The 72089-nt window shown below is 38.0% G+C and overlaps 1 long non-coding RNA gene across 1 annotated transcript; it reads left to right on the forward strand.

Annotated features, from left to right (window-relative positions):
* Positions 1-15180: 15180 nt before the first annotated feature.
* LOC148107561 (uncharacterized) lies at positions 15181-25340 on the forward strand. The gene is made up of 3 exons (XR_015722044.1): positions 15181-15288; positions 15683-15812; positions 23918-25340. It is a non-coding gene; the product is annotated as an uncharacterized LOC148107561 (long non-coding RNA).
* The last annotated feature ends 46749 nt before the right edge of the window (positions 25341-72089 follow it).

Genomic DNA, 72089 nt, shown 5'->3' on the forward strand with positions numbered 1-72089 from the left:
CATAGTCCTTTAACTGTTAAGGAAATTGAAGATTTAATTGAAAACATTTCCTGGTCTTATGCATTATTGAAATACTCCAAGCATCTAACATAGAACTCTAATTATTCTAAGTGCCCAATAAATATATTATAAAGGATCAATTGGCTTTTTAGAATACTCTTATAAACAGTTATTGGGAGTGTAAACAGTATTTCTGGAGGGAAATGTGACAATAAGTAAGGAAAACTGAAAAATGTGTATTTTTTAGTAAAACATTTATCCAGAAGAGGTAACCAAAGATGCACAAAACACTCGTCCCATTTAAAAAATAATATTATAAATGTAAGCAAAAGCAAGATTTAGTAACAGAGGGTGAATTAAGTCAATTATCTGGATGTAGATATGAGACAGATGCCCTGACTGTTCTGTAGGCATCAATAGCCATCACGTAGAATGTACTGACATTAGAAAATACAAAATATTATTGAATGAATTAAAAACATTACAAAAGAGCAAGGACAGCATGGTCTCAACTTTGTATTTTTGATTAGTAGAGTGTGTATATTCTCAGGTAGACTATATGGTGGTGCGTATTGTGTGTTGTCAGCTATAAATGTCTACTCTTGCCCAAAGTTTCCACTATTTAAATCAATATATCTTTTACAGAACATAGTAGCACTGAATAGGGTTTTTTTTTCCCCCTTTTCTATAGAAATCAGGAATTTTGAAATAAGCTTGGTGCACTTTTCAGGAATGGGAAGACAATGAGGACAAATGTTTAAATAAGTCCCATCCCTTTGAACATGATCTGCCTCACATTCTTTGGTGCTGTAAGTAGAAAGCAGGTACTGAGTAATGAAAAGATCTGTAGCAAGAGCAAGGAAAAGAAAGCTATTTTCTTTCTTTCTTTCTTTCTTTCTTTCTTTCTTTCTTTCTTTCTTTCTTTTTCTTTCTTTCTTTCTTTTTTTTAAAAGATTTTATTTATTTATTTGTCAGAAAGAGAGCACAGAAGCAGGGAGAGCAGCAGGCAGAGGGAGAAGCAGGCTCCCTGCTGAGCAGAATGTGGGACTCGAACCCAGGACTGTGGGATCATGACCTGAGTTGAAGACAGACACTTAACAGACTGAGCCACCCAGGCAACCCAAGAAAGCTATTTTCTAATCTAGGCCAAGGCATGTCCAGGATGAGACACTGAGGGTAAAATTGACTCATTACAATTTTGCTTAGTATTAAAATCAGAGCCAGCCACCCTATGCTACCTATGTACCTCTCCTTCACAGGTAATTCATGCTTTAAATATATCAATTAATCCGGATCCTGGAAGAGACACACCTCCAGTTTGTTTAGGGTTGCTCTAATGCCTTCTTACCACCATTATCACTACATCAAAAAAGTACATATTGTATGTGGATGATAATTAAAGATTTTATTTTTTATTTTTTATTTTATTTTTTTAAAGATTGTATTTATTTATTTGACAGAGATAGAGACAGCCAGCGAGAGAGGGAACACAAGCAGGGGGAGTGGGAGAGGAAGAAGCAGGCTCACAGCAGAGGAGCCTGATGTGGGGCTCGATCCCACAACGCCGGGATCACGCCCTGAGCCGAAGGCAGACGCCCAACCGCTGTGCCACCCAGGCTCCCCTAAACTCTGAACTTTTAAAACATATTTTATTTTAAAGTTATATTCTTTTTCATTTATTCTTTAAACATATTGGTGATCCTTCTCTGTGTTTCACTCTGTCCTACAAGTTTTGAACACAAAAATTAATGACAATCTCCTATCCAGCATATGTTTGGCAATTTTTTCCTTCCATGTACAGCTGTGAGGTCATTACCTACCCTCAGAATCCTTCTCATCTCAAGGCTTCAGGCAGCTACTGTCACTTGAGAGAAGTGCATTTAAGATGCGTCCAGTTTGCCATTTCTGATAAGTGACATCAAAGCACTTGTATCTAGTCTGAGACAGTATATATTCCATGAATGGTGATATGTTTTAAGGCAATATTTTGATTACTAAGACACGGGCTGTATGAGTTCAGTAGAGGGAGAAATCACTGCAGGTGGGAGCAGGAACAGAGGTCAATTCAGGTAACTTGTCTGCCATTGGGACTGTAAATAATGTTTGGAGTTTAAAGGGAGAGAACATTCCAACCGAACAAAACATTAAGAACAAAAAATGTAGGTAGAGGATGAATGTGCTCTGCATTTATAATGATGCAAAGTAGTATTAAAAAAAATGTGAGCTAATGTAATTTCGTAAATCCCAAAGGAAATGCCTGATTCTAGCTTATTTTACTTTGACTGTTAAATACACCTTCCCCCATCCATGCTTTCAATGAATTTTGAACTTCAGACATGTTCCCCTTTAGCTTGTGTCTTTCCAGCTAGAATCTAAATTTTCCAGTCTATCACCTCTTATCCCCTTGAGCATTTTATTTGTCGTGCTCTGTACAAGTTGCAAGCACATGAACACTCTCTTGAAAGGAGTTAAGGACTGTGGTGACAATAACTTCTCATGTACAGACTTGCATGAGTTTATGGAGAAATGCTGCTGTAAACAATCACTGTCCCAGGAAATCATCTTTGGACAGACTATTCTTTGACTTTCCCTTCACATATCATCCATTGTTAATCTTTTCTTTTACCCAACAAAAATTTATAGGGTGCCAACCACCCACAAGATTTTGTCCAAAACGTTAAGGTTAAAAAGATTAATAAGATTAATAAGCAATGACTTTTGTCCTAAAAGACCAAATGTTTAATGAAGACAACAGATGCGTAAAAAAGATAATTTTTAAAAATGAGCAAAGTTCAATGAAGGATATATTCACAGAATGTCTTGAGAGCAGGAAGAAGTGATCTATAACCTAGCTTGGGGAAGGGATGGATCAAGGAAGCCTTCAGTGAAGTGATGTTAGCCAGGCAAACAAAGGGGCTTCCGATATATCTTCTTAACAAAGATGGGAATACATTGCTTTTCTCACTGGACATTGGCTTATGTCATTCGCCATCACTGTGGTTCTGACTATAATACACAACAGATCAAGCTTTGGCTTCTAACAACAGTCTACCCACATTTCAACACTGCATTGTCATGCCCTGACTTTATGGTTGTGGGTTTCTGATTGAGCACAAAGAGTATGACAATGACCTAGGGTGTGACCGTTCAGAGATGATGCAGGTTGAGAAAAGTAAGTGATTTGCCCTAGATCAGTGCTTCTCCACATGGTGTCCCCAGGTTGGCAGCATCAAGGATACCTGAGGACTTGTTGGAAAGGCAAACTCTCAAGCCCCAGCTCCAACCTACTGAATCAGAAACTCCGGGGCTAGGGCTTATAACAAATGTGCTTTAACAAATACCCCAGGTGTTTCTGGTACACTTAAAGTTTGAGAACAGCTTTGCTGGAGAGGCAACAGATCACATCATACCAGTGAACACTGGTTTTTCAAAAGTAATCTGGGAAGTTCTCACAAGAAAGGGAGAGAAATGGACGATGGCCAGCCGACAATATATGTCAAGAATACATAAGAGAGCAACAAAGTAAGATATAATGATACCAAACTGGTATTCTTTGTGTTCAAGCCCAGCAGCCAGCTCTTCAATTTATTTTCTTCATGAATACAGTCTTTGGGGAGAAAGGAGATAGTAACAGTGTGTAGAGACTTTATTCTATTTATTTAATCACTTTAGTGAAATAGTTAAGGGAATTTAAAATAGATCTTTTAAAAATCACATGGCTCTCCTTTTAAATCAAAGGCTTCAATTCAGATCTTTCTACTCTATGACATTTCTACTCAGCATTAGAATTTCTCTATGCCAAAGAAATATGAAAATCCATATCTTGCCATTGTGCCATTTTAATATTCATTTTAATGACATAATATAAAAATTCCACTTTACTAAGAACATCCACAGCATAAATACCCTATAATAAGACATTTTAACTTTAATAGCAAAAATTTGTGCTCTTGTATCACTCCAGCATGATGGATAAGAGCATCCAAATTAGGTTTTTAGCACAACCTTTGGACTACATTAGCAAAAATAAATATTAACATAAGGAATATATGATGGAAAATCTTTAGCACTATACAAAAAATTAATTCAAAAGGTATATTGATCTTTAAGCCACCTAAAATAAAATGTATTAAGCAATTCTAAATATTTCTGTAGCAAAAGTGCTCCATATTTCACACTCTTTTTAGACAACCTAAGTAGAAAGAACTCACTAAACACTGAGACAAATCCTGATAGCTCGGTTCAGAATTAGTGGATTTGCCTGGAGAGAAATCTGTGATTAGAGAACACATTCCTATAAGTGGTTATGAATTCAACTTCTCTTAAGAAAGGTAAAGGAGATGACTCTGGTCTTTTGATTCCCTGCAAAAAAGAGAGTAAATATTCATATAAATTGCTCTCAACACTTCATGTTCATTTGGACGAAATAGCTGATTGCTAGGGAATCTAAATCACTGGGGGGAAAAATTTTTTTAATTTGGATAGAGAAACCGGGAAAAGGTGGTCCGTGTTGTAAGAAGAACATGAGGAGGGGCGCCTGGGTGGCTCAGTCGTTAACCGGTCCTGGGATCGAGCCCCGCATCGGGCTCTCTGCTCAGCGGGAAGCCTGCTTCTCCCTCTCCCACTCCCCCTGCTGGTGTTCCCTCTCTCACTATCTCTCTCTCTGTCAAATAAATAGATAAAAATCTTAAAAAAAAAACAAAACAAAAAGAAGAACATGAGGAAATACCCTTTAATTTTCTCATCTTATTGTTGCTTCTCACCATGAGTGTCAGTGCAGGAACTAAAATTCTGAGAGAAACACTGGCTTTCTAACCAGACAACTGAGCAAACAAGACCTTTGGCGCTGGTGAGTGTGGGGGAAATAATTGAGGAGAGAGGAAATACTCAAAGTATGCGTATGAACTGGCAGAAATTTCCAGCTTACACTCCAAGTTGCACAAGCACAGAACACACCCAAGAAGCATAGCAACCATTTTGAGAGCTGACTAGGGTATAAGCTACTGCCTAAGTCCTACCCAAAACTTCGGTTCTCTATCTAAGGGGATAGACACACCAGAACAACTGTCCACAGACCGTAAAAGAATCTGTGATCTGAAGCTGACTGGGTTAATTGAATGTTAAAGGAAAAGTTAAAATTTTCCAGAGAATTTTAATGGGTTCAAAAGCCTTGCAACATAATACTCAGAATTCCTAGGATAAAATCAAAGTTCTTAAGCCTACAAAGAATCAGGAAAATTTGACCAACCCTCACAAGAAAAGATAATCAGAGGATGCCAATCTCCAAATGACACAGATGTTGGAATTATTGAACAAAAATTCTTAAACAGCAATATAACTATTCTCCATAAGATAAAAGTAAACACTTTACAGTAAATGGAAAGGTAAAAAATCTCAGCAGAGAAGTAAAACCTACAAAAAAAAAAAATAACCAAATGGAAACAGTAGAATTGTAAAATACAGTATCTGAATTTTTTTTAATTACCATGTGGGTTTAACAGAAGAATAGAGATGACAGACAAAAGAGTCAGTGAACTTGAAGGTGAATCAATACAAATGATCCAATCTGAAGACCTGAGAACAAAACACTTTAAAAAAAAAAAAAAAACTGAAGCTCAGAGTCCTGTTGGATAATATCCAAAGGTATAACATTTATAACGTTGGAGCCCCAGAGAAGAGGAGAAAGGGATTGACAAAGATAAAATATTTGACAAAATAATGGAAGTGAGCTAAATAACCAACTAAAAGACAGAAGTGGTCGTGTTGGATTTAAAACGCAAACAAAACTGTTCTTTATTTTTTTTTTTTTTTTTTTAAAGATTTTATTTATTTATGTGACAGAGAGACAGCCAGCGAGAGAGGGAACACAGCAGGGGGAGTGGGAGAGGAAGAAGCAGGCTCACAGCGGAAGAGCCTGATGTGGGACTCGATCCCGGATGGCCAGGATCACGCCCTGAGCCGAAGGCAGACGCTTTAACGACTGCGCCACCCAGGCGCCCCACAAAACTGTTCTTTAAAAGAAATTCACTTTAAATACAATGAGATAGGTTAAAAGTAAACAGACAAAAAATATATGCAACATGCAAACACTAGAGAAAACTCTACTAGATATATGAATATCTGATAAAGATTTCAAAGCATTTTTTAACTGTTTCCTATAAAGTTAAGCAAATTTGCTGCATTGCACTACAAGGTATTCACCCAAGTGAAGAGAAAAACTATTTGTATTTAAAAGCATTTATGTGAATGTTTTGTAGATTTGTTCGTAATTGCCTTAAACTGGAAGCAACTGACATGCTCCTCAAATGGGTAATAGATAAACAAACTGTAGTATATACACGAAATAGATTACTACTCAGCAATAAAAATGAATGAACTATTGAAACTTGCAACAACATGGATTAAACTCAAATACGTAATGCTTAAAAAGCCTACCTCAAAGGGCACTGGATGTATGAATGCATTTATATGACCTTCTCAAAAAGGAAAAAGAAAAAAAAAACTTCTAAAAATGGAGGACAAATTTTTAAGGGTTATTTGTGGGGAGAAATGGGGGTAAATTGACTGCAGAGGAACAAAGAGCAACTTGGAGAGATCATTCTGAACAGTTCTGCACCTTGACTGTGGTGGTAGTTGGAGGTAATTACGCATTAGTCAAATCACAAAATGCAAAAACCAAACTCAATTCTGTTTTTTGTGTAATTGTGATTTTAAAATACTATAAATGTCATTCTGGAGATAAACACAAAAAAAAATTGCATACAGACCATGTATTAAATGACATTGTTAATACTGTTGTTACAATATTGTTTTTTTTTTTTAAATCTTTTTTTTTTAAGATTTTATTTATTTATGTGACAGAGAGACAGCCAGCAAGAGAGGGAACACAAGTAGGGGGAGTGGGAGAGGAAGAAGCAGGCTCCCAGCAGAGGAGCCTGATGTGGGGCTCAATCCCATAACGCCAGGATCACGCCCTGAGCCGAAGGCAGACGCTTAACGACTGTGCTACCCAGGCGCCCCACAATATTGTTATTACTGCTACGTTACTTAGTAGTCACAGGCAATTGGGCTTATTTAAGGAGAATTTACTTATTTTGGGGAGATGTATCCTGAAGTTTTTATGAATGAATGTGTTATGATACCTGTGACTTATTTTCAAACACTTTAGCCCAACCCAAGTGTACATGAAGAAAGCAAACGTGAAAAAATTAGAACAGTTCATGAATCTCTGTGAAGGGTATTGAGGGGTTTATTATGCAAATCTTTACAGTTTATGTAGGCTTAAACTTATTTGAAAAAAAAGTTTGGTGAAGATTTTTTTCTAATGTTTTATTTGTAGACCCGTTGCTAGAATCTGTTGTCATTAATATAATTTCTAAAGAATATGATAAAGTCATTTATTATGCTTTCTAAAATTAAGAGAGCTTAAAGGAAACATATCAGAAGCTCTATGATTTGGTCCAAAGAAAATGACCTGTTAAAGTATAACAGGAGAAACATGATTTAAAGAGATTTTTTGTGGAAGTACTGGGTTTCAGTAACGTCCATAAAGCTTTCCATGACTCTCCCCTAACTAGAATGATCATTTATCCCTCAGAATAGTCTACTTATTTCTCTCAACATTTCAGTAACTGCCCTGAAATTATTTGGATACATCTCTGCCCATCAGGGATGATGCCTTATTTGTTTTTGTATCATTAGTATCTAATATAGTGAGGTATGGACTCTGAAATCAACATGTGCCTACTTGATAATGCACTTTGTGCTCTCCAGATATAATAATAGATGATGACATGGGAGTTAAAGCAAAGTGAAGCAACAAAGCCAAGAGTGATTTTTGCCAATATGGAAAAAAATTGTCATTCTCTTGACAAATACAGCACTTAGCTTTTGGGTCTCCAAATCTGATTCATTACAAAGGAACTCAATCTAATTTACTGCAAACCAAAACAAAATAAAAATCCCCTGAGTCATCAAAGCAAACAGAACCATTTCTGTCTTATCTACATAGTATCAAAAGCTACGGAAATATAAAAGAGAACACCATTGTGAACTTTATTGTATCTCTAAATAGCCAAGAAGATGTTATTTAATATAAAGGAAAAATGTATAACAATATGCATGTTGCTAAAACTTCTCTTAAGTGCATAGAGCTGTCCTCTAAAACCTTACAACTTAAAGTGTGGTCCTAGGACGTGCGGTTATCAGCCTTACCTAAGAGCTTGTTAGAAATGCAAATTCTTAGTCCTTACCCCACACCCACTGATTCAGAACATGCATTTAACAAGATCACGGGTGACCATATACATATTAAAGTTTGAAAAACACTGTCCTAAAAGATATCTAGGATATCCAAAGAAAACTAAAGTTTGGCTCAAAATGTCTGCAGAACAGAAAAATTTTGTGTTTACCCTGGTGGTGTCAACTCAGTGGCAGGAGCACACATTCCTAATGCACAAGATTGCTGATAGCATTTGTATCCATCTTGTACCCGCGTTATCAGGCACCCACACTTGTCTGCCTCTGCTGTTCACAGATAAAGTGAGCATTTTTGAAATGAGTAGTTATATCAATCCATTTGTGCGTAAATAATCGCCTAGTGTTTGTTTTCTGTCTGTGGAAGAATGTGCATGCATCCACGCACTCCAACTTGACTCCAGAATTTATCCATTCCTGTGTTAATTCAAAGAAGGAGAACAGAAATGTACATTTTTGGGGGACTACGTTGAGTGTAAGAGATTAAACATTAATAGTAAAGAAACGGCTCAGGTAAAACTGGTCTTCTTGTTAATTCTTTTTCATAGCTGTGCTTTCAGGAGACTGACTTCAGTTTCTATCTTCAGCTGTAATTTGAAATGCAAATAATAAAGTTATTTAAATTCCTACTGATTATGCTGGGATTAAAAAAAAAGAGAAGAAAGCATCTTTTGCTAAAAGAAATGCTTGAAATGTAATGACCTATTTAGAAGGGAAAAAGTGTATTGAATGGTGTTATAAAAACAGTACTTTCTTTGCATTTGAAAAACCTATGATTTGACACTTTTTGTTTATCTTTCAAAATAAATAACACATTAACCAAGGAGGATTTTGGTAGCTTAACTATAGCTAAATTCTCCCACAGATTAACAGACACAACCTATAGCAGAAGCACATCGGTAGGAATCTTCATCTTCCATCTTTGCTTTCCTAAAAACTTCCAGTTGGTCTAAACATGGAGCCTTATATGTCTTTTGAGGGCTACAGATCCAGAACGCTCGGGACTCTGTCTGGCAGGAAGATTTCAGGGATTACCACAGCTCACTTAGTTTCTCTGAAACAACCAAGACAAATGTCAAAATAATTATACCTGAAATCTACCTAGATGTGATAAGAGAAGCCATTGATTACATCAATTAAAAATATAAAAAATTAGTCTGGGTATGAATGTATTTTTAGATATTTAGTTATCATTATAGTAAATGTATTTCAGATAGCCCACGTCTATAAATAAATTTTAAAATCTTTAATAAAGAGAATGTAAGAGGTTTGGTTTTAATTTTTCTACTGACCTAGTTCTTCATCTTAAAGAGAAATCATGACTCATAAATGTGTACAAATGTAATATATCTACTCACTTAAACCAATTCAATTAAATATGTATGTTTCAACTGATTTGTGAGTAGAGTTTAGGGAGAGTACTATTCGTATGTGCTGTTTTTTTTTTTTAATCATCAAAGCATATTATATTTAAAATAGGAGCAGAGTAAGTCTAAAAGATGAAAATGAAGGCTTACTCATTTGGGTTCTACTCACAATGTGAAGATTCTCCTCAAATTGAAACCAGTCTCTACTGAAGACTCCAGTCTCTTACAGTATGTGTAGGGTCTGCTCACATGTAGTTACTCTCCTAAGATACCCCTTGAATTGCTGGGCTTATTTGTCTTTTAAAACTAATGTAGATTGTCTTTTGTATATTGAGTTAATTTCTTTTGAATTATTAAATTGCAAAACTATTCATTTCAACTAATTACTTGTAGTAATGGAGTTGAATTGTTGGTTTTAACCAACAATTGTCCCTTTACCCACCCATTGTCTCTTTACCAGGAGCTGATGTAAATCTTCTCAGCATCTTTATCCTCTCTCCCTTACACCTGTTAACTTTCATGCCTTACATGTTTCTTCTACATTTAGTAAGTTCTCCCGTCACCGTGGTACAGTGGCTACGCTACTGCCAAAGTCTTCCACCTGGAATGCTGCTTTTCTGGTTGTTGCTACTGCTCTTTGGACAGTATTCATTTGTTCCCAATTTTTTAAAATTTTCCCTCTGAATATTGATGCATTTCATTTTACTATGTTGTGTTCAAATTTTGGATCTCCTTTCGAAGCTTTACTCTCTCTTTGGTGAGCTAGGCCTGAGGACATGTTCTAGGTCACCCAGAAATCTGAGTTATCTCATCCAGTGTCTACTCATAGGATCAATAATTTGGTCGGTCTCATTAGTTTATTCTTAAGGAGACAGGTTGTCACGATAGCCTGATTCTTTCAAACTTATTATTTCAAAACATATTTCTTGAGAAATTATTGTGTTTAGAGTATTAGACACTGGAATGTGGGAGTGGATGAACAAATAAAATAGAAATAGAATATGCCTTTAAGGAGCTTACAGACTAGAGCAAGACTAAAATATATCTCCATACATACTCCAGTGTCCTTAGGTATTTGGTAAATAAATAAAAGAAGGGAGGAAGGATGGGGTAGATAGAATATGTGTGGGAATAGCAAGTGGTATGGTTTGATTAGTTTAGCTATAAGTGAAAGGGGAAAGATCAAACTTGGAAAAAATCTAAGTATCATTTCTATTCTTTTAAATTTGTTGTTGAAGTGTGTTTTGTGGGCCTGAACAAGTTCTAACTTCCGGAATGTTCCATGTGCTTGAAAAGAATATTTTCTGTTGTTGTTGGATAGAGTGTTCTATAAATATCAATTAGATCAAGTTGATTGATGGAGCTGTTCAGGTCATCTATATCTGTACTGATTATCTGCCTGCTTGATCTATCAATTACCGACAGAGGACAATTCAAGATTCCAATTATATTAGGGCATTTGTCTATTCCTCTTTTAGTCCTATTCGTTTCTGTCTCATGTATTTTAACACCCTGTTGTTAGGTGCATACATGTTCAGAGTTGTTATGTCTTTTTGCAGTATCATGTCCCTTTATCATGTAATGACCCTCTTTATCCTTGGTAATTGTCCTTATCATAAAGTCTGAAATTAATATAACTACTCTGGCTTTCTTTCTTTTTTTTTAATGGTTAGTATGAATATCTTTCCCTTTAATTTTAACATTTCTGAGTATTCCTGAGATATATAAAGATGCAGTCTAGAAATTTAAATATTAATGTTTAAAGTTAGCTTCTTATAGACAACATATAATTTGATTTTGTTAATGCATCTGACAATTAAATAGGGTGTTTAGTCCATTCATATTTAAAGTGAGTATCGATATGGCTGGAATAGTATCTCCAACTTTCCATTACTTCTGACTTGTTGAATTTGTTTCTTGTTTCTCCTTTCTACTCTTTCCTGCCTTCTGTTTTGTGTGATTCCACTTTATCTTCTCTCTTATCATATCATTTATACTTTCTTTTAAACTAGAGATTAGCCTAGAGTTTGTAATATACATTTTCAAATAATCTGCATCCACTTTCAAATGACACAATACCATTTCATGTGTGGTACAGGTATCTTATAACAAAGTATTCCTAATTCCTCTTTCCTAACCCTTGGGCTACTGGTATCCCTCCTTTGACTTATATGTATATCACTCAATACTCGCCTTAGCATTAATTTAAACTTTATTTGATATTTTTGATCAATTAAAATACTAATACTTTATTCATTCTCCCTACCTCTCAGTTTCTTTAGGTAGATCCAAATTTTTGACCATGTATAGTTTTTCTTCTGCCTCAAAATTTCTTTTCACTGTCCCTACAGAGGATGTGTGCTCTCAATGAACTCCTTCTGTCTTTATTTGGCTGAGAAAGTCTTTATTTCATCTTCATTTTTTTATTATTATCAAAGTGTAGTTGACATATATTAGTTTCAGGTTTACATCATAGTGATATTCTTTACATTACTCAATGCTCACCATGATACATGTGGTCATCATCTGTCACCATCCATTATTACAATATTATTGGCTGTATTCCCTATGATGTACTTTTCATCTCCAGGACCTATTTTATAGCTGGAGGTTTATACCTCTCAATCCCCTTCACCTACATCATCCTTCTCCCCTGCCCTTGCCCATCTAAAAATCACCAGTTTATTCTCTGTATTTATGAGTCTGTTTCTGGGTTTGTTTTTTTTTTGTTTTTGGTCTTGTTTTGTTCTTGAGATTCCATATGTAAGTAGAATCATATGGTATCAAATCTTTCTCTGACTTATTTCATTTAGTTACTACCTTGTAGGTCCATTCATTTTGTGGCAAATGGCAAGATTTCATCCTTTTTATAGCTGAGTAATAGTCCATTGTGTATATATGCACCACATCTTATCCACTCATCTATGGATGAATACTTGGGTTGCTTCCATAGCTTGACTATTGTAAATCGTGCTGCAGCAAACTTAAAGGTGCATATATCTTTTTGAATTAGTGTTTTTGCTTTCCTTGGGTAAATATCCAGTAGTGGAATTACTGGATCACGCGGTAGTTCTATTTGTAATTTTCTGAGGAAACTTCATACTGTTTTCCACAGTGGTTGCCCCAGTTTGCATTCCCATTAACACTGCGCCAGGGTTCCCTTTTCTTCCCATCCTCACAATACTTGTTATTTCTTGTCTTTCCGATACTAGCCATTTTGATTGGTGTGAAATGAAATCTCACTGTGGTTTTGATTTGCATTTCCCTGAGAAGAACAACTATTCCCCGATAGTTGTTCAGCATCTTTTCACGTGTCCGTGGACCATCTGTTGGAGTAGAGGATTCTTTTCTCCCAGATGGATTAAGATTCCAGAAGTGTACTCTGGCAAAGTCTTTACCCCTGGAGGTAGGCCTTTGTAATGGAAAAGGCTCTGGACTTGTCTATGAGGGGAATCTTTCTTGGGTCCTCAGAAGATTCCTAGGAAGAAAGCTCAAAAAAGTATGGGGACCTACGTAAAGCCTCGAAGAGCCTCTTCCCCTCTCGCATCAATCCATGCTCTGCCCCCAACAATTTATCAACATTACCATTTATGTGTTTCTAGAAGTTTGGGCCCCAGGAGCTTCTGCTTCTAGTAAAAAGATCTCCATTGCTGTATCTGTCTTCAGATTTCAGGGTGAGGGTTTGCTTTGCCACATCAGTTCTCTGATGGGTGTTAGAAAAATTACTGATTTTTAGCTTGCCCAGCTTTTTCTTTTCTTTTTTTTTTTTTAAAGATTTTATTTGTTTATTCGACAGAGATAGAGACAGCCAGCGAGGGAGGGAACACAAGCAGGGGGAGTAGGAGAGAAGGAAGCAGGCTCATAGCGGAAGAGCCTGATGTGGGGCTCGATGCCGTAACGCCGGGATCACGCCCTGAGCCGAAGGCAGACGCTTAACCGCTGTGCCACCCAGGTGCCCCTGCCCAGCTTTTTCTTATAGGATGAATGGGAATGACCATTTCTGAGACATAGCAGAGATAAAAGCAAGCATCCTTAGAAAATAAGTTTGGAGCCAAAATATGGAAGGGTTTATCCTAGAAATCTGGCTTTGAGAATAACTGGAAGTTTGAAACAGTTCTTACATTTAAAGTAGATGCTAAAGAAAATACTAATTGGAAGCTGCACTGAAATTGGGTAAAGTCAGTGGAGACAGCAGGATAGAAGACCAACTGGAAGGTTATTGATGTCTCTACAATCAATACTGACTGTAGCTGAAACACAGAGAGCACGAGCGGTAATAGAGAAAAAGATGGGCATAAGAAGAACTGCAAAGACAGAACAGGCTCAGTTTACAACTCACCTACTTACACCTACTTACAACAGTAAGTAGGGGAAGAGGAGGGAAAGGGGGCAACCAATGATGAGTCAAAGATTTGAAGGTAGGGGTGAAGGCAGTAGGGATGACTTTCACAGAAACAAGGCACAGAAGAGAAAGCAGACACTTAAAAGGGACATGATGATATTATGAGGATATGGAAATCGCCATTTAGAAAAGACCATCACGCAGTTGAAGTCAAACAATTTACCAAAAATATGGCAACTGGAGATTTATATTTGGGAGTGAGCTACATAGAGACTCTAGTTGAAGTCATGTGGCTGATTGCCTTCGTGGATATTGACATTTAGAAATATTTTGTTGAACAAGATTTATTAATCACCAAATTTATTAATTACCTAATCTAATCAAAATTAAAGTTTATGCAAGTCCTGTTGGCTCTCTTTTTTTGCTCAATCATAGGCGAAAGAGATTTAAAACAAGATACAATTAGCTGTCAATGAATAAAGTATTATCTAATGGATGCAACTAATGTGGGCCACATTTTTAATGGACCTCCAATGGTGTCACATTTATCAGGCTCAAATCTATAGCCAGAGGTATTAGGGAAGTGTAAATTTACGGACACAATTCATTGGATGTGAAGTTGACCATAACACATGGCTATTTTCATCCTGACACCACTAACGATAGAAGTGAAATGCACTTGGCTCTTACCAGAAACATCAAAGAAATTCCTAAATAATTGCTATTCATAAATGCTTTATCCAGGAAACGAGTTTTCTTTTGAATTCGTGTATTTTGATGTATTCAAATTCCATGTGTTTATAAATATAGACAAACACCTAGTAACAGTGCTTAGGAAATAGAAGTAAATATATAGGGGAATTATTTCTGACCTTACAGTCATGTATTTAGGCAACTTCAGCTTTTGTTCTACAAAAGAAACTAAAGTATTGAGCACATTATTTGTATTGTGTTTAAGCCCATAACTTAATTTAGATAATCAAAGAAAAAATTTGGTGGACCCATGATTCTTAACCAACTCTTTTCAAATCAATAGACTTCTGAATGAACAGCACTGTGCTCTCATTGAGAGGGTCAAATTACCCAGGATTTTAGCTCCATGTCAATTTATAAATAGACAAATCACCATAGACACATCACCCAGCATGGCTCTGTTCTATTTCTGCAAGTTCCTGCCTGTCAGGTTTATAATTAGACCCTGGATTCTTTCTACAGCCATTTTTGACTTTGCATCTCCCGAGTTCCTTCAGGCTTTAGGGATCTGCTGGTGTTGTCATGTGGAAGATGAACTATTCTGCTGGAGTGGTAGAACAGAAACCACAGGTACTAACCCGGGTGCTCTTGAAGAAAAGTTGAAAGTTAAGGGTGCCTGGGTGGCTCAGTTGGTTAAGTGACTGCCTTCGCCTTGGATTATGACCCTGGAGTCCCGGGAGTCTGCTTCTCTCTCTGACCTTCCTCCCTCTCATGCTCTCTCTATCTCATTCTCTCTCTCTCTCTCAAATAGAGAAATAAAATCTTTTTTAAAAAAAAAAAAAAAGAAAGAAAGTTCAGAGCATTTGAGGTGGGAAGCAAAGGTATAGCCCCTCAGGCATTCTCCTAGCATGTTAAGACTTCTCTGCAATGGCCGCCCATATTGAAATAATATAGATGTATATTTTCAAAGCATATAGCTTTACTGTAAAAAATGCATTTACGGTTCTCATTTATTTTTAAATAGTTCTTGAGTTCATGAGGTACCCTGTGCACCCAAGGATTTCAATGAAGCTCCCGACTCATCGGGACGCACTGACTCTGGGACTGGAAAACGAAGGGAAGGAAACTCACGTCCATCTGGAACATGATAGGAGGTACTAAAGCTGAGGCAAATGAACTTTCCACTAAGGAGCAGCTGGCGCTGGTGCTACATGGCACAGAGCTGAGGAACAGACGTTTCTAAGCAGGGGCTGCTGAACGAGGTGACACAATTTCACATGGTTCCGGGCTTTTCCAGATTAATTCCCTGTATCGATCAAAGAACAAATCACTTGCCTTCCACTTCACTTTGGATTATGTAGACTAGGTACAAACATATGATAAAAGCCAACTGGAGGAAGGCAGGCAGGGGAGGCATGGCTCGTGTATTTCCTAACAGCAGCACAAACCCTATAAAAGTGCGAGCAGATTGCATGCTGCTGGATACAAAATATTTTAAGTTCATGTCTTAGTGCTATCCAGCATTCTCCCTACAGCTGGTGAATTACAAATTCCATTTAAAAAAACCTTTGCACCTCCGTCTGAGTGACAGTTCAGTTTACTGTCCTGGGGACCTGGTTAAGGTCTCAAAATTAGTAGTCTCTTTGATCCACGTGGCTCTGAAAAACATGACATGTGTTCCTGAGCCATGTCTGTACGAGGCAAACTTTTTCGCACACAGTATTTGTTTCGGACGTGTTTAAAAGGAACATGCAAGGGTTCTAAAGTAGAATGTGAGATTAAAATGTAATTGGGAACAATATGGATCATCCAGAGAATGAGTTTTAATACAGCAAATATTCTTTAGGAAGTACTTAATGATAAAAATACATGCTAACTTCAGAATATCTAGAAAATCAAGGAAAAGGAAACACAAATTCAAAACGACTGGAATCTTCGAACCTAATAACCACTTTTTACCATCTTGGCTGGTAGTCTCCTAATCTCTTTTCAAGCACTTTAAACAGAACACCGTGGCCATAAAGAGTTTTACTTTTCTCCCAGAATATTAATTTTTCATTTATAAAATGACATTTTTATATTATTAACACAGCCACAGATTCTAACTGCATACCAAAAGTGAGTTAGAAATTTTGCCCCAAATGTCGATTTTTGGCTTCGGTTTTCTGTTCTCATCAGAGCTACTGTGATTTTCCTCATTTAAATAAGTGGATCACTGTCTCCGTCGTCAACCTCACCTTGCATATTTGACGTATATTTTGAACATCATCTTAAATGTCCCCACTTCAGTACCACCCACATGTAAGTGAGAGAGAAAACATGCTATTGGAGTAAAGGATAAATACGCAACGATTAGTACTGTAAAGAAGATAGATAGTGCTTTTGTGCAGTGGCTAACAGGGTCCTACATGCCCTGGGTCCTGCCTCAGAATGCACAGGGGATTAGAATGTTCGGTTTTCACGCATATTAGAAGCATTGTTTAAATCAGTTCTCATTTTTCCTTTTTTCACCTTAAAATACATGTCAGCTAATATGAACGGATTCATAGGAGTTAACCTACTTTTGTTCATTGCAACTTCACTCTGCTTTTATTGCCCTCCTCCCCAAGCCAAGGCAGCAGCAAAAATGTCTCACTTCCATTTATTTTACACCTCTTCTTGCTAAATTATCACCAGGTTTGAGCTTTAAAATTACATTCACAGACAGCTCAAGTTGGGTGCATAAACATGTTTAATTCATTTGTCATTAGGCCACGTGACACCTTGTTCCTTTAACTTTGCAGCCCTTACAGCAGGCTAGCAAAAGTCCCTCTCTTCTGCGTGGGTTAGTTAAGATGTATCTGGCTGTTTTGCACTATCTTTAGTATGCAGGGAGCACACAGATGGAGATAAAAGGCGAAATGTCTATCTTTGAGTCCTCTGCAATACCGAATAAGTTATCAACCCACTAACATGCATGTCTGAATAGACTCCTTTGGCAACAGTGAGATGTTATCTTCCGTGACATGCGAATTCCTCCCTCATGTCAATCCATGAAAGTACTAAAGGATGAACGCACTAGTAAAATGAATGTGGCAACACCACTGGGAATGTGAGAGCATCATATTTTCCCCCAGCTCCTTTTAAAGAAAAAAAAAAATTCTCCAGCTGAATCTTCCATGTACATATAAATTAGTCAGTCTGAAGAACTGCTTGAGAATCCATCTCTTTAATCTCGTGGAGTAGGCGTGGGGAATATACTCTGTTTAATGCTCAGGGGCCTTGTTTTTCCCCCTTCAACTTTGCCATCCTCCTTCACAATCAGCCCACACAGATGGAACTAAGAAACATGTAGGCTGGGAGCTGGGCAGCTGTGCTGGCCAAATAAGCATGCACTTGACTGGGGCTTGACCCAGAGTAGACATCCCTACAGCGAAAGACTAACCCGCAGACACATTTTCCACCTGATTCATTCATTAAAACAAACATAAAAAAATAATAGCCTGCCAGATGCCATATAAGCATGTCCCATCCATATGCCAGTGGTTGTTGCTAATAGCCCTGCAAAGGTCCATCTTATTTTTATTTTGCAGAAGGGGAAATTGAGGTATAGTATTCCTGCATAACTTGGGAGTGGTGAGTCGATATTCAAACAAAATATTGTGGCTCCAGAATCCATACCACTAATCTCCTGCTCTACTGCTTGTCTCCTCCCTAACCGCCCCCCACCTTTTAAGCACTTAGTGTGTTCTTGCCTCATTATAATCCTATAAGGTAGGTTTTGCTATCCCTGTTCTTAAATGCAAAAACACCATGTAGGGGGACTCAAAGAAGAGATGGTTTTGTATCAATTAACCAACCACCTATTTTATTTAGAAGAGTGGAAATCAAGTCAGTAATCTATATCATAAAAATGGGGTTTTAAGAACACAACGGAAATGATGCATCTTCATTTTCATTCTTGAACTTGGATTGAGGCCTTAGTGGACAAGTAGTCAGAAGCACAGAGAGGTTTGTGGCACTGGAATTTGAGAATACAAAGGCGTGAAACTTGAACTCCTGGCAGTAATTGCTCAAATTAATTTCTATTAAAAATACGTTACATGTGGCGGCACCTGGGTGGCTCAGTCAGTTAAACGTCTGACTCTTGATTTCAGCTCAGGTCTTGATCTCAGGGTCATGAGATCAACTCCCAAGCTGGGCTTCACACTGGATATAGAGCCCACTTAAGATTCTCTCTCTCCCTCTCCTTCTGCCCCTTCCTACCTCTAAAAACAAAAGAGAAAAATATGTTATATGTGGTCTGTATGTACCAGGACCATCCTAGGACCAAGGAATACAGCAATTAAAAATGAACCTGTCACAATAAAATTAAAAATAGAGATAGATGACTCTCCAAATCAATGAATCAATTTTTCTATCCATCTAGAGAAGGATATAAATAAAGCAGAATTTATATAAGAAGAATAGTAATAGTTAATGGGGAATCCATAGTAACATTTAATTAATCGTAATTTTATTCAAGAAACAATTATTAGAACTTTCATCCGGTATAGGGAACTCTGCTAAGCAATATAAAATTAAAAAAAAAAATTGAATGCCATCGTCTCTTGAACAGTTTCTAAACTTTCAGTAGAAAATAAAGAAAACCTATAAGAAACAAGGAAAAGAAGTGTCAAAAAGGGGAACACATCCATTCTGCATAAAATTTAAGAAAAAAAATAAAACAACAATTCAAAGAAGGTGAGTCTAGTTCAGGAAGAATTCTTGAAGAAAGATGAACTGAATTTTGAAGAAAATTGTGGGCACAAGCTGGAGACAAAGGAACAATGCCAATGTCAGGTGCAAAGATGTAGAAACCTCAAGCAATATCAAAGGGCTAGCAATAAGGTTTGAGAGGTGGAGTCATGGAATGATAGAATCAACTAATACCACAAAGATAGGATAACTGATGCTACATGATGGTGAGAGGGTACAAATGCCAAGGTGGGGAGTTCATTGAGATCAAAGAAATGATAGGGGGCCAATTGAGATTCTGGAATAATCTATATGACACATGGCAATGGGTCGACAGAAATATGGTGGAAGCTTTGTAAAGAAACTTCCTTTCTTGGAAGGAAAGGAACTGCTATTAAAATCCATACAGCATGACTACAGGCCTCAGGTGGTTTCCAGGATTTGTCAGTTTCATCTTAGCCTGGAACATTCCTGAGCAACATCTCCATGTCTTTCTTCATCCACTCTGGAATGCCTAATACATGTGGAGATAACACTGGTACGTAGAGAAGATAAAAACGCTGTGCAATTTAGTTGCCAGCTATCATAGTTTGAAAAACCATATTATGATTTTGTGTATGTCAAAAATAAGGCTCTGAGCAGTTAACTAAAGTGAATCGATCATAAAGCCAGAAAACAATGCAAATAAGACTGGAATGCAAGCCTATATGAATCCATCCCCATACCCTCAAGATGGTTATATTCCACATGAGAAGACAAGGTTCATCATTCTCTCTCTTTTCCTTCTCCATATAAACATTTGCTTAGTGCTTTTCCATTTAAATATTATGTGCCAGCACTCATAAATTGGTAGATTATAAAATGAATTCTCATCCTCCCCATTTCCCTGTGCCCTCTCTCCCCTTCTCTATTTGCATTGGCATGAGAACTTCGAGTTCCACTAAATGAGTCATTTGGGACAAGAAAATTAATTTATTTGAGCAGATGTATATAAACGTTACTCAGAATAGAATCACAAAACAGCCCACTATTTACATAAGGTCCCTATAATTGATGACCTTTTATAGTTTTGTGTGAAGAATCCAAGGAGCTGACTAAGAAAGCTACATGGGAAATATCAACATGATTAGAAATACAGGCTCATCTCCTGAATTCCAATTCTATGGTGACACACAGTGAGCCCAGAGGAGAAAAATAACCACAGAAATCCTCTACGCAACAATACATTCTTCACCCTAAGTGCACCCAAAGCCAGCTGATATCATAGTTGGAAAGTGTCAAAATTAGGGTATTCAAGATTGTTAATTACCAATGTTGAATCCCATTTTTTCTTTGCCAATAGTAGGAAACATCTATGTTTTAAAACAAAACCAAGCACTTGTCTTGCATTTGCCTTTGACGGCACTACTCCATTTATATTAAAACTAATCATCTCCACTGTATGACATTTTCAAACTTCTAGCCTGTAGATCTTTTGCACATAAACGAAGAATACTGTTTCCAAAAGCTCGTGCCTAAGCATAATTCTTATTTTATGGATCAAAGAATTTTCCTCAAGATTAAGACCTTTCATTCTGCAATACTGCAGATTTCCTTACTTCTTTGCCCAAGTGGGGAAGGAAAGTCATGATTTGGACTTAGGAAACTTGACAGCGGTGGGTGTCGTTTTCCAGGGGGAAAACGAAACAGGGCAGGTAAAAGTACCAACCCAGATTTCTCCAAACATAGATGAGGACACTGATGGAACAGCCAAAGACTCGAAAAACTAAATAAAATAGCTTGATTTAAAAAACCTACTTTGGGCAGGCATTAACTCTCTGAAACTCAAGTATACATCATTAAAAATGGCATTTTATTTTGAAGTACTAAATGTAAAAAAAAAACAGACTCCCTTTCTTCAGAGCTGAAAAGCTAAAAGCACAAGAAAGGCAAATAAAAAGAAAAAGGGAACAAAAAGAGCACATTTTTTGGAGGAATCAAAAAACAGGTGATTTTCCATGGGAGAAGACAAGAGGCTGGCAAGATTTTAGCAGCCCATCCCTTTTTTTTTTTTTAAGATATTTTTTATTTATTTCAAAGAAAGAGAGAGAGAGAGCATGTGCAAGAGAGAGCACAAGCAGGGGGAGAGGCAGAGTGAGCAGGGAGCCCGACATGGGGCTTGATCCCAGGACCCGGAGATCATGACCTGAGCTTAACTGACTGAGCCACCCAGGCACCCAGAGCAGTCCATTCCCAACAAGAATTTTATGAAAAGTCAGAGGAGTAAGTCTATCTACTGCCAAAAGGGATAACAGAACAAAGCTCCGGGTCTAATAAATACGTGGCAATCTAAGGGCACAGAAATTAGCACCCCAAAACAATAATGAAGATGCCTGTTTAAGGGACATAGAAACAGATAGTTACTCATATATTTATTTACCCTGCAACAGCATATTGAGTGCCTCCTTTGGCAAGGCAGGGACCTACCCCCTGGACATATAAAGTATATAGGCTGCTTGGAGATAAAGACAGGGTCTGGCTCTCAAAGAGCTCACAGTTTTGTGAGCAAGACAGAGGAGGGGCTCCCAAATTAACACAGCTTGTGGGTGCCATGTTGGAGCTCAGGGTATGGTGGGAACACAGACAAGGAACTCCAGTCTACCCTCAAGAGCCTCACTAAAGCTCAAAGGCTGATCCACCCTTGCTCTCATAGGAGCAGGAACATTATTAACCATCATGGAAGTCTAGGTAAAGAAAAGAGAATCTTAACAGACTTTCTGTACAGAGAAAAACTATAGAACAAAATGAAAGTGGTCTGGGATTCCAGATAACCACTGAATATACCAGTTTTTTGCACTTGTAACAGTTGCTTATCAATAAAAAGTTACATACATTCATTAGAGTTTACTGGAAAGTGAATTAAAAATAAAAATATTTTTAATTAAGCCTTCCCATTCACCGCTGATATTGTATATTTTCTCCAATTTTCCTGAACCACACCGAATATTGAACGCAGTATTTCTAACCTCATATTGTTAAATATCCTTAGAAAGCTTTTTACAGTTCCTAAGCAACCCCCCTTCCCGCTCAAGTTTTTCCCACATTTTCACTAGGGAGAAATATATGATGTCTCAAGCCTGTGTGGGGGATGCTGATGCTTCCAGAATGAACGATGTGCTGAGTAATCCTGGAGACACCCTCGTTGATCTATCAGAATACATTTGTTTTTCCCGTGCTGTTATGCACTATCTTATCATCATGTGCTTTCTCTCTCCAAATAGATGGTAGAATCTGTGTGGGCCAGGACTGTCTCTTAGAGGGTCCGCAGCTCCTAGGACACTGGTACAGGGCTAGGGATACGGTCGGTGTCAAAAAATACTTGATCGATCGATCTGTCAGGTCTCAGACTTGGATAAGAATTTAATCACACCCCATTGGCCTCACATGCTCAGGGCTTGGCACTCGGTTTAACTGGCCAGAGATGAATAGGGATTTCAGGCAGAGCCACCTGGACCTTCACCCATGAAATCCTGGGAGCTGCATGTTGTAAACCTTTTAGACTCTTTCAATGTTAGAACCATAAATTACGTAATTCTTTTTAACACCAATTACCATTATTTGATCCCTGAAACACTTGCATTAGTTGACCCCGAACTTCAGTGAGCTCATATCTGAACCTGAATTATTATCCCTTTTTTTTTTTTTTATTTCTTCAATTTTCCAAAGGGAAAGTACCCTGAGGGTGGCCTTCCTCTGAGGTGACAGTATGATGTAATGACACGCAGGTCACGATGTCATGAGCCATTGTCCAGAAAGTGATAACCCCCTTGTCCACCAATCTATCCTTGTATGCTGAGGTTGGATTCAATCTGGCCAAATGGCAAGTGGCCAGCCAGGCTCAGATATTTGTCCCGAAGTGTCTGCATGGAACTATTTTAAGCACCCTGACCAGCATGAAAAATCACAAAGCAGCAGGAAAATTCACCGTGAGCCTCTCCCGTAGCATCAGTTCCCGTGACACTTAGAATTTGTTTGGCATATTCTTCAGTTAGCTGCTTCAAAAAAAAAAAAGAAAGGAAAGAAAAACAACAACAAAAAACATAAGGGCCATTTTCTCCCCCTCTCCTCCTCCTCCCCTCCCTTAGGGCCTCAGCTTGCGTCTGTGCGCAAGTCCTGGGGTCTTGGGTGTCAAATGTCAGGCCTTGTACTGAGCTGTCAAAGAGAAGAATGGCCTGGGATGATTGATGACTGGGAGGCTTGAAACCCAACCCTCCACTGCAAATGCTTCTTTTACAAAAAAGCTGGGGCTACCCACAGCGCCTATATTCAAGGTCACTTGGCATACCATTACACCCACCGCTTGGGCTCCCAACAAGCCCGGCCATTCACACAGGGGCTGACTTCTCTTCTCAGCTGTGCTCACTCCCTCCCCCTCCACCCCTCCTTGGCTCCCCTCCTGAGCCCTTGCCCAAAATGTTGGAATTCTGAATCCCAGTCAAATAAAAAGATAAACGAAACGATATGACCTTTTTGTTTTGTTTTGTTTTGTCTTGTTTTTCTTCAGGCTACATTTGCTCTGAGAAGCCATGGGCTGGAGCTTTCTGGAGCACAAGTCAGATGACAAGATTATTAATGGGAGCAGGGCAATGTCATATCTGATTTCATGCATATTCATGAAGGGAGCCACACAGCTGGGACCATGCGCTGTGGAAAGGGAAAATAAAGAGTGCTCTACCCCCCACCCCAGGCATGAAGAATGTCATTGTGGAGATGAGGAGCCTGACTGGAAAAGTTTAAGTGACTGTATCCTTCATTTTGAAAAGAGGAGGTAAGAATTTGCAACAACAACAACCACCACACAAGCTTTGGCTACTCTGACCAAACTCAATAACTCAATGTTGACATAGAACCTCATACCTAAAATCACCTACCTAGAAGGTCTCCTCTTACGTACGCAGAGGGACAGTCTTTGCAACGGCGTCAACAAAAGAAGTCAATGTGTTGAGACTAAAAAAAAAAAAAGGAAAATCAATGAATAGAAAGAAGTGCTCATGGCAACTAATACATTGACTCTTCTCCCAATAAAAGATAAATTATGATTAGTTATAGATTTAGCCATGTAAGATTATAGGAGGGATAAATCTTAGTTGGTCACTAAGACTAGGATCAAATATCTTTCAGCCCCAATAAAATAATTTCCAGGAAAGTATTTGTGATCTGAATTCTATAGCACACAGACACATCGGGAAGCTGTCGCATATACTGTACCACCCCACCGGAAGTTCCACCTGGGATGTAAGAGGCTGCCAGTCACAGCTGAGTCTGCCGACCACAGCCTTAAAGAGGGTTAATCACAGAAGTCTGATGTACCTGAAACTGGACAAAGAAATAAGGTCCTTAAGCAGTAGGGCGTGTACCTGTAAGAGCTGAACGCTGCATTTCCCTTGGCCACCCAACTGGGCCTGACCAGCCACAGGGAACAGTGACCAGTTAGAAAAGGCCAAATAACAGATGCCCCCAAACAAGAAAGGTGGCCATATTGGTCATTTCCCACTTCCAGTGTATTTATTTATATATTTTACTGCATATCATTTTCCTTCGAAGTTCACAGAGGGTGCTCTCCACAGTGAGGATCTTTCATGCAGTTTTATCCCAGGTTGTCAACATCATAAAAGCGTCAGTTAAAGATTGGATTTGATACTGCTGTTCTCTGAAAGACCAACCCACCATGGAGTAGGGGTAGACACACTTTAGACTACTTTCTTTCCTCTCCTCAACCTGAACACTTTACCAACATAAGTACCTTCTTAAAATCTCTCTCATCTCCTTTAGGAAGCCTGGAGAACGGGGTGTACTGGGTAGGCTTATCAATTAGACTTAAAAGTTTAACGATATGTAACCAGTGTTTATAATTCTGGAAATCTCTACTAAAGAAGAAATTCTAAATATGAAAGAACATGCACAAAATAAGCCATTGCAATGTTATTTATATCAGCATAGAAGTAAAATAAAGAGAATGGAAAAAATGGGTTAAATGTGAAACTGCAGACAAATGAAATATGACTCATTAATTGGAAGCAATAAAGTGTATTGACATATTCTGACTAATTTTTGACAGGAAACAGGACAGAATATTATTCTAGGACTATTTTTCTTATAATTATTTTAGAAATTTTGTGTAAATGTCAGTCACTGGCACAATGGGACTTATGCTGTATACTCATGATATTGAATATTGAGGTAAAATAATAAATATGCTTCTACCCATTTAATATCTCCCATACAATGGTAAAATGGAGGACAGTAACCTTATTCAATGACCCACTTCGACCATACCTTCAGTTTCTTGTTTCCGGCATTTCCAGAATTATTCCATTTGAGAATATTGAGGAAGAGGAAGTGACGTGGTAATTATTAATTTGTAGCTTTGTGTAACTAAATGATAATTTGATTCCAACTTTCCTTCTCAACTATCTCTGAGGGAACAAATGAGAACATGGACAGGAGGCAAGGTTTTCCATTTTTGTAGGCTTAGGGAAATGACTTCTCCACTTCCTTCTCGTACTTACATGATATATCACATTTATAGGTTCCCTTTGCATAATAACATGAGTTGCAGGGACCCAAATTTCAATAAACACCAAGTGGCGTTTTGTATGGATAAGTTTTTCCTTTTAATTTCATCAAAATGCTGGTATTGGAGTTAAATCAAATAATTTATATTAAGTCCTTATTAATAAATAGTCAATGTTTTTAATAGAATGCTAAAAATACATTATGTTTTATAGACTGTGAAAAAATGCATAAAATATATCCAATTTAAATATTTATGTCTAATAAGAATGGGAAAATATGTTCTTCAGTGTCCTTCCTCCTCTCATCTCTCTCCCTCTTTCTTTCTCTCTCTCTCTCTCTCTCTCCAAAAATGGAACATCAGAGAATCTCACTATGCATTTCTAAAAGCCTTGGGAGAAATAAAAAAGAGAAAAGAAAGAGGAATTCAAGGAAGATCTAGGGTCTGGGAGACCAATTCTGCTGCCCTTAGCTGCTGCCCCCCCCCCCCCAGAAGTTGGGTCTGCATTGAAGGTGCCCATGGTTAGGAGGAACCTCAAGGAAGGGTCCCTGAGGAGTGAGGTTCTGAAGACTTTGCTAAACTGCAGACCACAGTTGCCGGGAAAGGACTCCAGAGCCAGCCTGCAGGAGAGGCTGAAGCAAGGCCTGGATTCTCCCTGGACATAACTGGGAAGCAAGGGGGAGCAAGCAGCCACCCAAAGCCAAGTAGGTAGAAGGCAATAAAGAAAACACACATAGCAGGGTATGCAGGACCAGGAGGAGGTCAGAACTTAGTTGAGAGTCAGCAAAAGCAAGCTGGACAGCAACGGTGAGGCCAAGTTCGCGTTATGAAGGGGGAGACCAGATGGTGAAGGCGGCCTGTGGCCCCAATCAGGGAACCCCCCTGGGCTGCTGTTCTCAGCCTGAACTGCAGATGAAAAACACCTGGGGAGCTCTTCAAGCGTTCCAAACCGAGGCCCCTGCGCCATCCAATTATATCAGAAAGTTTGGAGGTCGAAGGCTAGACCAAACTGATGTTTGTAAAGCTTTCCTGACTTACATTTGGAGCTAGCTTGTTGCTGGGTGAGGGTGAGCACCTGGTTGGGATGACCGAAGAGAAGGGTCACCTATCTCCAGGGAGCTTGTGGTTAGGCTGAAGGTGGTGGGCAACCAGCCCCAGTTTGTACTTTTCCCTGGCCTGCGACCTGAATCTTCCAGCCCAGGGTGATAGTTACAGTAACAACCGAGCCATGCATTCAAATGTTACCCCTTAGTATCTTTACTCCCCCAAATGACCACAGGAGGCAGATAGTTATAAGTCCTATAGCTACTAAATGTGTCCAGGGAGATCTGGGGACTAGAATTTGAAGGCAAATGTGTCTGAATGCTCCACCCACTGCTGTAGCCCAAAAATATCCAGCATCCGGGACTGTTGCTGCAGAGGTAAGGATTGACGAGCCCAGTACCGATGAGGTGCCATCTTGATTGTAAATTTGCTGAAGGCAGGTCAACCAGCTATTTCTTACGTTCTTAGACTCCCACAGTGGCAATATGCTGCAGCAACAAACGTCTGCTTATCATTACGAGGCAGGTACCTGTTCTGTGTCTTGGCTTTGTCACCTGTCAAGCAGGGATTACCAAACTAAGCTGTTTTAAAATAGAATACAATTATGGTCGCAAGTTATTTTCAAAACAAACGGATAATAATCTCATTTAAATGTGTAATAGCCATGACTTTCTTGACAACAAATGCAAGCATGGCTCAAAATTCAGACCACAACCCCAGTATTTTTCTGGAGATGTGCTGGCATGTCAGTTTCAGGAAGGGCTTTGCCGTGAGTGGCTCGCATTACATGCAACGAGATGTTATCAGTTACTTATATTTATTCACACCCAATGTGAATTTTTAAAACTTTCATGGCACACCTAAGTTTCCCAGTCCCTCAAATGCCTCTGTGCTTTCCATATTCAGATTTAATAAAACGTAGATACTGGAAATTAATCATCCTAATTGGATATAATCTTTGAGGAGCAGAGCAAAAAAGAATCATGTCATACTCTGCCTACGATGCTCAATGGATAAACTGTACTCTCCCTGTCCAAATATATAGGCATACATGTATTAAACAAAATATATCTGCCCATTATACAGGTTAGTAAAGTAGGAGTCAAAGGATATTTATTAAGCTTCACATAAACAGTGCATGACAGAGCTAGATTTCCAGTCCAGGCCTGTCTGAATCCAATACATAGCATGTGTTACACACGATGTTTGACATTGCCTCTATTATTATTAGGGGAATCTTAAATTCTTTCATGTAAACAAATGTCTTCTAAGACCAAGCATATTGCTTTTATTTAAAAACAAAACAAAAAGCCCAGCTTATACTTCCTGTCTGAAACTTTATTTTTAATTTCGATTCCTTCTCATCATTAGGGATTTTGTATATGTTATCTTTAAAAGGATGTAGAAGAAACCTTTTGCCCAATGCCTCCTTCTTATTAGTAGGACACTGTTATCTGGACACATGATCACCCCAAATGAAGACTACATATCTCAGCTTCCCTCGTATCTGAGTGTGGCCATGTCATTAATTTCCAGACAGAGAAATGTAAATAAGACTGTGTATGACTTGCTGGGAGTATCCAAAGGGAAGAATGTGCTTCTCATTCTTTTCCTTCCTCCTGTTGGTGGGAATATATACATGGTTGATATCAAGGCAGTCACTGTGGGCCATGAAGTAGAAACCACATACTAAGGATGACCAAAAGGCCAGGAGATAGATGAAACTATCATCCCATTCCTAGATTGCCTATGTTTACAAAAACTATTATTTTTTAAACCAGGGACAGGCAAACTACAGCCCACCCTTCCAAATCCTGCCCATCTTCTGTTTTTAGTGAATAAAGTTTCACTGGATTCATTACAGTAATATTGTTCATTTAGGTATCATTTATGACTGATACCAGGCTATAATGCAGTATTGAGTAGGGGCCAACTGACCTGAAAAACCTAAATTATTTATTTTCTGGCCCTTTACAGAAGTTTGTTGACCCCTGATTTAAACTATTTTCCACTTAGAATTTCTGTCACTCCAAGCTGATACTATTCAAATGAATAAAGAGGCCTGTGATATCTGTCATGCTAAAAATAATTTTGGAAAATTTTCCAGATGACTATGGACTACCATAAAAGTTTTATGTATTTATTTTTGGTAGGTCTTATTGAGATACAATTGAAGTACTATAACCCAAGCGTGTGTAAGGAGTACAATTTGATCAGTTTTGATATAGGTATATTCCTGTGAAGTTATCACCCCAGATAATGAAGAAATCCACCACTACCAAAAGTTTCTCATCACTCTTTGTCCATCCCCAGACAGCCATGAAACTTCTTATTTGTGTGTTCTAGAATATTTTTTATAAATCATATATGTTATGGATTTATAAATTCAAACTGTATGTACTCTTTTTTTTTTGCATGACTTCACATAGCATAATAATTGGGATTTATCCTTGTTCTTGTATGTTTCATACTTCATTCTTTTTTTTTTTTTTACTTAATAATATTTTATTGTATCAATATATCATGATGTGATTATACACTCACCAGTTTATGGGTGTTAAGTTGAGGTATGGTGTAAAGTGTCAATTTCATTTTCTGATTGTTTATTGCCAGTAGATAGGAATACAGTCGAGTTTTACACATTTATCTTTCATAACGGCTTGATTTAATTTATTAGTCCTAGTTTTATACATAAAGAGCATACCATTGGTGGGAAAAGACAGTTTGAATTCTTTTTCAGTATGGATGTCTTCATATTTTTTTTCTTTTCTGCTCATTGCATGTCTAGAAATTAGTACAATGTTGAATAGAAGTTTCAAGAGTGAACATCTTGCCTGTTTCATGATTTTAAGAATGTTTTTGGTCTCTCATCATAAAGTCTGACGGTATCTATAGGTTTTTGGTAGATGTCCTTTATCTGGTCCTGTCAATTTCTGATTTGTGGAGAGTTTTTAATTACGACTATGTGGTGGGTTTTGCCACATGCCTTTTCTCAGTATCTATTCAGGTGATTGTGTGCTTTTTGTTCTTTGTTAATATGTTATATTGCATTAGTTGATTGGTTAATTATATTAATTAATTGATAAATTGCTATGTTGTATTACATTAAACCAACACTGCATTTCTGGGATAAATTCCATTAGTCATGGTATATAACCCTTTTTATATGTTGCAGGATTCAGTTTGTTAATATTTTGCTAGGGATTTTTGAGTATATGTTCATGAGGAATGTTGGTCTATAGTTTTCTTGTGACATATTTGTTAGGCTTCGGTAAGGTGATACTAGTTCATATAATGAGATAGAAGACTCCTGTCCTCTGTTTTCCAGTAGAGTTTGTGAGGATTTGTATTCATTCTTCTTTTAAGTATTTGATAGAATTTTCCAGTGAGGATACTTGTTTCTGGGCTTTTCAATGTTGGGAGATTACATATTTCTTGACTCAATTTTGGTAATTTTTGTCTTTCTTGGGATTTTCCCGTTCCATTTATGATCTAATTTACTGGCAAAAAAGTTGTTCAAAATATTCCACAGCCATACTTTTCATTTCTTTACAAAAAAATTTAGGAAATTTGTGTCTTTCCTTTTTTGTCTTAGTCTAGCTAAAAATTTTCAATTATGTCAATCTTTTTTAAAAGAACTAACTTTTAGTTTCATTTTTCCTAGTTTTGTGTTTTCTATTTTATCGACTTCTGTATAATTTTTTTCTGTTCATTTTATTAATTTTTAAAATTTACCGTGCTTAATATTTTAAGTTGGAAATTAGAATATTGATTTTAAGTTCTTTCTCTTCACATATTAGTGTTTGGACACTAGAAAAATCCCTCTAAACATTGTTTTAGCTTCATTCTATAAATGTTGATATTCTTCCATTCATTTAGAATAAGTATTTTTTTTTAATTTCTGTATTGATTTTGAGACAAGGGTTATTTAGTAGAACATATTATTTGATCTCCAAATATTTGAGGATTTCCCAAATGTCTTTCTGTTGTTGAGTTCTAATTTAATTCTTTTGGGATCAAAGAGCATACTTTGTATTATTTAAATCCCTTTAAATTTACTGATGCTTTTTTCATGGCCTAGCATACAGTCTATCCTCGATAATGTTTCATGTGGCCTTAAAAAAAAGCACATTGTGTTGTGATCAGATGGAACATAGCATACATGTCAGTGAAGTGAAAATATTGGTAGTGTGGTTCAAGTCTTTCATACCATTAGAGATTTCTTTCTATTTTTGACAGCGAAGTATTGAAATTTTATTGTTGAATTGTCTATTTTCCCATTCAGTTCTATCAGATTTTTATTCATGTGTTATAGGGCTGTATTGTTAGATGCATATACGTTTATATTTATCATATCTGCCAGATATATTGACCTCTAGTATTTCTTGTCATAAAGTCCTTATTGCCTAATATTCATATAGCTTATTTCATGTCTCTCATGGTTACTTTTTGCATGGTTTATCTTTTTCTATCCTTTTAAGTCTACCTGTTTGTGTTTTTTAATCTAAAATGTGTTTCTTGTAGACAGCATATAGTTGAACCTTGCTTTTTAATCAGTTTGGCAATCATTGTTTTTTCATTGTGGGATTAGTCCTTTTATATGTAGTATATTTATTTTTGTGATTGAATTTACATCTGTCATATTACTATTTGGTTTTAATATGTCTCATTTCTTTTTTGTTATTCTTGTTCTCCTCTCCTGCCATGTTATCATATATATATGATATATGTGTACATATATACACATATACACACATATATATATTTGATATAATGGTATAATTTAATATATAGTACAATATATGTGATGTTATATATGTATACTTGGTGTTCTTTATGTGTATATTGGTATTTTATATATATACATACAATATTACATATATTTGGTTATTTATATATGTATGAAAGATAAGATCATAGGAAAAAAGAAACAGTAACAAAAAAGACATGAATAATAATATGTCGATAGTAATATGGCAGATACATATTTTCTATCTATCACCTTTTTAATTTCTCTATTGATTTATGTACATATTTTTAGTTATACTTCATGGATCGCACAGTCATTATCACAAACCACTTACAATTGTAAGATACAGAAATTTTGTTACAATATATCTTCATTTCCTTCTCCCTTGCTTTTACTGTTACTGTCATATACCTTATAAATCCAACGATAGTGGGCTGTAATGTTGCTTTATGCAATTTTGTGCCATTTGCAAAAGTGAAATGAAAACAGAAAAAAATATATACAATCTTATATTTCTACCCACGTATTTATCATTTAAGGTGCTCTTAATTTCTTTCTGTGCATTTGAGAACTAACTGATGTCTGACGTCATTACTTTTAACCTTTAAGACTACCTTTTGTATTTTTTGTAAAATAGGGCTTTGTTTATCTGATTTATTTTAGATTACTAAGGCAGATCTTTTATAGTATAATTAGAAATAACTAATAAGTTTTAATTATCGTTCAGAAATTATGATGTGTTCTATTTTTATTAAAATATTTTCTAATTTTTCTTGTGATTTCATCCTTGACCCATTAATCATTTGGAAGTGTACTGTTTAACTTCCAGATATTTGGGTTTTCTTATATATATATTTTTGGATTGATTTCAAATTTAATCCTTTCGTGATCAGAGAATATACTCTGTATAATTTATTCCATTTACATTTAATAAGAACTGTTTTATTTTCCCAATTTGTGATTTATTATAGTGACTGTACCATGTGTACTTGAAAAGAAGGCATATGGTACAGCTGTTGGATACAATGATCTGAAATGTCACTTAGAACAAGGTACTTGATAGTAGTTTTTAGATATTCTATTTTCTTCTGATTTTGTCTGATCTATTATTTAGTGAGAAGGAACAATTGTTAAAATCTACTATAGTTGCAAAATTATCCATGTTCCTCTGTCATTTTTTTTACTTTTTGTAATTTGAGGCTATATTAAGTACATGTATTTTGATAATTTTTGTCTTCCTCATAACCTGTCCCTTTTATCATATCAAAATATCTCTTTTTATGTCATTGAAATATTTCTTTTTATTTCTGGTAGTATTCTTTTTCTTGACTTGATTTTATCTGTTGTGAAAATAGCTACTCCAGCCTTTTAACCCTTCTGTTATCATGATATATATTTTTCCACTCACTTATATTCATTATGCCATTTTTATGTTTAAAATTTGTTTCTTGGGGCACCTGGGTGGCTCAGTGGGTTAAGCGACTGCCTTTGGTTCAGGTCATGATCCCAGAGTCCCAGGATCAAGTCCTGCATTGGGCTTCCCACTCAGCAGGTAGTCTGCTTCTCCTTCTGACCCTCTCCCTATCCCCTCTTGTGCTCTCTCTCTCGCTCTCTCTCTCAAATAAATAAAATCCTTAAAAAATAATACATAAATAAATAATAAATAAATAAATAAAATGTGTTTTTTGTAGGCAGCATATAGTGAGATCTTGCTTTTTAATCTACTCTGGCAATTTTTTTCTGCGTTTTTTTTTTTAATTAGAGTAGATAAACCATTAACATTTAGTAAATCATTGATATGGTTGGATTTATATCCATGATTCTATTATTTTTCTTTCTTATGCTGTTATTTTATTCCTCCTTTTCTTTCTTCTTTTAAATTATTTGAAGATTTAGAAAACATTTTATTTTATTTTATTTTATTTTATTTATTTTATTTTATTTTACTGATTGGACATTTGTATCTCTTTATATTACTTTTAGTGATTTCTGTAGAGAGTTCAATATGCATTCTTAATCTTTTATGTTTAATATTGTATCACTTTATGTAAAATGGAAATCTTGGCAACTATATCAATTCCTTTCCCCACCACACTGATCTTCATCTTATAGTTGTCATATAAATTACTTCTGCATACATCGATTGTCTGATCTAACAACATAATAATTTTTGCTTTGAGTGTGAGTGTGTGTGTGTGTGTGTGCGTGTGGTTCTTTAGGAGGATAAAGTTAATCTTTTTTAAAGAAGATTTATTTATTTATTTGACACAGACAAAGAGAAAGCAGAGGGTAGGGGCAGAGGGAGAGGGAGAGAGGGTCTTAAGCAGACTCCACACTGAGCCTGAGCATGGAGTCCAACATAGGGCTCCATGAGATCACAACCTGAGCCCAAAACCAAGAGTCAGATGCTTAACCACCTGTGCCACACAGGTGCCCCAAGTTAATCTTTTATATTTACCCTAATATCAATCATTTCTGTTGCTTTTCTTTTATTCCAAAATATCCAAATTTCTTTCCGTATCCTTTCTCTTTAGCTTGAAGAAATTCCTTTAGCATTTGTTGTAAAGCAGGTCTGGGGGTATAAAACTCCTTAGTTTCCCTTTATTTTAAAATTTCTTTATTTCACCTTCAATTCTGAAGAAAATTTTTACTAGAAATAGAAATCAGAGTTGACAGTTTTTTCTTTCAGTTCTTTAAAAAGGTTTAAAGAGAAATCCACTACTATTCAATTTGTTCTTCCACTGTATGTAATGTCTTCTTTCCGGCTACTTTCAAGACTTTCTTCATTTTTGGTTGCGAGCAGATATAATATATCCAAGCATAATTTTCTTTGATTTTATCCAGGCAGGAATTTGCCATTCTTCCAACTGTAAATATTTGTCTTCCACAAAATTTAAGATGTTTCCAACAATTATTGCTTCAAATATTTTTTCAGCCTCCAACATGCCCTCTCCTCTGAACTTCAAATACAAATATGATCGACCTCTGATACTGTTTAACAAACTCATGAGTTTCTATTTTCTTTTTCTTTCTTTTCTCCATTTTTATGTGAATTCCTATTGATATATCTTCAATTTCATTTATTCTTTCTTCTGTTATCACTATTCTATTAATGGGCCCACCTAGTAATTCTTAATTTTATATTGAATTTTTCAGTTCTAAAATTCACATTTAGTTCTTTGTAGAGTTTCTATTTCTGTTGACCATTTCTCATCTTATTATTCATTTAAAGTGTGGCTTTCTTTACATATAAATAGTAAGAGCTGCTTTAAAGTAGCTGTCTGATATTTCCAACATTTAGATCAATCTCAAGCTTGACATTTATTTATTTTCGCCTTTGAGATTTTGTCACATCTTACTACATCTTTTTTTCATTGTTACTATTGTTATTTCTTTTGTTTTTATATCAATTAATTTGGGATTGTACCCTGGATATTGTGAAGGTTAAATTGTTGGATGCTGGATTTTGTTAAAGTCCTCTGAAGAATATTTATATTTTGCTTTTAGCAAGCAATCAATCTACTTAGATTTCAGCTGTATGTTATGTCTTCTCTTCTATGGAAAGTGGTTGAATTAGTTCTCTAAGTCTTTGTTCTGCTGATCTGAGTCTGACTGATGCAGGACCAGCCCAGGGGTTAGACAGATACTTGTGCTTCAAGTATCCTGTGCTTCAAAGTGGTTCAAATCAGTTCTATGACCCTTCACCATTTTTTGTTTGTATTTATTCCACATGTGTACTCCTTAGGGACAGTGCTGAAAGACATGTGTGTCATTCAAATCTCTTTTTGTTTATCTAAGTCTTAGCTAAACTAGTGGGGTCTGTCCCACACACATGTAGTTCAAGGCTTAGGCTAAGACTTATATGTTCTTATACATAGAATTAGAAGATTTGTCCATGGGGCATCATACTGAAGATATTTAGTAAGCAGTAGATAGAATCACTAACATAAAACAGGTGCTCCATACATACGATGAACAAATTAAATTAAAATTAACCTGTAACAGGAAAGTGCTATGGGACTATCTTGGACTCTAAACATAAACTATTATATATTTTATTTCCCCTCTGCTTTATGTAGTGATGAAACATTTGATTAACTACTGGGATTATTGACATTTCACTTCCCACCAACACCATCAGTTATAGTTTAGGATTTAAATATTACAAATGGAATCCACAGACTGGTGAAGACTTGGCCATTTCTGTTCTACCCTGGTGCCTCTTTTTCTCAACTTTAAGACTTTGAGGATTTCATGGATTAAAAGATATATAAATTACTCTGTGTTTGTACTAAATACTAATATGATACCTTTTGACTGATTCAAATATTACATTGACAACAGCCTGATAAAGGGATCTAGTTACAAAAGCTGCATCTGCCCACCACAGAATGTAAGGTAGCATCTAATAATTGTTAATAATATCTAGAGGCAAAAAACAGGTTTGCTAAATGGAAGGGGCAGGAAGAAAGGACTAATATTTACTGAGCCATTTGAAGTGCCAGCTTATTCATATCTCCTATCATACTCAAGCTTCATATAATCCCTTCGGGTAGATATTATTAGATCTACTTTGAAAGTCAAGCAATTGAGACTGGGAAAATGGACACTAGCCCAAGATGACAAAGCTGGTAATCAGCAGCGTCTAAGCTCAGACTCATACTAGATGACCTTCAAAGCATGTGTTTGAAGATATTTGAAGATAGCCTTCTCCTGTTGTTGTTAGTCTAAAACATTGACCATGTCAATAAATAACTTGGAAATTTTCAAATCATTTAGAGATCCCAACTATTTAAGCTCCCATAAAAATCTGAGGGTAAAGTAGGATTTTAAGATTACAAGATATTGAAATAATGCCTCTAATCACTATTTATGATTAATCAGCCTCTTAGCTATTTGGGCTAGAGGAAACATGTTCTCACAATCAAGTTTGTCCAAACTTGTCAGGATGGAGGCTGTTTTCTTTTTTGTTTTTTGTTTTGTCTTGTTTTTTTGTTGTTGTTGTTTGTTTTAGATCCTACTAAAAATATCAAGCCAGATGACCGTGTTTAAAGCCTAATATTAAGGCCCAACATTCTGTACTGCCTTGACACCTGGGAAACCTGGGAGAGACTTGAATGGCCTAACCATATGTTCTCCTCCTCATTCAGCTCCCAAGATTAAGGTCCCCTGGCCAAATAATCCTCCTTGTCAAAAGGACCAGGCATAGTTCCTACTTACCTCTGAGTATCTCTGAGTAGTTCCCTGCCAGCTTGTGGAATTATTCAAACAAGGCAATCATATCCTCCTATGGGAACTGGGGGTCACCTCACCCTCTTGATACTACAAAGAGTTCCTCCTAAGGACCTGCTTTTTCACTCTGTCCTGAGCACAACCCCATGTGGTCCTGTGTGGCAGGCGGCATCCTCTTCCACGAGGCTGTGAGTATGTGTTTCTAATGAAATACTGTCATCTCAGCTGCCTGGTGTCAAGTATCTTACGTTGGTCATTCTCATAAGCTTAGGGGGAGTCCCTCCTCACTAATGAAGTATAAAGAAAGTGATTGAGACTTCAGTATCAAAGAATAATCCTTGTTAAGTAAGGATTTTGATTTGTAATTCTGTTGACCCAGGATCCATTCAGGGCATCAGAGAAACCCTGAAACTTGTTAACACCAAAAGTGGTCCCTTATTTCAGTAGTGTCCTGAATAAGAAATCAGAGGAAGAGGGATGAAGGACTTCAAGAAGCCCTACCTTGTTTCATTACATCTACATTATGGGTGTAAAAGGAGAGATACAAACCTGGACTCTGGAGTGTTACCTTGTGGGATAATATAGCTTAGTGGCTAATGGTGCAAACTCAGGAACTGGATTAATCAGGTTCAAATTTTAGCCCCACAGTTACAGACTTTGTGGTGTTGGGCAAGTTAATTAACCTCTGTGACTCATCTTCCTCAACTGTATAATACAGAAATATTTATACCCGTTGACATTATAGTAAATGTTGTGAAGGTCATATGAGTTTAAATAGATAAAGTACCTATCACAACACTTGCTTTTTGTAAGTGTTGTCTTATTAGTTATGTTAGTATTACCATCAGTAATAGTCTTAGAATTAAATTGTTAGCTTACTGTTATGTTGAACTATATGAAATTAACAATTTTTAGGTCAGAAAGAGGTAAAATACAGGCAATTTCTTTTTTTAATTGCGATATAATTGACATATAACATGATACTAGCTTCAAGCATACAACATAATGATTCAATAATTGTAATTATGAGGTATATACAGTAAGTCTAGTTAAAATCCATCTCCATGCATCATCACAAATTTTTTTGTTGTGATGAGAACTTTTAAGATTACTCTCTTAGCAACTTTCAAATATACATAGAGTTTTATTAACTATAGACTTTATGCTGGGCATTACATCCTTTTGACTTATTTATTTTATGACTGGAAGTTTGTACCTTTTGACCCCCTTCACCCATTTCACCCACTCCCCGCCCCTTGCCTCTGACAACCACCAATCTCGTTTCAGTATTGATGAATTCAGGTTTTGTCTGCTCTTGGATCCCATGTATTAGTTAGATCATATGGTATTTGTCTTTTTCCGTCCGACTTATTTCACTCAGCATAATACCCTCAAGGTCCGATGTTATCGATATAAGAAGATATCTTTCTTTTTTGTGGCAGAGTAATATGCCACTATATACACATCAACCACATTTTCTTTTTCCATCCATTCACTGATGGACACTTAGGTTGTTTCTGTATCTTGGCTATTGTAAATAATGCTGCAATGAGTTTAAGGGTACATACATGTTTTTGAGTTAGTATTTTCATTTTCTTTGGGTAAATACCCAAAAAATAAAATTGTTGGATGATATGGTAATTCCATTAATTTTTTGGGAAACCTCCATACTGTTTTCCATAGTGGCTGGAACAATTCACACTGCTACCAATAGTGCACTAGGGTTCCCTCTTCTCCCACCCTTGTTAATACTTGTTATTCCTTATTTTATTCGGTAACAGTTATACTGACGGTGTGAGGTTATACCTCATTGTGGTTTTGATTTACATTTCCCTGATGATTAGTGATGTTGAGCACATTTTCATGTACCTGTTGACCATTTGTATGGATTCTTTAAAAAAAAAATCTATTCAGGTCCTCTGTTTTAATTGAGTTTATAAGCAATTTCTTACATTTTTCATGTACCTGTTGACCATTTGTATGGATCTTTAAAAAAAAAATCTATTCAGGTCCTCTGTTTTAATTGAGTTTATAAGCAATTTCTTACAGTCAACTTAATTCATTTTCATACTCATATTCATAACTGAGAAGATGATTTCCGAAACTCCAGGTTATTACTGATTTCTGACTTTGGAGGAGTGTATTATAATAAATATAAAGAGTTTCCTCCTAATCACTGATATTCACCTTACATGATTGGGTCAGTGATTAGCTCTGCCTAATAGCACAGAAACAACAATTGCAGAGTACGTAAAAAGAAAGAAGGGACATTAATACATAAGGGAATCCTTTTTATTTTCATAAGAATAAAGTTCCACAGCTACCTCTATAGTCACGTTCTTACAACTTCTGTTCCTCATATTTTTGCAGGAAGTTTTTATTAAGTAGGCTCTTGTATTCTTAGTTTTGTTACCATTTCTGTGACGTTGGAATTATTTGTTTAATACTTTCACATTTTCATTAACCTGGGTGCAATGGGCATTTTTTAAGCTTTTGGCCATAGTAGATTCTCTACTGAAAGATATTACTGTAAGAAAAAGCTTCATGTGGTATATTTCCAATTAGATAGAAACAATACAACTATATGCAGTGGTCGTGGATTAGCCTGACTCCAGCTAGGTGTGGAGAATGTGGGCAGGAGGAATGAAGCTATAAGAAATTCAACTAATGGACAATTCATCCGAACAATTTTTTTAAATAAGACTGAGTATGTTTAAAGTGGCAAAATCTAATTGAAACAAACTTAGGCAGGAAAAACAATTCATTGGTGCACTAACGGATGTCCAAGAGAACAGCTAGCTAGATGGTCAGTCAGAAGCATGGACTCAACACATACTGTCAGGAATCTTCCTTTGCATCTACCTGTAGGCTCTCATCTCACTTGAAATGAAGGTTTCTTTCATAGAGTTAGTAAGATAGCCATTGGCCACCATTGGTCATCTTTGGCTCACCTCTTCTTAGCTAGAATCCCAACATAGAGAGGTATTATTTCCTCTCATAAGCATGAATCAATCTCACAGAAGATTCTGTTCATCCAGCTTAAGTAGTATGCGCATTTCTGAACAAATCTTTGGATCTAAGGAGATGGAGTTTTATTATTGGCCCAACTTGGGTCACAAGCCAATAACTGCGGTCAGAGAATATGGTCAGAGGTTGTGGAACATCACGAGTCTCTCAGGGTCTCCCAGGATCATATTAGGTAGAGAGGAGTGATTAACCTAAGAAGAGATGCTGACAGAATAGAAATAATATGTCCACCAATTGTCTTCTGACAAAGAATATCTTTTGTGGAGAGATTATATAGTTCTTCCAGAAAACATTTATCAAATTATCTTGACATCACTACATATAACATGTTTCTGGGATTGGTTCCCTTAAAATCACCAGGAAGAAGCTGTGCTTCATTATCTGGAACAGAATCTAATATTGGAAAATCTGTAAAAATAGTACAAATGAAGCTATAAACTTACTCTATTAGAAGCTCTGATTTTTTATGGAAATCCCCCATGAACTTCTACTAAAAAGCCATTTGTTATTATAGAACCATTTCAAGGGAAGGTTCTTACCAAAGAGCTCCTCAGAATGGCTCCGAGCACTCCAGTTCTTTCTCCAATTCTGCTGCACCAACTATAATCCTAAATCACAGACAAGATTGTGAAATGCTATTAATTTGTACACATATAGACATTTATTTCTGATAAAAGAAAGAGGGGGCATCTGGGTGGCTTAGTTGGTTAAGCATCCAAGTCCTGGTTTCTGCTCTGGTCATGATCTCAGGATCATGGGATTGAGCCCCACATCGGGCTCTGCACTCAGCATGAAGTCTGCTTGTCCCTCTCCCTCTGCTCCTCTCTCTCTAAAATAATAAATAAATAAAATCTTTGTAAGAATGAGGTCAGAGATTTTTATTCATATTGTTATCCTGAGCTAGTTACCAGACCACTATGAATGTTCTAAAGTCTATGGTTGACAGCTCCTTTCTAATAAATGCTGAATAGCTAAGATTGATTTGAGTTGACATCTGAAGTCTGACTTTGAACTTTTGCACTTGTACTTATAGGAAAATGTATGAACCAAGAAAAGAGTGTTCTGGACAGTACTCTATTGACACTCACACTTTTCTCAAATTTTTTTATCTGTCAAAGTTCAAGCTCTGGATCTGACTGACCCTGGTCCCTGCTGTTACAACTAAGGAGAACAAACCCATGATAATGAGTTATGCAATTATGACATCATCAGATTAATTAATTAGTTCTGGAGATGCTCCCTTCGCAGTGAAATACGTCAACATAACTATAGAAAAGGCTTACTTCTGGTGTCACTTCAGTTTGCTATGGGAAGGAAGAGAGAACATCAAATAATATGGTAAAAGGCCTGAAAGAGGAGCCAGTGTGTGGCACATTTATGGGAAAATAGATAACTTTGGAGGTGAAAATGTTAGGATGTGAGGGGCAAGTGGTAGGAAATAATCCTATAGTCCAGCATTAATTAAGCTTCTTAAATTTACAAGCTCATTTTACAGTAGCATAATCTTATAAACTCTCAGGAATATTTTTTCAATCTTTTCATCATTTTGCATGTGATATTATAAAATGTATTTCTACGTAAAGTAAGCATCTCACTTTGGATGAGGACATTTTTGAAATTTACAGTAAACTTTTTTGACATAATCTCTAATCATATTCACAATATAAGTTTAGTAACTACAAAGCATGATGGGTATCTAAGATCAGGTTCTTGGAAAGAAAAACAGATTTTATATAGAAAGATGATTGAGAAGTGCCCTCAGCATCAACTCTTGTGAAGGATGGAAGGAAGTAAGATTGTGCAGAGGGAGAAATGCAATTTAGAAGGCATCAACCCAATCCCAAGATCCCTTGGAGAGTTTTGGAGATAGATCATCACCAGGAAATTGCCTGCCTTGAGGCAAAAAGGCTAAACCTTTCGCCTCTATATTACCAGTCATTGGATCTGTGCTTCCACTCTGGGAAAAAGTACAAATTTGGGCTGGGTAGTTCTCTTTAGCTGAGGGCAATTCCTAAAAATGGAATCAACTGAGAACTGTTACTCACCAATATTTCTAGCAGGTAGGGGAATGAGTGTCTTAGTTCTGAAGGATGAATATATGTGGTCCATCATAACATCTACTACAGGGGTTAAGAACATGGTTCTGGAGACAAACTATGTAGTTTTATCCACTGCCTCCATATTGTATTATGCATGAATTTGGGTAAGTTAGGGAAGAACTCAGATCACCATGGTATTAGAGGTCCTATGCAATGAAATAAGACGAAGACAAAGAAGAAGAAGAAGAAGAAGAAGAAGAAGAAGAAGAGAGGAGAGAAGTAAAGGCATGCTGATTAGAAAAACGGTTAAAGTATCATTGTTTTGTTTGTTTCAAGTTTTATTTAAATTCTAGTTAACATATAGTGTAATATTGGTTTCAGGAGTACAATTCAGTGATTCATTACTAACATGTAACACCCAGTGCTCATCACAACAAGTGCCTCCTTAATACCCATCACCCATTTAGCCCATCCCCCACCCACCTCCCTTCATCAACCCTCAGTTTGTTCTCTATAGTTAAGAGTTTCTTACAGTTTGCTTTTGTCTCTCTCTCTCTTTTCTTCCTTCCCCTATATTCATCTGTTTTGTTTCTTAAATTTTACATTATGAATGAAACCATATGGTCTTTGTCTTTCTCTGATGCATTTATTTCACTTAGCCTAATACACTCTAGTTCCATCCATGTTGTTGCAAATGGCAAGATATCAGTCTTTTTGATGACTAATATTCCATTATATATACAAATAAATGTATGCCATATCTTCTTTATCCATTCATCAGTCAATGGACATTTGGGCTCTTTCTATAATTTGGCTTTTGTTGATAATGCAGCTTTATTTTTCAATACTATAAAATCTACCAGAAAAACTTACAATTTAACTTATACGTGAACTTTAAAAAGTTGTAACCTTGTAAAATACAAGGTTAATATTATGAATATTAAAAATCAGTTATATTTCTATATACTAACTTTAAACAACTGGAAAACATTAGAAAAAATTCAATTTATAATCACATAAAAATATGAACATTAAATGCCTTAGGAATAATTCTAACAAAAAATAAGCAAGACGTCCGTACTGAAAACTATAGAGGGGCGCCTGGGTAGCACAGTCGTTAAGTGTCTGCCTTCGGCTCAGGGCGTGATCCCGTTGTTCTGGGATCAAGCCCCGCATCAGGCTCCTCCGCTGGGAGCCTGCTTCTTCCTCTCCCACTCCCCCTGCTTGTGTTCCCTCTCTTGCTGTCTGTCTCTCTGTCAAATAAATAAATAAAATCTTTAAAAAAAAATGAAAACTATAGAACAACATCAAGAGAACCTGAAAAAGACACAAATAAATGGAGAGATGTATCATGCCAGTTCTCCCTAAATTGATACAAATATTGAATATAATCACTACCAAAAAGATTTTTTGACAAAATAAGCAAACTGGATTCTAAAATGGATATGGTAAGACAAAACAAATTTTAAAAAGAAAAAAATTGGACAACTGTCCCAATCTGATTTCAAGACTCTCTAGAAAAATCTGGGTATATGCATGATTTATTTTTCAGTCTATAGTACACACACACACACACACACTTCAAAATGAATCATAGACCTAAATATGAAACTCAGACACAAACAGATTCTAATATAAAACAGGAAAATGGGGTGCCTGGGTGACTCAATTGATTAAGCATCCAACTCTTGATTTCAGCTCATGTCATGATCTCAGGGTCACGAGACAGAGCCCCATAGAGCCTGCTTAAGATTTTTTCTCTCTCCATGTCCCCCGTCCCTACACCCCTGCTTGCATGAGTGATCTCTCTATTTCTCTAAAATAAGCAAATAAATAAAATATTAAAACAGGAAAGTATCTTCATGATTTTGACAAAGATTTCTTGGACATGCTACAAAAAATACAACCAAAATGAAAAAATAAGTTAACAAAGTGGACTTCATCATTTTAAAAAATTTAATTTTGGGGGCACCTGGGTGGTGCAGTCAGTTAAGCATCCAACTCTTGGTTTTGGCTCAGGTCGTGATCTCAGGGCTGTAAAAATGAGCCCATGTCGGGCTCAGCACTCAGCACAGAGTCTGCTTAAGACTCTCTCTCCCTCTCCCTCTGCCCCTCCCCCACCCCACACTCTCTCTCTTTCTTCCACTTTTGTGCTTCCTCAAATAAATAAGTAAATCTAAAAAATTAATTTAATTTTCAAAAGACCATGAGGAAGTAAATAGACAGGACATACACTGGTAAACATATTCTCATCGCATGTATCTGACAAAGGTCTTATATCCAGAATATGGAAAAAATTCCTCCAAATCTACAATAACACAAAGCAATCAATAAAAATGGGTGAAGTGCTTGAACAGATACTTCACATAAAAAGATATTACCAGATACTCAGCATCATTAGTCACAAATGCAAATTAAACCCACAATGACAACACTAAATTGTGTCAAGGGTATGAAACAATTGTGACTTTCATACATTGCAGGAGGAACTTAAAAATGATAATAGCATTTGGGGAACAGTTTGATAGCTTTTAATACATGTACCCAAACACCCAGCAAGTCTAGTTCTATACAGTTACTCAAGAAAATTGAAAATATCTTTCTAAATTGTCAAAAAGAATTTTCATAGCAACCTTATCCATTATAGCCTAAAACGGGAAACAACCCTATGTCCAATAAGTGGGTAATGGTTGAAGTACTTGTGGTATATCCATACAAAGAGCTAATACTCACTGTAGAAAGGAACGATCTAGAGTACACAGAACAACATAGATGAGTCTTCAAAATGTCATGTTAAGCAAAGCATATATATTTTCACTTACACGAATTGTCAGAATAGGCAAAAGTAATCCCATGGTAATTAAAACACTCATTTATGGAACATAAGAAATAGCAGGGAGATCGGTAGGAGAAGGAAGGGAAGAATGAAGGGGGAGGTAAACAGAAGGGGGAATGTACCATGAGAGACTGTGGACTCCAGGAAACAAACTGAGGGCTTCAGAGGGGAGGGGGGTGGGGGATTGGGATAGGCCGGTGATGGGTAGTAAGGAGGGCATGTATTGCATGGTGCACTGGGTGTTATACGCAACTAATGAATCATCGAACTTTACATCAAAAACCAGGGATGTACTGTATGGTGACTAACATAACATAATAAAAAATTATTATTAAAAAAAAAGGAAGTGATTTCTTAGGGTGGTATGGAGAACTGGTTGGAATGGGGCACAAGGGAACTTTCTGAAATGCTGTAATGTTTTAAATTTTGTTTTGAGGGTGACCAAATAGATGCATACAGTTGCCAAAACTCATCAAACTAAACCTATAAAATCTGTGAATTTTGTTTTGTTCTGTATACCTAAATTATATCTCAAATTTTTTTAGAGCCTCAGTTTTGTGTGTGTGTTCTGTTTTGTTTGTAAAATAAATGCTAGCAGGTCCTACCTTAGATAACTGTTGTCTGAAATGTTGAGAATGTTTTCATTTGTTTGCTCGTTTGTTTGTTTAAGTCGGCTCCATGCCCAGCAAGGACCCCAAGGCAGGGCTTGAAATCACGACCCTGAAATCAAGACCCGAGCTGAGATCCAGAGTTGGATGCTTAACCAACTGAGCCACCCACGTGCCCTGATGTCAGAAATTCTGATTTTTGGAATAATATATATGACAAATTTATCACAAAGTATTGTAGATGCTATGGATGGACCCCCGCCCCAAGCCACCATCCCCACACCAGGACTGAAGTACTCATTTCATAACCTGATGGGAGAGCTGACAGCTGACAGTTGAAGATTATCTCCCAGCAAATGCCCTTAGCCGAAGGACACATTCCATTCCCAGGATTATCCTGTATCAATAACTAGTAAGTGCAGAAGCATGTTAAGTCTCTTGCCCCAGCTCAAGACGACTCCTCAGGGCCATCCCAGCTCCAGAGCTTCCTGTTTGGTATTGTCTGAGGCGGTTACTATATTATCATGATTACATCACAGCTCAACTTCCTCCTCTGCTCCATCCTGTTTCCATTATTCCACACAGTTGTTGATCTCAAAACACTTCCAAATAAACTTCCTGCATGCCAATATCCATCTCTCTATCTGTTTCCCGGTGAAGCCAACTTGCAACAGTTGATGCCAAGAGCACTCCGGGAAAACAGGCTCTAAAATGGAATTTGGGAACTGGGTCGACCTCTTTTGTCTGGCATTATAAATCCCATCGCTCTTGGGAGGTGAGTCACTGATAACCTCTGGCACTGATGGTGACCTTCAATGGCTTACCTGCTGAAGGGAATGCATTAGCTGAAACAATATGGCAAGCGTTTGAGAAGTATGAGGCAGATTGTAATTATAAGAACAATGGAATTGGACGGCCATAGCTAGAGGCAATCAAGCCTTTAGAGAAAGACAATGAAATACTGAAGGTGATTAATGAATCGCTAAAGGTCAAAAGTGAAAACCAGAGACCTCTTTGACAAATTAAAAAGAGATTCTCCTGTAGAGTTGGAGGAAAAAAGCACTGAGAACCTGGCCTAAAACTTAATCTTATGAGTAGTGGAGCCCCAAGGAATGTTTAGGGTTGAATTCACAGCTCTGGCAGATCTAGTACAAAAGAAAGGGGGGGGGAGGATTGCTGTGACTAAGATAGAGTGAGACCCTAAGAATTAGGAGAGGGATATCTGAGGTTTCTCATCAAAAACCTTGAATCTCCAGATCCGCTGAACCCTCTGGGCCAATGGCAATAGTCTACTCTTCCTTGTTAAGATCTAGAACTCCCTTCTTTCATGAAGACTATGCAGAGTTTTGTGCCATGCAGAACAACACATGTCCCCTCAGAATCTGCTTTTTAGGGGCTCCTGGGTGGCTCACTCGTTAAGCGTCTGCCTTGGGCTCAGGTCATGATCCCAGCACTCTGGGATCAAGCCCCGCATTGGGTGGCCCGCTGAGTGGGCAGCCTTCTTCTCCCTCTCCCACTCCCCCTGCTTGTGTTTCCTCTCTCGCATCCTCTCTCTCTCTGTCAAATAAATAAATAAAATCTTAAAAAAAAAAAAAGAATCTGCTTTTTATTCATTCCTCACCATTAGGCCACTAACAAGAGATAAACCACAATGATACCTAGCCAGGAAATTGCTGAGCCTGCCAAGAGAGGAAAGGAACTTGCTATAGGACTATAGGACATACTGTCAGAAGCCAGGAGATTATAATCAGATGTAAAAGGGAATCAAAGTGTTCAGAGAATGGGCACGCTAGAGTTGGTGTCCTGTGTAAGACTGGAAACCCCACCAATTGACTATGTTCTACAGGAGAGACTACAGGTCAACCTGTCCATCTAACTGGCAAGGAATGGACTTATGAGAAGGATACCAGAATCGCTGAGTGGTGGCTGAGCAGTGTGGACCAGTATGGATGGGAGGAGACGCTCTTACACAAATGGGCTCAATAATAGGAATGGATGATAGAAGTCAGAAATATTTGAGACTAGGTGGTAGCACTTAATCACCAGAGCATGTTCTTTCTACACAAAGATCATGGTGAGTAACAAGTTTGAACTGTCAGCTAGGGTATCTGACCTGGGGAGAAATAGAGGAAGACCATAGCAACACCACAGCCAAGTGTATATATTAAAAGTTTTCTCAGTCTCTTTACAAATTGAGCCATTTACTTGAGTAACAAAAGAAAACATCCAGACATGATGGGAGCTTTTGGGCACTGTATCTGAGCTGCAACTGATATTCAGAAATCCAAAACATCATCATGGACCCCTCTATTAGTGTGGTTGTGGATGGGAACCAGGTGATAAATGAAGTCCACTGTCACCCACCAGATGATAAAAGAGGCTACCAGCTTCATCAAGGTCCAGAGAAGGAAAGAACTTTGAAGCAGATCCAGGTTTTGGTGCAAGCAGCATGGGCCCTTGAGCCATGAGATCTGGGAGGCAATATGGTATTAGATGCGCCAGTGGTTAGAAAATACGCCAAGAGAACAGTAAGAGGGAAAGAAATCACCTCTGTCCTGCCAGGGTAATTGACACTACTCATTAGGATGGGATAGAGGTTGTATTTACACAGTGGGAGCAGAGAAAAAATAAGTTTAGTCACCATTTGGGTATCTCTTTCTATCCTTGTGCTTAATTTTGATGGCAAATAGTCAAGTGCAGCAGGCATAGCCTGAGAAGAACATGGTGACCAGGGGCAATTCTTTTCACCCCACTACCCAGGCAAGCTACCTAGACCAATAAAGGGGTCATGTTACAAGGAAGGAAATCTAGAACAGATAATTGAAAAAAGAAGTAATAACTATTGATTATATTCTCAAAGGAGCTTCAGTGGTGGGGGCTGAATATAAGAGGATTCTTCTACATTTCCTCAGGAGAGGAGGCCACCATAATTCTGAAGAAGCTGATCCCCAAATTTATGTGAAGCAAGTAAATCTTAGTAGTATAAGGGGTGTACTACTGTAATAAACCCTGTGAGGTGCCAGCCATACCCTCCAGGATTGAAGCACTTATTTTTCCCAGCTCTTGAGAGGGCTGATGACTTACATCTTGTAACTGAAACACTACTCATCTTGACCCAGTAAGTTCCCCAGATGAATGAGTGTTGTTTCATCCAAGCTCATATATCCTTTTCCAGGAGTAACTCACATGAAGTGCCTGGTCTACATAAAAATCTCGGTTCTTTGCTTCAATATGGGGCAACCCTACAGGATGATCCCAGCCCAGCTAAGATCTTTGATATGAATACACAACAGTCTAATTTTTCCTTTCGTCAAATCTTGATTTCTTCACTTCCCCAAAAGTATGGATCCTGAGAGCCTACCCCCAGTAAACTTTCAGCCCACAAATCTCTGCCTCATTGTTCCCTGGGAAATCTGACTTGTTACATAAAATTGCACCCTGAATAAGCTCTAAATTATTAGCTATCATTATATGATTGACCAAACAGGACTAGACTGAGTATAATCAGAAAGTAAGCTTATTGTCTACTCACCCCCTGCTCTGATGACCGGTTCTTCACTTCTTGATGACATATCAGGCCGGTCTATAGGACTTCTAGCCCTCTTTGGTTATAGAATAAACTTACTTCAGGAAGTAAAATATTCATTCTTTTCTGACTCTCTTCACCTTTCCAAGTGGCTTTCCCAGATGATGGGTCTTTCAGAAGGCTTGAGCAATTTTCCTCCCAAGGGGCTCATATTTGATGCTTGTGAAACCCATCATCATAGTCATTTATAAAAGTGGAAGAGTGTCCCTGGCATTGCCTCCAGATTTCAACAGATAATGATAAGACACCATGAAATTCTAAGAAGCAGGCCCTTTGAAGGTTTTTCTCTCATTCAGTCAAAGGTACAAAAATGCCTTTCTCCATTCCCTGAAAGTATGTTCCTTCTTTGTCTCATCAACATCTCCTTTTATGGTTTGGAGGTGGGTTATCAATAATCCTGGCAGAATAAGTTTTGTCACATCTTGTAACAGGAGATCAACTTTTCCCTTTAGACTGGGAGGCTTCTTGGAACATTTTATTTTTCCTAAACCACTGGGGCCATGACCATAAAAAGAAGACAGAAAAATCCCTCTTTAACATCCTATTATAATTATTATTAACAAAAATTTTATGTAGAGGTAAATGTCCACGGTTTCTCAGAACAAATGCCGCTTTGCTATTTACCTGAAAATTAATTATGTGAAAAGTTAACAAATAATTTCTAGGACAACATATGCCACATATTTTTTGTACTGAATGTATAATAAAATGTAGATTGGAAGTGAATTATTTCTTAAAAGATAAGAAGTAGATAAAAACTTCATTCATGGACTAGTTGGCATTTTTGGGTCTTGAACTATCTCTCTGTTTCTCTCATACACCCCTACACACACAGACACACAACTGGTCAAGTTGTTTTATAAATGTCACAATTTGCTTCTAAGCTATAATTTTCAGGATGCTACTGGCAGGTGCTAATCCACATATAAACTATTACGGGTACAGATAGAGTATTTTATTACTGATAAATTAAAAGACAGATATTAATAGGACACAGAATATCTTTCACTGTATTTTTCTTTTCTAAATTTTGGTTTTGATTACTAGATTACAGGAGACATCTTTTGTTTAGGAGGTATTTTGCTATAGTTTATACATATTGTGATTGGATGAATTCAGCTGTACAGGTCTGTTGAAGTTCATTGCCAATTTTCATACTGCTTATTAACTGATATTTTAACATTGTGTTTTAGACTTCCTTTCTTTAGCCAATATAAAGGACTTACTATAGATATAAGTAAATACGTTTAAGAATAAAAACCAATTCAGCTGCCCACTGTGACCACCAAAGCATCCAGGGTGTCCATCTCAGTGATGCAGGTGTGAGTGACAGCACAGGAATGAGGATGTCTGAGACCCACAAATGCCAGACAAGCTTGGCTTTCAAGTCACCATTGGAGGCTCGCAAAGCATTCCAATTCTGAAGAGGGAATACTTTGAAAGTTTAGTTATTGACTTCAAGTAAAAATTAAAGCAAATCCCATTACTGCTTTTAAAGGCAAGAAGTATTGGGGGCCCTGGAATAAGCTACTGGCCGTGGAAGGCTGATAATGAAGGGATTCCCACCGAGATAAGGCACAATCAGATTTGCCACAAAGTGGAGAATGAAAGAGAAGTTGGGGTGAGGGTGGGGTGGATTGGCAGATGGGAGAGGAATTAAAAGATTATTCCAAAAATCTGAGGATTAAGATGATAATGACCTGAACTAGGATACAAAGTTGGGATATGAACAACTGCATAGATTCCAAGCATAATAAGGAAAGGGCACCTGTATCAGTAATTGCTTGCTTATGGGGGATATGAAGGAAGAAGAGGACAAACACAATATGAAAGTCTGGTTTGGGGCACAGATTAGGTACTGGTGTTGCTGAACTTTAGAAGAAAAAAAGAGGAATAAGTTTTTGTAAAGAAAGATGATTTCAGTTCAAGATATTCTCAATTCTGGGTATTTGTGGACAATTTAAGAAGCTATGCCACCTGAAATCATTCCATCCAAAACTCTGGAGAGAAGACTGTGAGTAATAAGATTCAGGGATCTTCGGGTAGAACCCTATGAAGTGTCTCCATATAAGGGACTCACGTATCAACAGCTAGTTACCACTGTCTTAACATAATACTCATAATACTCATCTTTCATATGAATTTAAGGATTGTGACTCAAAGTTAAATCCCATTAGCAAGTAGAATATGTGTTCACTATCTATCCCAAACAACATACAAAAACAATTGGGACAAAAACAAACTCTAATTTCCATGACTTCTACCTTTCCGCATCTTGTGAAATAACAACCATGTAATTAACCTCTTTTAAAATAAAATCCAAATAGCAAATTCTGACTCTTTATTCTAAACTGATTTGGGTTAGTAAAAATTAGCAAAAATGAATTTGGACAAAACTTTGTGGTAGGACCAAACAGCTATGTTCTGTGGCATTTCACATTTTTGCAGCATGCTCAAATACAGACTGATGATATTGCTAAATATAAAATCCTATATTAATTTTCTGTATTTAGGCTACTGCATCATTTCTGCAATCAGTTGAGTAGTGGATAATTTAAAGCACTAAAAAAATACCATTTTTCTTTTGCCGATAAAGCAAAGAAAAACCCACTGATAGAGATTATAGCAGTGTGAAGAACATGACAGGGAGATCAGAACAGAGGAAATAGCATGTTAATGACATTCACTATTCTCCCTGTGTCAAGTCATCAGCATTTTTATTGCCACTATTTCTCAGCATACACTATTAGAATTTATTGAGTCAATCTGTCTCCATCACCTGTGATATAATATATTTTATTCAATAAGATATGGAATAATATTTATCTTTCAACTCCAATGACTGGCTTTCAGGACAATAACTGCTTATCAACCAAGCATTACAAGAGTAGGAGAGGGTGTACATTTTAATATCTGACCCGAGGGTTGTCATTTTAGCATCTCTACATTTGGTATTAAGGAGTGTGCAGACTTCAATCCAAGAAATCACTCAGATTCAGTAGTTATGGCAAATGATGGTATCAAATCACGTTTTAAAGTTCTAGCCTAGTGAAGCGTATTGCAAGAAGTTGAGGAAGGAAAAGACTAGAATCCGAAGTTTACCCTATGAAGCGTATACACTGGATGTCTATACCAGAATGGGAATCAAGCTCATGTCTGAGCTTACTCGCCTCATAAAAAAATATGTGAATGGAAAGTGGGTGCTTTTTTTAAATTGCCTCAAATAGCTGTCATTGAAAAATCAGGGTAAAAGTCAATCTGCAAGGTATGTCCTCAAGTTGTCGGTCTGAATCTGGGTGTGTATAGGGCTGAACATAGCAGCCCTGATTTCCATGGCATTGATGTAGTTGGTATCCCACAGCCGCCATTGGGAAGGAGAATTGCATTTTTGATGCTTCTGTGGTCCTTTGGAGGGAAGCACATGGATTTCATGCAATAGAGTTAACCAAGTTCTCAACTTTCTGCACAGCTTCGCTTCCTGTCGCTCACCTCAGGTAAGTCTCAAAAACAAAGAATCCACTACATTATTCTTCTGTGTGCTTTGATGAACGTTTATTCCATATCTGCTTCCTACCCACTTTCTCCCCAGAAATCTCGCGTCAACGTGGAGACAAAGGGCTGTCACAGCACTGACATGATTGAATTGGTATTTGGTGGTTTCACCCCAGAAACCAAGGGGTCCAGAACTCCTGCTGGTAAAAAGCACTAATTTATCTGCTTTTAGTTTTGCTCCCCAGGAAGTCCCCGCTCCCCGGGCAGAGAGCATAGCACTGCACACAAGCTACTTCCTGTCAGGCAGCTTATTGCTTGATTGTGTCAGCTATTGCTGACCTGCATGAGTGGGTCAGGCAGCAGGTAAAACACAAAGATATCTGCCTTCCAACAGGCGCATGTCTCCTGAACATGTGTGGGTTACTCTTATGCGTGCCCAATGCAGCCATCTTTATTACCCCCTGCTTTTTCTGTTTGTTTTCTAGATGTTAGTCTGAGTTTCACTACAAAAATGATCAGTTGCAGTCAACTTTCTCTGTCCAACCCGCACACCCCTTTATTTATTCTTTTCTGCATATTAGAAGAAAGTGGGGAAAAAAACTGGTATTGGAATCATCCAATTTGAATTCAAATCCCAGTTGAGCAACTTACTAGCTGTTTGATCTTAAGTAAACTCATCTCTCTGAGCTGCAGTTTCTTTGTCGTGAATGTCTGCCTTGAAGGGGCTACGATAAAGATAACTCTGGGAAACAAACTGAGGGCTACAGAGGGGAAGGGGGTGGGGGAATGGGATAGGTTGGTGATGGGGAGTAAGGAGGGCACGTATTGCATGGTGCACTGGGTGTTATACGCAAGTAATGAATCATCGAACTTTACATCAAAAATAAATAAATAAAAATTAAAAATTAAAAAAAAAAGATAAATGAAATGATTAATGTAAAGGGACTGCCCTCAGGTCTGACTCACAGTAGGTGCACCTGCTTCCCTCGGGTGGGGGTGGGGGGGGAAGAAACAATTAAGCTTTCAGGTTATATTACCCTCTCAAAAGAAAACAGAGTGGAGTGTTGCTTGTTGGTTCATTTATTTACTTACTACTGCACAGGAAGGGGAGATGGGAAGGAGGAAGTGTGGTTAGGAGAGATCGTGCATTAACCCCATTGGGAATTGCTCTAAGTGTGTGTTTTGTGTATGCTACTTATATCTTCTTAGAGTCCCCATTTTAAAAGCACGTCCTTTCTTTACTTTGGCACCGCACGAGACGGTAACAATAGGATTAAAAGGAGTGTATCTGGTTTAAGATTTGTCTTGAAGCTTTACGGAAGCCAAAAGGAGGTGTTATATTCCCAGCTTAGCGGGGGAGCACTTGGCACAGGAAATCTCAACCTCAAATCCTTGGCTGTCCTCCATAGATTTGAGGTTGCTTTATTGTGTGTGTACCTTTGTGTGCTGGTGTTGGGGAGGGGGGGGAGTGGAGGAGGCTTAGGAAGGGGGTGTGGCTTAGGGGAAAGTGAATGGAGTGGGGACATCTGATAAAGCCATGTCTGGGTTAGGATCAGATCCTGATTCTTGTACTCTGGCTGACAGCTTTGTGCACAAATGTCATCTACCAGCCTCAGCAGGTCTCACTTTGGGCAAGTTCTTCAGCCGTAAGGCAGTTGATTTATCTGTAGAGGGGGGAAGAAAATAGATCTCAGGGAAGCCAAATGAGGAACCATGTATAAAGCATATGGAACAACGACTGTTCTTTATTTAACATATCTTAGTTTCCTTTTATAACATGGCTTCTTACTTTATGTCCTGAGGGAACTGCATCTGGAAGAATCACAATATGACCTCAGTTCCCCATGCAAAAGGTTGAGCAATACAAGAACCACCTTGGACTGTAGACTTTTCCATAGAGAAGTTTCTTTCCCATTCAGTGAAATGATTTAGACCATATGTCCTGATTGGATGTTCAAACTGTGATTCTGTGCACCCCATATGGTTCTCTTTCTTGTGTATACGAAAATGAGCAATCCAATTCAGTATCAAGACCAAAGTCAGGGGTGCCTGGGTGGCTCAGTTGGTTAAGCGTCCGACTCTTGGCTTCCTCTCAGGTCATGATCTTGCGATCATGAGATGAAGCCCTGCCTTGGGCTCTGTGCTCAGGGCAGAATCTGCTTCAGATTCTCTCTCCCTCTGCTATTCCTTCCCCCTCTGCTCCTCCCCCGCCCCGTCCCATGGACTCCTGCTCTAGCTCTCTCTGTCTCTCAAGTAAATAAGTAAATAAAATCTTTAAAAAAAAAAAACAAAAAGACCAAACTCAGCCCTCAATTGACCACATGTTTTCAATAGAATGGTAGTTTATTGAATATTCATTTAATGACTTATTGAGAGGCTATCGAATGCCAGATATTGTTCCAGATATTGAGATGATAGAAGAAAATAAGATGTTCGAACTTTCTGGACTTCAGTGCTCATATGCCAATGATGGAAACAAACAAACTATCACATATATACATGAAGTGGTGTCTGGTAGTGTGACAAAGTTCTCACGGGGAAAATCACAGGGCAAGAGGATAAAGACTAAAATAGAAAGGGTATGTTATAGGGAGGGTCATAGAAGTCCTCTCCGAAGAGGTAATGTACCTGAGCAGAGAGCTTAGTGAAGTGAAGGAGAAATTTGGGAAAGATTTGGAAGAAGACTATTTCAGAAGGAAAGGGGCCAACCTCATATTTAAAAAGAGTAGCACAAAGACCACTATGTCTGGGGCTGGAGAGAGCAAATGTAGGAGAAGGGGAGATCAGAGAGGTAGGATGCGGGTCATACAGGTAGTCAGAACCAGGGAATAGCCAGTCTCGTAGGCTGGGTTAAATTAGTTTGGATTTGATTCTGAATGTGACATGGAGCCATTGATGGGTTTTGCATCCATCAGTGATGGATTTTGTTATCTAGTTTATATTTTGCCTAAGCTATTCTGGCCACTGTATGTAGAATTTACTGTGAGTGATCAATGATGGACAAACACTACTTTAAGTATTATTTTAATCAATGCAGTGTGATTCCATGGTGAGCATGACAGTAATAGATTGGATTGTATGGCCTACTCCTTACTAATGGGCTGAGTCTAGGTAAGGTCCCAAAGTTTGAGCCTCACTGCTCTCATCCATTAATTGGGAAGATCACCCATCCACAGGGCTGTTCCAAGAACGTAATAAAGGGCATATGTGAAGTGTTTAATGATATAAAGAGGATGTGTAGGGTTTTTAAAAAGATTTTATTTATTTGAGGGAGAGAGAGAGAGAGAGTAAGAGCAGGGGGAGAGGCAGAATCAGAGGGAGAGGCAGACAATATGAAGCAGACTCCACACCCAGCATGGAGCCCAACGTGGGGCTCGATCCTACGTTCCCGAGATCATAACCTGAGCCAAAATCAAGAGCTGCTTAATTGACTGAGCCACCCAGGTGCCTGAACCATGCAGATATTATGATAGATTTCAAGAAGAGGAATGGTTCACATCTATGAAATTGTGGATGGTGAAGAGAAGAGCCAAAAGATCCCTTGTTTCATTTCTCAGGTGTGTGTTATCCATCGCTAGGTCAAAAACATCATCTTAGGGGGCGCCTGGGTGGCACAGCTGTTAAGCATCTGCCTTCAGCTCAGGGCATGATCCCGGCGTTCTGGAATCGAGCCCCACATCAGGCTCCTCCGCTATGAGCCTGCTTCTTCCTCTCCCACTCCCCCTGCTTGTGTTCCCTCTCTCGCTGGCTGTCTCTATCTCTGTCGAATAAATAAATAAAATCTTTTAAGAAAAAAAAAAAAAAAACAAACATCATCTTAGTTTCTCCTAACACAAACTTCAAGTAGCTGTGTGCTGCCGGACTGACATCCACCTGCTAATAGGTATCTGGAAAATCCATTTTCTACTATATTTGTTAATAAATCTTAGTAAAGCATGAATTATAAAGAAATGCAGTGTCTTAGCTAAAAGAAATCAATAATGCTTTTAAACACAAACTCATTAGTATTAAAGATTATTCCCATTTTTCATTATATTGAGAAAGAAAGGAAATGATAATCATATCAATGCATGCCATCCATTGAACTAACATGATGTCAAATGCATTGTCTAAAAAATTAAAATGTTTCATACAAATCAGATATTATTTATTTATTTACTCCCCCTTTGTCCCCCCCACAATCCTTTTACTCCCCCATGCACGATTCTTTCCAAAGAATATTTGAGACAGCTTTAAAAAAATGCATACAATTTACTAAGACAAAAATAGATAAAGAAATCAGAGAGACATATATTACTATTAAAAATAGCATGCCATATAAATGATAAAAGGAACAATTAATATATCATGTTCTTTAATAGCAGTTGCTTTTCATTCTATAATCTAAAGTACTCTATAGATCTCAACCTATTAATAGTCCTGTTATCTTTGCCCAGGTAATTCATTTTGGAGAGGATTAATATTCAATAAGATATCAAGTAATTTGAGATTATCGTAAAAACAATAAATATTCTGGAAAACAGCGTTCCATCTTTTAGGCCATTTTCACAAATCATATGAGAATGATAATAATCATTCTTAACGCAACAAGAAAAGCTCGCTGGAGTATTGTCTGTGCACGCCAACCTTGTTTTACTCACACATATTCACATTTATTCATACATAGGCTCATGCTTCGGTTTCACCGCATGTGGATATATGCATACTTGCTTTCTGTAGAAAGACAAAGATATTCCCGGAAGGCGACTATGGAAGGAGGCTATCTCATTTCTTAGTTCTTCTGGTGTGCAAGCCAGTACTGCCCCAGACAACCAGACGAATGGCCTTTTGCCAAGCAGCCTTTGATCCCTGGGAGGCAGTTACTTGTCCCCACCTGTGACCACACCCCCAAGGTAATTGTAACAAGCCCTGGGATTCCTTACAAGTCAAGGTGTGAGGGTGAGGTTATCCATGTCACCTGGTGAGAGGAGCAGGGGATCATGCTAATCCTTTTACAAGGGATGCAAATCCGCAAAGCGTCTCAATGCCAACCTGGTCACTCGGTGGATTCAGTGTATTCATCGCATGAAAGAACACAATCAAAAAAAAAAAAAAAAAAAAGAACACAATCAGCAGAAGTCTCCCAAGACAGCAAAAAAATACAATTGTTTTTAAAGGACTCAGAAATCATAGTGGTAGTTTTTGCATCCTACATAATTCCACATCCAATATTTATTACAAGTATTACTATGTTTTTCTTTTCCTGGTTGTTATTTAAAGGAGAAAATTTCATTAACAAACCGTGGATATAACATATGAAGTCTAGATCACCTCCTGCCAAGGAGAAGCCAAACATCACTAAAAAGGATTAGTTTCTTTCACTGTCTAGAAATTTTTCATGGAAGACCTTGGCTGGCCTTTTGATATTAAAACTTCCTAACAAGTATTACACAGGAGTTTTAAATTAGAACTTGCTGTCACCGAGACAGTTATAAACTGTTAAATATGTCCTTTCTATGCTAAGCTCCTGTAACGTATGCACGTGGCCATGGCCGGGACACTCTTCCTGACAAGTAGCGGGGTGAGATCACAGAGATTGTTTGCACGCTGCCTGCAAGGCTGTGCAGGTGGCCCGTGAAGTGTGTGTGTGTGCATGTGTGTGGGAGCACGCATGTGTGTTTGTGTGTTCAAAACAAGCCACACTTCTCTACTTCTCAAGTTATGTAGTTCTCCCCATGAAAACTCATGGAAATGCACGTTATGCTCTTCAGTGATATCTGCAAACGAAAGAATGATATTCGAACTAACTTGGCATGCATTGGACGCATTTAACATTGACTTTTCTCAAATAACAAGAACTTAAAAAAAATCATTCTATGTCATCATGATCCATAAAGTATATCATTATCCATAAGGTATCATAATTTTATTTTTTTTTAAGATTTTATTTACTCATTTCAGAGAGAGAGAGAGCACAAGCTAGAGGGAGGGGCAGAGGAAGAGGGAGAAGCAGGCTTCCCGCTGAGCAGGGAGCCCGATACTGGACTTGATCCCAGGACCCCAGGACCATGACCTGAGCTGAAGGCAGACATTCAACCAACTGAGCCACCCAGGCGCCCCGGTATCATAATTTTATTGACTAAAAAATTAGGTCATCACTTAAAACATTATTTTCCTACTATCGTTATTTTTCTCAAAACAAAACAAAAAAAGGGGTAAAAAGGGGCGCCTGGGTTGCGCAGTCGTTAAGCGTCTGCCTTCGGCTCAGGGCATGATCCCGGCGTTCTGGAATCGAGCCCCACAATCAGGCTCCTCCGCTGGGAGCCTGCTTCTTCCTCTTCCACTCCCCCACTTGTGTTCCCTCTCTCGTTGGCTGTCTCTCTGTCAAATAAATAAATAAAATCTTTAAAAAAAAAGGGGGGGCTATATGAAGTCAATGGCCACATCATAGAAAAAGTGGGAGGGGTGGAGAAAAAGAAAACTCGATCTCCCACTTTTTTTCATTCTCCTGTTTCATTTTGTTTGTTTCATAATATTTTCCAACAACAAATAGCTCCTTCAAAGGTTTATTCTGGAGGTTGCATAATGGACTCTGCTTTCTCCTATCTGACTAGTAGAGCCCATAATTAGTGCTTAATTATAGTTTATATGGCCACTTTGGCCAAGAAGAAAAGAGCTGCTTTGTTACAGTCAATGAAGTATTTAAAGCTATGCCCAGGACAGGGATGGGTTTATTAAACACTTGGGTAAGCAATAATAAACTTACATTGATCAGGCACTTCGATAGATCTCTTTTATGTGCTCCTTTAAAAAAATCCAGGTAGAATAGAAAATAACTAGAAATCCTGTTGAATATGCTCACAGTAGTAACCAATTCCCTACAAAGCCAACGCAATGGGAGGAACATAATCCCTCCCCCCCCAAGAAAAACTGACTCTCCAAAAACGTGGGATATTCCTGCTTTATGCTGACTTTGACAAAAGGGATGGACATGCCTTGTATTATATAATAAGTAATATGCCTTGAGAGCCAGGCACAGGCGCAGCACTTTCCTTGCGTATAAAGGTTAAATACGTTGCCCAAGGTCACAGAACAAGAATTCAGATCAAGGGAGTTTTGTTGCACAACAGACACACTTAACCCTAAATTGCTTTTTACCTTCTTCCGCTTAAGAAGGCTGCTGCTTGTGCGAACATCTGCCTTTTATAATTTTTAAATTTACTTTTCGCTGGCCATCCTTCTGGAATTAAACCTTGCCGGGAGGCAGACTCCCCTTCCTACTATAGAAGCTAAAGAGACTGGCTATTCCTTTTCCTAGCTTCTCCTGCAGCAAGGAAAAGGCCATGTGACCCAGGCCAGCCAGTAGCATCCGGAGACTGGAACTGGGAGCCAGATAATGAGCAAAAAGGGGAGCAGAGGGTCATTCACTTTGGCTGCCGCAGGTACGGAGGCAGCGACATCCGATTTCCCCGGGTAGAGAGTGCTAGCCAGGGGGTCCAGGGGACAGGGGACAGTGCCGGGCGCATGTGCAATGTGCTCCACCAGGCAGGAGCTAGGACGTTGCTGGCTTGGTCCTGGCTGCTGCAGGCCTTCTTTTAGCTTCTATGTCCTGAAACCACTTCTCTAGTTTCCCCACCTCTCTGGTGGCTTCAAAAGTCCGTGTTTCTGTCTCAACCCGCCAGAGCTGCTTTGTTGCTTACCACTGAGAGCCCTGATAAACAACAATAAGTTGATGTTTTCATTTATTTTAACACTCTACACAATCATCGGGTTTGTTGCACTTTGCAGCACAAGGTGCATTTCAAATCTGGCCTTGGCAGAGTGACACTGAAAGCTTTATCGTGGCCGCACTCCCCCTCACCCCTGCGCTTCCAGCTCTGAACATGCGTGGATCAAGGCAAGCGCTCTAGCCCGCCCGCTTCTGAGCCTGCGCACCGTCTGTCGGGAGGAAGGGGGGGCGGCCTGCATTGTGCTACTTGTTAGTTCTCTCCTGGGAGCATTGCTCAAAGCCCAGGGTTAAAACCAAAATGAAACCGGGCAACATAACATACAAACTGCCCCCTGCTGCTTCTTTTGTCCCCTCTCGCGGTTTTTAGTCACAAAAATAGTCACCACCACGACCTCTACAGTATGCTGGCCTGCGTTCATTCCTTCCTTCTCCCCATCTATTGCCTTGCACGGGGCCTGGGCTGGCCCCAGGGCAGCTTCGCAGGCAATCTGGAGCAGTCATCGAGTAATCATAAAAACCCACAATTTGAAATGGTGACAGGCGCTCTGGAGGAAGAGTCCTGGGTGGTTTGAGCATGCGTGGTGGAAGGCCGGGAAGGTCGGAGGAGGGGATCAGAAGAAGCGCTGGTTGGAGGAGCATGCAGGGTGGGGGCATCTTCATGCCCACGAAACAAATGGCTGCAAACTTTGTGATTTAAAACAACACATCTTTCTTACTGTTCTGGAGGTCAGAAGTCTAAAATGGCTTTCACTGGGCTAAAATCAAGATGTCAGCAGGGCAAGTTTCCTCTTGAGACTCTGGGGGAGAATCCATTTTCTTGCTCTTTCCAACTTCTAGAGGCTGCTCGCATTCCTTGGCTCATGGCTCCTTTTGCCATCTTCAAAGTCAGTGGCATAGCATCTTCTCTCCTCTCTGACCTCTGCCTCCACTCCTTACATCTGCCCTTATTGTGGCCCTCCTGCTTCCCTCTCACAAGGACCCTGTGGTTACATTGGGCCCTCCTGAATAATCCAGCATAATCTCCTTACTTATCTCAAAACACTTACCTTACATCTGTGAAGTCCGTTTGACCGTGGAAGGAGACATAGTCATAGGAGCCAGACAGTAGGCAGTGAATGGGCGATTCTGGGTAGATGGAACATCTGTGCAAAGGCACTGAGGCACTGTGGAACGTGGTGCATTTGAGCAATTGAGAAAAGTCAAATGGTGAAAATTGGGAAGAGTGTGGCATGAAGAAGAAACAAAAAGCACTCAAAGCATAGAGAAAGCCTTGAAGGCCAGGTTGAGGGCTTTGTTATATACAGTAATCAGAGAGGAGCCAAGATCCCATTTGCATTATATATATTTGTATTATTTAAATATTTTACGTAGTTTACTTCAATCAGAGACCACTAGAAGCTGTCTTGCTCTGATATGTTTCCTGATATCTGATTAACATGTATAGGCTGTGAGTCCAGAATGGAGGACAAAGAAGAAAAGGCAGAAGGACCAAGGAGGACTGGGCAGAGTATATTCCAAGAGAAAGACAGGAAGTCAGACTCCAGGATACTTTCAGAGAACCAAAACATGAAACAGAGCATCTCCTTCCTGTCTCAAGCCATCCCAACTGTGGTGAGGAGTCTCTGAACAGAAGCAGGACTTTCAAAATCATGGTTAGTGAGGCAAGAACATTTATAACCTAGGGGACTGAAATAAAGCATTCAAAATAACATGAACAATATTTTTTAATTCTTTTTTTTTAGGATTTTATTTGTTTATTTTTGAGAAAGAGCAAGAGCAGGAGTAAGAGAGAGAGAGTGCACAGAGGGAGAGGGAGAAGCAGACTCCCCACTGAGCAGGGAGCCCAACACGGGGCTCGATCCCAGGACCCTGGTATCATAACCTGAGCTCAAGGCAGACGCTTCACCGACTGAGCCACCCAGGTGCTCCATATAAACAATATATTTAAAGTAAAGTCAATTCCTGAAGAAACACTCTAAAATAAACAAGAATCATCAGTGTAAATCCTTTGTCTTTTTAAAACAAACTTTGCTTTTTTGGGTTGTTTTTCATCTCAGTCACACTGATGTTATTTGCCCGAGAGTTTGAATTATGCAGAATCATCTTTTTTTTTTTTCAAGTATCTGAGCTCCCTTTTACTGACACGAAAGTTAAAGTCTTTTACATTTGTCTCCTCTCTTGTTTACAAATGTGTCTTCAAAAAGAAAAAAAAAACATATTTTTATATCCCATTGTTAACTTCAGTTACCCTTGTACGAAAAATATAGGTTAAATTATTTATATACTCATTATACTTTCCATAGAAAGCCCATCATCTTCTACAGGATTCCTATAAATTCTGGAGAGATGGCATTTTTCCAGTCACCTTTGCCTTTGACTTCTTTCCTGGGATGAATTAGTTTGGTGTAGAGATGATCTCACTTTTCTGTGCATATTTCACCAGCCCCTTGGTGCTTGTGTATGGAAAACGCTTCACAGAGTTTTTGACGATTCGTTAATTTTTAGTAAGAGAAGAGGCAAATAAGATGCACAATGTGTTTGGAGAACAAAATAAAAAAAACAATCACAACTTAATATTCAAATTGTCGCAACTCTGAGTCCCTTCTCACAAGTGTCAGGATATCAAATCTGCTGGAGATAGTCTCAAGGACTCACTCCAGGAATAGTTGCTCAGTCCAAAAGGGAAGATACTAGAGACCTTTGGAGAAGTTATAGTCTAGTCTTCTGAAAGAATTTCCTCTCCTCTGCTGTGACTGACTCATAGTGGTACCACCAAAACCCACATGAGACCATTGTTGTCATTTCTCACAGTGGGTTGTGAGGCCATCGAGTCAATCACTGTCAAAGGTCTCTTGTTTAATGCCCTGGAAGCACATCTGAGGACTTCTTCCTCCTTCCAACACCATCTTCCATTGGTTTCCGTGAAACAATGTTCTGGTTTTCTGGGGTCCTCTCATCCTCTTCAACCAGCTACTACATGTTAAGAGTCATCAAGACTCGGTCCCAAGACTCTGCTCTTTATATTTTCCTCATACATACTCTTATCTGTGCTGGTTATTCAAATTATACTTAAGCTCAAAGATTTACTCTGAGATTTAGACTTCAATGCTTATTTTCATTGGGATATCCACCATGTCTGTGAATGAACCCAGGTTCTTGACAATCCCCTTTTAAACTTGGTTCTTCTCATGTTGCTATTTCATTGACCAGTCATCTCACTGGGCAAGTCAGAAACTAAATGACCTCTTAATTCTTCTTAATTCTCCTCTCTCACTTAACGTGTGTCTCTTAGATTACCATGTCCTGTTGATTTTACCTTCAAAATCTCTCTTGAGATCTGCAATCTCCATAGTCTGTTGTATCACACTAGGACAATGAACTGCCTTTCATTTCTTTATATGTGGTATGCTATCTTCTTCCTTAGGACCTCTGCACATGATAGTGTCACCACTTCTTTAACTCAGATTTCAGATCTCAGCTCTGGATCATGGAAGACATGGTTGATCTCCCAATTTAAATTAGTTTATTTTATTATATGTGTTTGTGAGCCCTTATTCTTTGCCTCACATTACTCAGTGTGATCTTTTTTATTCATTTAAGAGATTACTTAATATCTGTCTACTCCACTAGGCTATAATTTTCATAATGACAGGACTCTTATCTATTTTGTTCATTAATATAGCCACCATCTTGCACAGAATTAGACATATAATGATAAATATAAACATACATTTATTTAATGAGGGAAGGTACTTGTGGCTCAGAAAATCATAGTAACTTTCAAACTAGGTTAGAGGTCAATAAACTTTTATGTTAAAGCCAGGTAATTAATATTTCAGGCCTTGTAAACCTATAGTCTCTGGGTCAACAATTTATTCTACTGTTATAGCATGAGAACATTATAGCCCCATCTGTAAACAAATGGGCATAGCTGTGTCCCAATAAAATTTTATCAACAAAAACAGGTTGTAGGCTAGATTTAGCCCAAGGGCTTACTTTGCATACTCCTGATGTAGGGTATAGAGTTTTAAATAACTCTATGCAAAGAGCATTACATCCTTCTTTTTGATCATTTTTCAACCTTTGACAAGGTTAAAAATTTCTCCAATTCAAATTACTAAGTAGTACATTTGACATGCCCATCTTTATAACAACTGTAATCATATTTCAGAGGATCTCACAGTTTTCCCCTAGAACAAAGCCAAAGAGATGTTTGTTTTTATTCTTGTCACTGAATGCTCATACTTGGTGGTTTTCTAAAACAAAGGAAGACAACATTGAGGATACACAGGGTATTACTATCCCCAAATGACAGTTCTTCAGTGACACTAAACTGATTAAAAACATTTTTTCAGTAATATTACTGTTCATAGATGTCAACTTTCTCTCACATCAATGGGTAAAGAATCTACTTCCCCACCCCATGACCAAATGACTTGCATTGGCCAGTGTAACATGTTTCCAAGTGTTGGGTGTCAATTCCAAGCAGAAATTTTAAGACACATGTTGTGCTTCTTTTCTCTTGGTCTTCATGCTCATTAATATCCTAGAGAGACCCATCTATGAGTCTGGGCCCAAACAGAAGACAACCTGGAGCACAGTTGCTACCTACATAATGGATTTGTAATGGAAGTGAGAAATACTTTTGTGTTGTTGCAAAACCATTGCAGTCATGGGGTCAATTGTTATCACGTTATATCCTAGCCTATCCTGATTAATAAACTGGAGACCTCCCTACTCAAACATCAAACATCATGGTTGGAAAAGCCACTATTGGTGAGGAATAAGCTATATAACAAAGGACACAAAACATGCTTTATGAATGTTTTTAAAAAATTATACTGACATGAAATTATTTTATAATTTCTCATAAAATATACCAACTTTCTGAAACCTCAAAAGATCTGGTATGATCACCTGCATAGATAGCAAAGATTGACTGGAGCTGATTTTCAGCTTCCTCCTCTAAACATGGTGTCCACTCTTCAGTTTGCCATAGCCCTCTCCACTCATATAATAAATGCAAATGCCTCTCAGCAACTTCCCCTGAGCCTGCCCTCTCCATCTGTCATGGCAGACTTTGTACCTGCCTGGCACCCTGTCCATACCCTTAGTCACCCAGATCTTGACGCTAGTGACTCTGCCTTACTCAACTTTGTATCCTCGGCCCCAAACACAGTGCTTGGAATATAACATGTGCCCAGTACATAACTGTCATTGAACTTCTGTGCTAGAAGCTTCCAGAGAGTTAAAAACTTCATCAAGTAGGCCTCAGATTCACTTTGAAGTGATGAGTCTATCAGTCCATCTGAATATTTATTAAATCTCGAATGAGTTTAAACAGAGTATGTATGCAAGATGGGAGAAGACGAACAGAGAGCCTGGACAGGTCTGAGTGATGTATGATATTGGCAAGTTAAGAAGCCTACAGGATCTTTTCTGATACTCAGTCAATCTTCTAAGGTTTTACAAAAAGCAGCAAATTTAAGCAGCAAATTTCAGCCCTGATATTTAGTATCGCTTAATATGAGACTCTTGCTCCAAGCCAAGTATGGTAAGGTTCATCCAAATCTCAGGAAGAGAGAATAAAATTTGATGTCTGTGAGCTCAGAACTTTAATATTAATCACCAAGGCTATATCCTTTTCCCAAACCTGCTGTATTTCACGTCCCCGTCCTTCCCTCTCCCCACCCTCTTCCTTGCTCCATTACACTTTATTCTCTTCTTGGGGGTGGGTGGTAATTCATGCCGCATCGTCAGACTGTGCGCAGAACGTGTCTCCCTTCAAGGTGAACGACACTAAGTCAAACTCTTCATTTAAGGGGTGAGAATGGGATCAGCAGTCAGCAGAAGAATTACACACAGAGATCAGCAGAATCTTGACCAAAATGGATACAGGACAAAGAGATCCCTTGGATGTAATATTTATTTACCTCTTGATACAGTTGAGAACAGGTTTTAAGACATGCATAAGAGTCTGAACTAGAAATGACAAGCTGTGGTGATTTTTTTTTTCACTCACAGTTTTATTTCTTTACAGCAATAAAGAAGTGATGAAGTTTCACGGATTCATTTTAATAAAAAAGAAATAAGCATATAAGCAGTAATTTTAATTATATTTTATTTTCATGATGTACTTGATTTAATTAACATAACACTATCACCACTTATAACATTTTATAAAGAACTGCTCTTAAGTAGAACTCTGCATTTGACTTTACTCTCTCTAGTGGTCTTATCATTAATCTGCATTATGCATGGTTTTGCAACAGGGGAATCACAATATCTTGTGAAAAAAAAGAATAAACTCCGTAAAAGGAACTTGCTCAGAGTGCCTGTACTTTATTCATAGGTGAATTTCTATTGTCCATTATCATTTATATCTAATATGAACCATTCTACACTGCTTGCCTCTAATCCCCACGCTTGTTAAGGAGCTTAAGAGGAGAATCAGTTGATTTCAAGGCCTTTTGGAGTTCAAGGGCAAAGTGATTATTTCCTTAAAGGAAAAAAAGATCACGGACTCATCACAATTTCCAAAGTTCAGCTCTTTTTTGCTTCACTAATTAGAAGCCAGACCAAATGCATATCTGGAGGCTTTTATACAAGCTATCAGCCCTTTGCCCTGGGACCAATTACAGAAAAGTATCTTTTACACATTACTCTCTGTGAATATCTAGTGTTCATACAAGCTGTCATGTTTCACCATGAGTCATGCTAAGACCATATAATCACATAGTTGAAGAGCTAATGATATGTTTGCTCTTCTCAGTTTAACTTACAAACACAACTGCACTTAAATGCCTGTGGCTTATTTGTAGCTTACACATGAATGTGTGTAAATATACATACGTGCAAACATGTTTTTTAAAAAGAGGACACGATTGAATAGGTAAGCATGATCATGCTTTTTCATCTGAAAGTATACTCCTGTGTCTAATTCTGTCCATAGCAATATATTTTCCTTGCAAAATGAAAGCAACAGTTGAGTGTATGTATTGAGAGCTTGATTTAGATACCAGCGTGAAATTTGTGTTATTTTTTCGATGTGTTTCAGAGAACTATTGATGCACTGGTTATGGAGCTCTATTGTTTAAAATGACTTCATTTTTCCAGCTGTACTAGTCTGGAAGAGAAAGGGAGGGAGATGAGAGAGAGAGAGAGAGAGACAGAGATTTACTTTAAGGAATTGGCTCATGCAGTTACGGAGGCTGAGAAGTCCCAGACGTGCCTTCGGCAAGTTGGAGACCCAGGAAAGCCAGTGGTGTCATTAATCCAAAGGCAGGCAGGTGAGCAACCTAGAAAGAACAGAGGTTTCATTTTGAGCTTGAGGGCAGCTAAAAAACAGTGTCTTGGCTTGAAGGTCATCAGGCAGGCAGAGTTCCCTGTTACTCACAGACGGGTCAGGTATATATACTCAGGCCTTCAACTGTTTGGATGAGGCCCACTCACATGAAAGAGGACAATCTGCTTTACTTGGCTTATTGATTTAAATGTTAATTGCATTTGAAAACGTTCTCACAAAAACGCCCAGCATCATATTTGATCAAATGTCTGATCGAATGGCTCAGTCAACTGGACATAGCAAATTAACCATTCCACCCCAAAGTCTTCATATTTATGTTTCTGGTGGCCCAATAATGTTTGATATAAGTAAGTCATGATCTAAGTCTTCACTCTCGACAGAGCTTTGAAAATGTAAGACAATTCAAGAACAGAAGAAAAACTCCCCCTGAAGAACAAGGCAATGGTACCTACCATCTTCTCACAGCCGTAAGTCTACAGAAAGAATGTAAGAGGTCTTTTAGAGAGACGACACTTTGAAATTAGGATTTTTATTAAATGCCATTTGTATTTATCAATAATTCCACGGTTTAGAAAGGCCACCTCATTGTGACATTATAAGTAACTGTTGTCATTGAGCATTATTAATGTTTGAATGGTGGGGAATGAGACTCACAAACAATTTTCTGTATCTTCCACCGGAGACACCATTTGATTATGATATATATTATGATTATATATATATATATATATATTATATATATATATAGCTTCTTCTCTCAATTGCCATGGCTAGAAAGCTAAGTTAGTCTTTATTTTGTCGAATATTGCACTTTTATCCACATAGCACTTACAGCGTATGCTGCCTTCCTACTTTTGATACAGGGGGAAGAGATTATTAAAGAGAAGATTTAGGAAAGAGGAAAGAGTCGTCTTGGCAAGAATTATGTAGCAGTGTTGGGATGGTTAGCTAGGGCTAAGAAGAAGTATTTGGAAATATTTGTAAACTGCTTGGTTCTGTGTAAATGTTACATGAGTGAGGGTCTCCCAGGTTCAGAATCAGACTGACCCCCAGGACGGATTTAGTTTATTTGACTGATAAATAAGGTATTCCTTCCCCTCTTCACATCCCCCCCTATATTTTATACTTAAGTTAAATGTCCTTTCCAAAGACAGAAGAAAATTTCTTTAGTCAATGGCACACAAGTAAAAGCCATCCCTTCCTAAAGTTGACAAATAAGCACTCCAGGTCCTTTACTCCCCTGGTTAATTACAGTCTATGTACCTGTTCACATGATTTTGGGCAATCCACCCTAGAAAAATGTGGCCAGAGTTGTTAAGATTTTCTTACAGCTGGGGCACCTGGGTGGCACAGCAGTTAAGCATCTGCCTTCGGCTCAGGGCGTGATCCCGGCGTTCTGGGATCGAGCCCCACATCAGGCTCCTCCGCTGGGAGCCTGCTTCTTCCTCTCCCACTCCCCCTGCTTGTGTTTCTCTCTCGCTGGCTGTCTCTATCTCTGTCGAATAAATAAATAAAATCTTTAAAAAAAAAAAAAAGATTTTCTTACAGCTGTACCACTATGTCCACTTTAATGAATTAAATATACCTCTTAAGAATCCCATCCTGGCTTTGATTTTATACAGGCAGATCCAAATTCAGGATCTGTTATTATGTTAAATAACCCACTTCCAACTTTAGTAAGTCATAGTTGATGGTACTAATTGTTGGGGAACGAGAGATCAGATGCCTTTCCAGATTCTTACCCACCAAGGTATTTACTTGACTGGCCCCTCTTCTCTGTCTTTTCTTCCAACACAGTTCCTATTTACTGTACCTCTCTTCAAGAGAAGTACATCTCTTCAAGTCCTCTGCCCCTTCAAATCTTGTACTCTAGGTTTCATGTAATCAAGGTGTTTTTTTTCTAGGTGCTATAAAGGATCAAGCAATGCGTAAGTGGCACGTATTCCTCTGAGGGAGACAGATGTATAAGCAAACATAATGTAAGACAGAACACAGAACTACTAACTGAAAGACACAGGCCATGTGCTATGGGAACAGAGAGGACCCAGAAGTAGTGGGGACTGGGAAGGCTTCCATTAGATCATTGCATTTGATCTGGGTCCCTACTAATGAAAATTCTTGTTGATCGTGGTAAAATGCACATATAGAATTTTGCATTTGAAGCAGTTAAATTGCGTGGATATGATTCTAATAGTCAGATGAAGACATTGAACTCAAGGAATGGACCAGCTGCACACTATGACAGGAAATTTGAAAGCACGTGAATAGTCTTCATGAATGCCTGGGGTGTGGGAAGTTTAGAGAATATTAGGACATGATATAGGTAGGTCAGGCCAAACAAAAATGCTTGATTTTCATATTAAAATTTTGGAAGTTATTTTACAAATTATGGGAAAACAAATGGCATTTGGATAGTCATCATAGATAAGGTTGGAAATAGAGCCAACCGGCAAGCAGGAGGCCCAGTAATATTGCAAATGTCCAGATTAAACAAAACAAAACAAAAAGTAGACATGATGAATAAATTAGCAAGATGCATGGCACATTAAATTTAGAACGTTGGTAAAGAAGGAAGGCCTGATAAACAAGATTTTAAGACATTGTAGAATTTAAGATATTAGCAGCTGAGTCAAGACTGAAATATTAAGGAAACCAATGCAAAGGTAATTCAAGAATAGAAGTATTTCAATATGCACATGGAGGGCGATATTGGTGCATTCTTCAGAGATTTCAAGTGGCCTAAAGGGTCTCACATACATTAAAAAGTAAAAATAAACAGAAACAGAAAAACCTGCTTCCTTTAGTAGTATGACATTGAATTGGGCCAGAAGTTTCCCAAATCAAAGTTTTCAAACTCTGAAAAATGGAGAAAATGATACCAATTGGAAGTCCAGAGGAATTTCTAGCATAAAAAAGGACAGAGTAAGACAAGCTAGTGTAGTCATCTCAGGAATTACAAGTTTAACCAACATGGCAAACTTTATTTTTCACCCTATAACTTCTTTCAAATGACCCAGAAACTCTGCGTTTAAAGAAACTACAGCTACAAAATTGAATATGGCGTCTGGTAAGAAATATCAAATACTGGGAGAAGTTCTGGAGAAGCCATATCTTAAGCTATAAATTGGTGGCTATGCTCTTTTTCCCACCAGGTGGACCTCAGTGAAGCATAGTAATGTCTCCACAGAAGGACCATGTCCCCCAACAATGACCAAAAAATCTCTTCTGTGATGACCATAACCTGCCATATTTGTGCCTTGGCTGTCTCAATCTACTTCAGAGACTTCCCAGAGTTTTCTTTAAACTGATTGCTGCATGGGGTGCCTGGGGGGCTCAATCAGTTAAGCAGTTGCCTTCAGCTCAGGTCATGATCTCGGTGTCCTGGGATTGAGTCCCACTTTGGGCTCCCTGCTAAGCGGGGAGTCTGCTTCTCCCTCTCCCTCTGTCCCTCCACCCCACTTGTGCTCTGTCTCTCTCTCTCTCTCTCTCTCTAATAAATACATCAAATCTTTTTTTTAAAAATTAAAAAATTAGCTGATTGCTGCAGAATAGTGAAAAAGACAAATCTTTGTTTCAAATGGAGTCATCAGAATGATCAAGTTGTTGTGTAATCTCGAATCTCGTATTATGTTCCCTGATGTGGCTCATTCATTACACTAGAGGATCCATCTTCAACTATCTTTGGTGCATGGATAATCAGAAGAAAGAGTTAAGTGGGGGGAAAAAATAATGTTTTTTCCTAAGAGAATCTATAAGGATAGAATGAAATATAGTAGACATTAGGAGTGATCTTGAAATGTAGTTTAGATGAAGTCCACTGGAAAGACTGAGGGTATTGGTAGCTTGGAGCAGAAGGTCCAGGAGAGGATGAATTATTTAGGGAAAAGAAGGGTACTCATATATGAACCGATGGCAAGAACATGTATTTCTTTACATTTATTTATTTATTTATTTATTTATTTATTTATTTATTTATTTATTTATACATTTATACCTTTTGTAGAATTAGCAATAGTGACATAGAAAACTAATGTACAATTTTAGGTCTCACACCTTATTCTGTGAGCTTCTCTTTATCCCACACGTTATTGTGTCCATGGATAGATTTTCTCAGCACTCTGGCCATAGATCATTGAGGTATGGATGCCCAACTGACATGACCTAGCCCAGTAAGATTCTTCTCTTAGAAATATGGAAAAGGACAGAGAAGTGTTTGCAAACTTATGTTAACTGATTGGACTGGGAAGTGATGGGACTGATTCTCAGCTGGTTGCCTAACCTGGGGAAGTTATCCTACAAAAGAGAAAGAGAAAACTGAAGCAGTTGGGAGAGAAACAATAGAGAAATCTCATGGATCCCCTGGAACCAGTACGTTTATCTTGGTTTCTGACGTCCCAGTCCTCATTCCAATAAGCAAATGAAATATGGTTCATATCTAATCTTTGATTCACAGAATTGAGCTTTTCTTTTTCTTTTTATATATTAGTTTGAAGGGTTTCTTTCCCTTGTAACCAAACAATTCCCAAAACATAAA

Source organism: Ursus americanus, chromosome 28 (assembly GCF_024610735.1).
Source record: "Ursus americanus isolate L20-20 chromosome 28, mUrsAme1.1.p, whole genome shotgun sequence".
Classification (NCBI taxonomy): Eukaryota; Metazoa; Chordata; class Mammalia; order Carnivora; family Ursidae; genus Ursus; species Ursus americanus.